The following is a 72,089-nucleotide window of genomic DNA, read 5'->3' as shown; positions in this document are numbered from 1 at the left end:
CCAGTAGAGGTACTTGTGCTTGCTGATTTAAATATACGGCTGAGAATAAAATTACATTTTAGCTCAGGTAAATACTTTTAACTTATTTTCCCTATACGGGTTTGGGATACGGTACTATAATAATACCTCTTGGTCGGGTATTGAATGTTTAATCGGATTATGATTAAATTATTGAGGTAACCCGTTTTAATCTGTCTTGTTTGAAATAAAGTCTTTGGGTGTTAATGACCATGTCCCGGATATCCTTGGCATCATTATTAAGAAAATGGCCACGTCTTAAGCACGGGGTGTAGGCATACACCTGACAGTTGCGTAAGAAAAACGGTATCTCACTCTCTTGTGGGCCTATACTTGTGGTGTGTCTATTAATCTTGACTCGGTTTCTACATCGGGCCCTGAATGTATAACAAACATATAAATCTGTATACAAGATTATTTTTATATAATTGTCCCAAGTTATAAAACGATATTTGTGCCTTGTGCATTCAAATCAATTTTCTTAAAACATTTTCAAAAGAGTCAGTTAATTGTATTTACCAGTGTAAACTGACGTATTTTCCAAAAAGATTAAGTGACATGTACTGTACGTAATTGGCTGGGAGCTCAGGGCGTTAATAGGGAATCTTGCAAGTTCTAAACGTCTAAAGTCTGTTGAACAGTGTTTATCTTTCTGTTTTAAGATCCGCCTGTGGATCTATCTTATAATCCGTTTGTAATATTGATGCTACTTTTGAATCGGTTTGTAATATATTTACTTTACTTCCGTTGTGCATTGAACTGTGATTATTTGACTATGATGATATCAACTACGTCACGATACTCCCCACCGGGCCCACCGGTAATATGTTGAAATATCGGGGTGTGACAGGTTGGTATCAGAGCCAACATTGAGTGAATTAAACACTAGCCTTTTGTGTTTAATCTCAATGACACAGTAGCACATTCCTTAACTTCCGAGTCTAGACATGAACTAGGAATGATCTCATCCCTGTTATATGTATACATTGTTTTCGATAGTTTGTACCTCAGGATCATGTCGCCGAGCAAAGCTGCCATTGGTGGAAGCACTCCAAATCCAAAGTTTAAGAATGTAAAGCTTTGTGCTACAGCTCGAATAAGAGTACGACCAGTATGGAGAAAGGACCTTTTGAACCCATTAACCATATTTTAATTTCTATACCCAAGACTTGAAACTTCAAATGAGAAGCCAACATCGGAGGAGTTCATACCAGTTGTCCCTTAAGCTCCCGCTCCAAAGATAATACTTATGAACCCTAAGGACTCATCTTTCTTACCTCCAAGTCTTGGAATCCCAAACTTGGATTACACCTGTCCTGAACTTATTCATGATTCGTATTATTCATTAACCATAAAATCCTTGGATTCCACGTTTGCAAAGATTCCTAAAATAGAAGATTTGGATTACCCACCAAAACCTTCGGTATTCATACCTCACACAGAGAACCAAGGAGAAAACTTTCAGAAATAGAATGAAGATGGATTTTTCTCGTTACGTTTCATCTCTATCGTAGTCCCTATAAGGACATATATATCTTTTAAGTCCCTGAATGGACAATGTTATTACTTTTAAGTCCCGTTTAGGGGCATCTATGTACTTCTTTCATTTAATGATTCAAATTCATTACCGATATATATAAATGAATATATTATATAAAATCATAATATCCTTCCTTTTATAATTGATCAGCCTATATATTGAAAGGTATTTTAAAGGTATAACCTAGCTGATATGTCGTTATAGACTTGGCCATAATGGTAAAACCTATTTAAAAGATTCAAATCCTTGCTAACATCTGAAAACATGTTAGCACTCCTGACAACATTGATACGATGAAATCACACATGTCATCTTTGCATTGGATTTCTTCCAAATCTTTAAATAGTCCAATGATCTAGAAATCATTGCTTACATCATCAATTAAGATGATCATTTTTACAAACATCCATCTGCGATGAAGTCCCTACGGGCCATATTCAATGTCTAACGAGACAAAAGACAATGGTAGTCTATGACCCCCTGTTAAGAAAAGGTAATGAACTATGTTCAAACCTTAATGCCTCGATTCTCTGAAATCGTGGCCTATAAATCTAAAACTGTCCTCGTGATTAGGCCTTTTGTGCCACTTTAATATCCTTAATGTTTTATAACTAGGATAAATTATAATGAAAATACAAATTAAATATAATTAACAAATTAACCAATATGGCTTAAATTTTACCATGGTTAATGGATTGCCATAAAAGACAATCCCATAATAGACTTCTGAATGAATCATTGTCATTATTTTTAGTAGCAATTAAGCTACATGGCAGAATCTGAAGAAGTCAACAGTCACCCTATAGAAAATCATGATACTACCAAAATCAACATAACTGGTGCGGAACTTCGAGCATTGATTGACAATGCTGTTTCTAAAGCCGTGGATAGGCAATTTAAAGAATCTAGTGATACACACTCTAAGACTCACTCTGTGGCTCACAGTAAGCCACCTTCTAAATCTCACGAGTCAAAGAAGGACGATGCCCAACACTCATCGAATCAACATAGTGTTCCGTCTAAGAAGATTGTATTCAATCAAGAGCCACGTGCAAAGACCTGTTCGTATAAGTATTTCGTCTCCTGCAAGCCCAGGGATTTCATTGGGGAAAAAGGAGCCATTGATTGCATGACGTGGCTAGATGAGATGGATACGGTAGTTGATATTAGCGGATGTGCATAGCAAGATATTGTGAAGTATGTATCACAATCGTTCAAGGGAGAAGCTCTAGCTTGGTGGAGGTCTTTAATCCAAGCTACTGGAAAAATTCCGTTATACAACTTGGCATGGGCTCAGTTTGTTGCATTAATCAAGGAGAATTATTGTCCTTAACATGAAGTTGAGAAAATTGAAACTGACTTCTTGACCTTGGTCATGAAGAATTTAGACTGTCAGGCATATCTCACCAGTTTCAATACCATGTCTAGATTGGTTCCTTACTTGGTTACACCGGAACCAAAACGGATAGCCCGTTTTATTGGGGGTCTAGCCCCAGAAATCAAGGAAAGTGTAAAAGCATCGAGACCTACTACATTCAGGTCAACGGCAGATTTGTCACTATCCCTCACACTGGATGTGGTCAGAAACAAGTGATGTGCACAAAATGCAACATATAAATTACATCAATTGTGGCTTAAAACTAACCCTTTTTTAGTACTAATGTTGGAAAAAGTGTGCTTTTGTCTTCCTTTTGTATTTTCAGGATTAAATGAGCTCAAAATAACAAAAGAAGCAAAAAGACAGCAAAATCTAATATAAATACAAGAAAGCGAACAAAAGTGATATGCCCGACCCCCCGACAGCATTTTCCCAAGCAAAACAAAGAAGACAGAAGACTGAACATGCCCCGTGCTCAGTGAGCACGGGGCCGTGCCCAAGTGCCAGCAGAAAAGACAAACTCATAGAAGCTTCTGTTGCCCACCACGGGGTCGTGCCTAGCGGACACGGGGCGTGGTCAACTTCCTGCAGGCGCATTTATTGTAATTGCGAATTACAATTAATGAAGAGAGAGAGTCAGATGGACACGGGGCCGTGCTCGAGCTTCTGTCCAGCCTATAAATAGGAGTGTTTGGAGCTCTTGCAACTCATCCTTTGGCACACCACCTCTCTCACACTTCACCCACCACCATCATAACACCATCATCCATTGTCCATCATAGAGTGTGTGAGTCGTCTCGGGATCCAAGATTGATCGTAAGAGTTCTTGACAATCAAAGGCCATGTTTGCCTAAGTCTCTTACATCACTTGGTGAAGACAAGTGTTTAGTGTAATACTTTTTATTTTTAATCTTTTGCACTTTTTAATTGGTTTTGTATTAATGACTTTAATTACTAGTTTCTTATGTTGAAGGTGATTCTTCCTTATCGTTTGTCCGTGGTGTCTTGGCATTATTTTACTGTCTATATAAAATAAAAGATTTTCACCATTCATATCTCCACGGTCTATATGGAGGTATGTTGGCTACCTGGTCGGGGGTTAAGGGAACAGTTTGGTAAGAATCTTGCCATTGTTCAGTGTATAGATCCTGCAAAGGACCTGGGTCAAATTTAGTAGGACCTCCTTCAATGCCCAAAAGGTATTGGATTGCGGGGGTCCAAACTATTTGATCCCCTCATAAGTTAAACTACTATTAAAACTTTAACCCAGCTACTTAGGACTGTATCCCTGCTGACTCAGACTACTTAGCTGAGGGTAACGTCACCTTCAAAAGAGGGGCCTACCACATTATGCATTAATAACTTAATTAATTATCTTCCAATAATCCAACCCTTAGGATTGTATCCTTGCTGACTCAAACTACTGGGTTGAGGGTAACGTCGCCTTTAAAAGAGGGGCCTACTACAATAACTAAGATAATCTCTTAAACAAGTGCAAAAGTGCGAAAATAATCAAAGGTTACACTACACACGAGTCGGATCCAAATGATTCAACTTGTCTATCTGTTTTTACTTTTATTTTATTTTTCAGCATTTTAGTTAGTTTTATTTTCTTAGTTTAAAACCTTTTTCTAACATTTTGATTTGATTAGACGTTGACGATAAACCGGTACTAAAAGCTCTTGTGTCCTTGGACGACCTCGGTATCTTACCAACACTATACTACGTCCACGATGGGTGCACTTGCCCATATGTGTGTTTAGTGTTAGTAAATATCATGTTTTATAAATTTAAAACTTGGCAAAAAAGGGCTTAAAATATATACCTAAAACATATACACACTAACACGCATCAACAAGACTACCAAAGCTTCTAAAGATGGAAAGCGTAAAAGGGAGGATGAGAATTCTCATTGCTCCGATAAGAAGAAAAGGGGGAACTCTGATCACAAGAAGAGTTCCGGGTTTAAAAAGGACCACCAGCAGTCGGGTGAAAAGACAAGGTGCAAAACCTGTAGGAAATACCACCTCGGGAAGTGCAGATTTGAATCTCAGCCTCTACCTTGTGGAATCTGCAAGTCTAAGGAACATAAAACCTTGGATTGCAAGAAGTTGAAAGATGCAACCTGTTATGGTTGCAACGAGAAGGGGCATATCAAGACTAACTGCCCTAGAGTCAGAAGAAGCCTGAAGAGGCCAAGAAAACAAACGCGTGAGTCTTCCAGATGAACACCCAGGAGGCAGTACAGAAAGATAACATCATAACAGGTACCTTTATTTATCAATGATGCTTATGCGAGAATTTGTTTGATTCTGGCACAGAAAAGTCTGTTGTGGACAATAAATGTTGTAAGCTGTTGTATCTGCCTATTAGGACTTTAGACATATAACGCGAGGTAGAATTGGCCGATGATACTTTAGAGAATGCTTCAACAACTTTAGATGGATGCTTTACATCCATTAGGAATCGCTCTTCTCCAATGACCTTATGACAAGCTTTCAAACTATCCAAAATCATCAATATGATCAAGACAGATGTGACATTTGATCCCCTGTCAAAAAGGTGATGGACTAGGTCCAAACCTTAATTGCCATTGATGGTCTTTTTATGGCCTAGGCTAAGTATAATTGATATATATTTAAATAACATTCATTAAGAATGTTCGTGCTATAATTAGCCTGAATGGTTTAATAATACCATGGTTAGTATATGTTAGGTCATCAGGATGATGAATAGCGGTTGTTGGATTGCAACTAAGTAGTTGTTTCATTTGGTGTTAGGAACCTAGTCTCGAGTATGACAAACTCGGATAAGACAACCGTCAATCGCACCATTGATGATGCGACACATGCTAAAGATGCTACAATTGTGAACCTCAGAATTGACAAAGATGTTCTCCAAGCTATGATAGACGCAGCTGTTGGAAAGGCTATGAGGAAGGCCGTGAAAAAGTTCAAGGAGCCCAATGCTACTTGTTCCAAATCTCATCTAAGACCACACTTCCTTACTCACGAGAAGGATCTTGTTCATACCTTAAATGCAAAGGATGAACTAAAAAGGAAAAGGGAGGAAGATAACTCCCAGAGTTCTAAGAAAAAGGGTAAGCAAGAGTCCAACAAGAAACCTGTATGCAAGACCTGCAAGAAGCGCCATCGAGGAAAGTGCAGGTTCGAACCAAAATCCCAATCACAGCCTAGGGCTCGTGGGATCTGCAAATCAAGAGAGCATAGGACGTTGGATTGCAAGGACATGAAGAATGCAGTCTGTTTCGGCTATGGTGAGACAGGCCACATCAAGACTACATGCCCTACATCTGTCAAGAGAAGTGCGGCTAAGGATGGAAAGCCTAAGAATGAAAGCACTTAAACTCACCTGAAGAGTGCCAGAGGTAGTTCATATCAATAATGACACCAGGTAATTCTTTAACATTTATTGGAATATAAATGCTAAGAGTTCTATTTTGATTCGGATACCAATAAATCCTTCATAAATTGCAAGTATAGCAAACTCTTAAAGTCTTCCATAAGAACCCCTAAGGATTAAGTGTAAGGTAAAACTTACAGTCGAAAATCATAGGAACCATTTCTTTTGTTCCTGTCAGAAGTCTTCAGTCATAAAATTCTAGAGCACCCTCCCTCCAGATGAAGTACGCCAGTATATGTTAGTTGATATCTCTTTGATTTCTGTCAATTGTAAATACCAGACTGTATGATGAAAGTGTCGTATGAGGATTGGTGTATCTTAATGTGTCCCATAGATTGCTTCCATGCCTGATCAGTATGGATGTTTAATGCATGGAACCACTGAGATATCCCAATGGTCATATTGTCCTAAAGTCAGCTAATGGTATTTAAAGAAGATATCCAGAAGGGAAATGTCCAAATAAGTGTCACTGAATAAGGTATCCTTGGATTTGTGAAGCAAATGTGTCACTTATCTGACACAGGCAATGATAAATGGACCAGAGCTAGAGATTTGGAAAATCTCTGTAATCTCCTTGTGTCTTGATTATCTTCTCTAAGGTCTACCCTGTTTACCTCCTGAGTCAAGTAGGGTTAAGATATACATCCCGCATAGGGCTGCATTATTGTGAAATCTCCATGACAATTAGTACCATCATTATTGGAAGAATCGAAACCCTAATTAAGTGAGTTTTAAGATAAAGGCTCATAAAGCCTAATTCAATATTCGGAGAATTCGGTATTATTAATTAAGAAAGACGGTTCATTTTGCTTATGCATTGATTACCGCAACCCTATTTAGGCAAACAATTAAGAATCGCCATCAGCTGCCCAGGATCGTCGATTTGTTCGACTAACTGTAAGGATTAGCTATTCCTTAAGATTGGTTTTAGGCAGTAGTTGGAATAACCATCTCACCTTAAATAAGCTATTTTATAACTAATAGCTAGTATGTAAGCATCAAGGCTGCTCCTTTGGAGACCTTGTATAGATGGAATGTTAAACATCTATTGTTGGACAGAAGTTTGGTAAGTCTGAATTAGTAGAACCTGAAAATTTCTTGGGAACAACGAATAAGATCATACGAATTCATAATCATCTGAAGGTTTCCAATAATCGACGGAGAATCAAGGATTGATAAAAGTCGCAACCCTTTTAAGTCCTTAATAAGGAATGAAGTTCAATTGAAGGTATCGCCATAAGAAGGGTGTGCTGAATTTTTAATATATAGGGCTAGTTAAGCTCTGATATATAGAATCATTCGAGGAAATCGAATATATCAAGGTTGGTAACCTATAAGCTAAAACTTACCTGAGGAACTTGATGGAAATCAATGTGTCCCACGCTAATGATTTAAGGATGTGTTTCGTCGATAAGTCGAGAGCATTGTTACATAAAGATACGCAGACTAATGAAAATTTATGGTTTGATGAGAAACCTGTATTGATTAAGGATCGTTAGGTTAAGAAGCTCCGAAAGAAAGTAAGTACCTATTGTATAGGTCAACTGACATGCCCTTAGAGGCCCAAATATGCTATGGAGGTTAAGTCCATGATACGTCAGAAAGCACTTCCATTACTTTCGCAAATCTCGAGGTCGATATTTCTTTTAAAGGGGTGAGGATGTAACACCTCGTAAAATCATGTCCAATGATGTATTGACACGTGTAATAAACCCTAATAAAGTCAAACGTTGAATTTAAGGGACTAATTTTGCGAAAAATCAAAAACTTTGATTATAGAAGGACTGGAAATGTTAACATGCTTATTATAAGCCTCTGAATAGCATTACATGGTAATCATATTCACAAATGGGCCACTTGTTGATCAAGAATAGCCGCTTGTATAATTAATTGAAAGTTTGCGCGTCGAAGGGTTAAAAGCGTCAACATGTTAATTCTTACCTCTGAGTGACCTTTTAACAAACCAAGAGCTTCATGATAATTGATTATACTCTCGGGAATGTCTAATGTTGGCCATTAAGGGCTTTTATGCCTATAAGTGAAGTTACGCGCAACTTTGCAAGTTAGAGGGACTAAAAGTGTCAATATGTTTAATTATACCTTTGAATGACCTTTTTACGAACCCGAAGAATTATGATGTTTTATAATACTCTCAAGAATGCCTAACATGGATTAGATAAGGCTTCGATATTATTAAGCGATGATATGTGCAAGTTTGCGCATTAAAGGGACTAATTACGTCAAACTGCAAAAGTCTATCGAATAGTATGGTATCGGACCTTCCGGAATATGATCATAAGTTAAACATGCCCTAAATATCCTTTATATAGCTTACAAATAGGCTTTGAGGTGTTTGGTACGCAAAAATAAACTTATTTGATCAACAGGGACTAAAAGCGTCAAAAAGTGCATAAGTTTGCATTTTCGCGCATATCTTATGTTCTGAAATTATTCGGACATCCAAAAATTTATGTAACCATTAAAATATTTTATTTTAGTGGTTGGCATGATAAAATTCCATTCGTCGCGTATTTGGGATCGTTTTTCGCGTCATTCGTTTTTCGTTGTAATTAGCCGAACAACGTGACCGTACGACCAAACGAACCGACATCCGACATATTTTTAAGCATATTTCATGTTCCCTATGCTTCAACTTCATTATGGAGCCTTGAAATGGGGTTAACGGGGCTTAAGCGTGTCAAAAACTAAGTTTATTGCATGCAGGGACCATTTCTGCAATTCTGCCATTTTGGTCTCTGGCGGGGGGCGAGAGGCCTCTCGCGGGGTGCCAGAGACTGATCTAGGCAGATTCTTGTTTTTCGCATTCTGGTCGAATTTCAGGGGTTTTTATGCAAAATTCTCAATACCATGAACTGGTTTTTGACACCCATTGTATTTAGAAACCATGGGCACACATGGAGGGCCAAGATTGAAGCTCGTTTATCGAGAAACGATCCTAACGGTTCTCAAAATCCTATATAAACCCACTTGTTTTGGCTTTCAACTCACAATTCATTGCATTCTGCTCTTGCTCTCTGATTTGAGAGGATCCTAACCAACTTGGGAACCTCCTTCGGTCCTAAGGACCACTCGTAAGTGTTCCTTTTGTGCTTAGTTTATTTGTTTAGCTCTTAAAGGCGAAAAGTCAAGCGTTCGCGATAAACGCTTTGACTTTTAAACGGTCAAGCCATTATTCACAACGAACATGGCTACGTGATCGTAATTAGGTAGGTATTAAACCCTCAAAAGGGCACCTCCTAATTACCACGTTTGCTTAGTTAATTGTCGGGTCAAAGTAATTAAATAAAAGTCAAACAAGTCGGTTTTTAAATAAAATTAATAACTAATGATGTAAAGGCAATAAAATCAGTTTTGTCACTTTAATAACTTGGTAAATATTAATTGAACATGTCTAGACATGTTCGACCCGACAATTCTGAGTTTAGGCTCGGTTCGAAACCGAAAGTCGTAAAAGTTGACTTTTGCCTTGACTTTCAGTTCTGACCCGATTTAGCTTAGTTTAGATATGCCTTAGGATTCCTTTAGGACCATGTTATAGGTTAGTATAACCCTCTGAGGTTATACAACTTGGTTCCATAGTAATCCTAGTTCATTGCATGTTTTTGTTATATGCATAAAGTTGACTATTATGCCCTTTTGATATTAAAATGAGATTTTTGAAAAAATGAGAGGACAAAAACCTTTGTTACTGATTTATAAACATGTCCTTAAAATTTCACATCAGTTCGTGGTCTAAAATGGGAGTTATGCTCATTATCGTAAATTAAAGACTTTTTATTAATTAAACGGCAATTTCGGCATAGAACCTATTTAAACTCAAATTTTGACACCAAACCTTTTACCCACTGATATAATATAATATTTTGGAATTTTTGAAGATTTTTAATTATTTTTAAACTGATCATAACATAGGGTTCCTGCATTGACTCAGTAATTGACGGTTATGCCCTTTTTGCTAATAAAATGAGTTTTGCACATCCTTTACATACCAAACCTTTTTCTACTGATTTTATATATTAAACAAATTATTTTAAACAGTAAAGGCTGTTCAAAATCTCAGATTTGCTTATTTAACCCGAATACCGTAAAATACAGACTTTTATGCGATTTAAGCGCATAGTATGGTTTAAAACCATATTTGGAACCTAAAGCTTGTTACCTACTGATGTTATGAATAAATTTTTGTACTTTAATAGTAAGTAAAAGTTTTTAAACTTAGATTTCCAAATTTAACCTTTAAAGCTTATGTGAAATGACCAAAATGCCCATATGGTGCATAGTTTGGCCATAAATGATAAATTTCACACATATATGATATTTTACTGATATAAACTACTAAAATAAATAATTTTACTGATCATTTTAGACCAAAACCTCAGGTTGACATTTAACCTCTTTTATAATCTTTAAAATGACCAAAATACCCCTACGGGGCTTAAATTGACTTTGAATTCGTTTTGGGCATAATGGAAGGTATCCTACTGATATCACAACATATTTAAAGCATATTAACTTGTGAAACATGTTCATGACTCTTTTGGTTACCCGTTATGCATTTTACGCGTTCGGTACGGTTTATGTAACTAGTTTACATGAATTAACCGAAACAGGTCTAACCTTATCATTTTCACTTCAAAATTCAGAATATGTTTAGTTTACCCGCATTATACAAGTCTCCATACTTGTCGGGTCTAAATCACATTCTAATCCAGTCTTCGCTTAATCTTGCATTTTGAACCGTAAACCTTTCCTTGAAACTAACCGGTCTAAGTTACAACTTAAATAAGACCCGTTAGGAATCTAATAGGTTAATAAAACCTTCGTTCCAGATTGAGAGCCCCAGTAGAGGTACTTGTGCTTGCTGATTTGAATATACGGCTGAGAATAAAATTACATTTTAGCTCAGGTAAACACTTTTAACTTATTTTCCGTATACGGGCTTGGGATACGGTATTATAATAATACCGCTTGGTCGGGTATTGAATGTTTAATCGGATTGTGATTAAATTATTGAGGTAACCCGTTTTAATTTGTCTTGTTTAAAATAAAGCCTTTGGGGGTTAATGCCCATGTCCCGGATATCCTTGGCATCATTATTAAGAAAATGGCCACGTCTTAAGCACGTGGTGTAGGCATACACCTGACAGTTGCGTAAGAAAAACGGTATCTCACTCTCTTGTGGGCCTATACTTATGGTGTGTCTGTTAATCTTGACTCGGTTTCTACATTGGGCCCTAAATGTATAACAAACATATAAATCTGTATACAAGATTATTTTTATATAATTGTCCCAAGTTATAAAAGGATATTTGTGCCTTGTGCATTCAAATCAATTTTCTTAAAACATTTTCAAAAGAGTCAGTTAATTGTATTTACCAGTGTAAACTGACGTATTTTCCAAAAAGATTAAGTGACAGGTACTGTACGTAATTGGCTGGGAGCTCAGGGCGTTAATAGGGAATCTTGCAAGTTCTAGACGTCTAAAGTCTGCTGAACAGTGTTTATCTTTCTATTTTAAGATCCGCCTGTGGTCCATCTTACAATCCGTTTATAATATTGCTGTTACTTTTGAATCAGTTTGTAATATATTTACTTTAGATTTCCGCTGTGCATTGAACTGTGATTATTTGACTATGATGAAATCAACTACGTCACGATACTCCCCACCTGGCCCACCGATAATATGTGGAAATATCGGGGTGTGACACCGCACCTATTGCAATGACCGTAAACCATATTTTGAGTGGACACCCAAGCAAATTAGCGAGAGCCTTGTGAACCACCACGGCCACGGCCCCCGCGAGAAAACGCATGGCCCTGACCATATCCACGGGTCGGTCTTGAAAAAGCAGACCGATTAGCATAGTTTTCTGAGGAGCCGATGGTGATGCCGACGGTTGAGTTGTGGAAGCAAGTTGGTTTGCCAAAAGTTGAAGGTTGGTAATCTGCCGCTGAATCGAAGCCAAATCAGGGGCCTGGGAAGTAGTTGTCGCGGCAGTGGTAACATTGAAGACTTGTGGAGAGGCCGATGATGAAGACATAGTGGACCGGGTGATATATTCATGATCACCAATCAGACCGTGAAGCTCGTTTTATTGAACCAGTTGGGATCGGGCAAGAAGGTTGCTTTTCAAACCATGGTATTCCTCACGTAAACCGGCTATAGTAAGCATGATGAGATCTTTGTCTTTGACGGGTTCACCAATATTTGCAAGAGCCGTTGCATATTCCTGAGCACGGCTGAGATAATCGATACCTTTTTCACCATCTTTCATTGAAATCTTTAAAAGCTGCGTTTTTAGTGTGAACTCATGAGATGAATTGGAAGGCGCATAAGCACGTGCTAGACTTAACCACACTTCCCGAGCCGTTTCTCCTTGGATGTGTTGAAACGAAAACTCGGAAACGATGGATATAATGATCATGTGGGCGTGTGCATCATTAGTAATCCAGTTTGTAAAATTAGGGTTTGTAGTAGTAGCATCACCAGTTGTAATTTTCTCTTCCGGGCAAGATAACGTGTTGTCAACATAACAATATAATCCATTGGCCTTTAAAAACGGTTCCATCATGGCTTTCCAGTAGCGATAATTGTTTGGTGTAAGATTGAATGCAAACTTATGGGAATTATGGGATGTACGTTCTTGAATGCTAAAAACAGTAATCGTTGTCATGATGAGTAAAAACAGTGTTTTTTTTATACTTGAGGTAGGCAAGTTGCAGGTTGAAGGTTCGTCAGATGATTGTTCGCCGGATGGTTCGTCAGATGATTGTTCGTTGACTGAGGGTTAGTGACTAAAGGTTCGTCACTGATGGTTCGGCAGTAGTAATTCAATGTTGACTGAAGGTTCAATGTTCGTTGTTTAGGGTCGATGGTTGGCTTGGTTGACTGAGGGAATGTAATAATTGCCAAATCCCTTTTGATGTTTATCGAAAATAATAGTGGGAATTACCCACTGATGATGTTTCGAATATAATATTAACAATTGCTATATGATTTCCGCCTATGCCCTCTGTCCAACTCTTGTGCTTTTCGAAAACAATTAATAATAAAAGCAAGCACCTAATTTTTCTTTGCTGCCTTTGTCGCCTGTTGCTTCTGTCTTGCTTTTTTGTCTTTTTCGAAATTAATCCTTAGAATGTTGATTGACGAAGGCAGCTTGATCGCCGGCTTGTTAACGACGGCGAGTGGGGGTTGTTTAGGGTTTACAAGTTGATAAACTCTGATACCATATCAACTCATAATTTCATTCATAATTCAATATTGATTACAAAGAGGTTTATATATATTCTACTAGTGACAATAATAACCCTCTAGCTTATGACAATTAAATATTTGGCTTAATGTGATGCTAACTACTAACCCGGTTAGCGAAATCCTAACCGTACGCCGTTAAAAAAGATGGTTTTAGTCATATTAATTTGTTTCAAGGTTTATAGAATTGATTTATGACTATAAATGGCGCAAGAAGCAGTTGACTGTTCGTTTCAACTAATTACAAACCCTTTATGTTAAAAAAAACTAATTATATAACCCCCAAAAAGGAATTTGGGGTACCTTAGGCTAACTCAATAGTTGTGTCTCTTCACATCACACTCTTAAATAATACCCTTGCCTTAAAAAAACTTTTTTTTGAAACAAAAAGGCGATTTTCATATAAAAGGACCCAAGCAAGGTGCTCAGGGAAGTAAAGTACATCAAAAGAAAAAGAAATCATACATAATGGAGCCAAAATACAAACTCACAATGAACTAAAATTTCCAGAAAATTATTACCAAGCCACCTTAAATTCGCACCAGGTTTTCCAATCGATCTTCAAGTTCTTTGACCTCGAGTTGATCCAAAGGAAAGACAAAGCCTTTATCTCCCCAATTATCTTCTGCATTTGTTTATATTTATTGTTGAAAATCAGATCGTTTCGTGTCCGCCATAATAGCCAGCATATAGTTGCAATGATAGTGTATACAACCTTCTTTTTATTATCCGCTAGCTGTTGTTGTTGTGCAAATTCAAGCAATTCTACCACACTCAAAAGGTACCTGGGTAGGGGTATTTTAAACCATAGCGAGATCGCCACCCATACTTGTTGTGCGTATTGACATGTCACTAGTAAATGGTCTGCATATTCTTCTACCATGTTGCAAAGAACACATGACTCAGATGTTAATGTGATGTTACGTCTAGCAAGCGCCTCCCTAGTTGGTATTCGATTTAGCACGACCCGCCACATAAAGCAATTGATTTTCTTTGGAAGCCAAGTTAACCATTTTAACACTTTTGTTTCTGGGATGACTAGCATTTTATCCAGCTCGTTCCTTAATTTGCCCATTTGAAACGGTTCTGCTGTATCTCCCGATAGCCACCACCATTCATCCGATTTTGACCCAATGTTTTGACTTTCAAGTAGCCGCAAACAATCCTCCCATTCCTCAATTACCCCTGATTCTGTTAAGACATTTATGCTACCCCAAAGCCATTCAGTTTTCTCGTTTGTGATTGTCTATCTTTGTTTTACGCTACAATGTTTATTTGACTCCATCGCGAAGAGGTTAGGATACCGGGCCCATAACGTGAAGTCTCCATTCCACTTATCCAGCCAGAAATAAACATTATCTCCACATCCTAGCTTGAGTTTTAGCCTGTTTTGAACGTCAATGTGGTGATTACTCGATTTCCTCCCCATGTTTACTATATTTTTCCATACTCCACCGATTGAAGTTTTGAGTAGTATTGAAGACACTCCCCTTATTCCTTCATGTATTTCCTTAATGACTCGTACCCAAAGCTGTGATGATTCATTTTTGAAACGTACACACCATTTTACCATAAGTGCCTTGTTTGTAGCCGCTAAACTACCGATTCCCAAGCCACCTTGTTCCACTGGAGCAATTACTTTGAACCACGGAACCCAACTTATTTTGTTGTTGTCAAGGCACCCACCCCATAGGAATTTTCTCCTTATTTTCTCCAATCTTTTCAACACCTCTACGGGAGCATTAAAAAGAGAGAAAAAATAGGTTGGTAGGTTGCCTGGCACCGCCTTTATTAAAGTCACTCTCCCGCCAAAAGAGAGTGTCCTTACTTTCCATATTGATAATTGATTTTCGAATCTTTCAACTATGGGCTGCCAATTTTTTACAAGCCCCATATTTGCCCCCACCGGTAGACCGAGATAAGTAAACGGGAACGAACCCATCTTACAATCAAGTACGGATGCCATACGTACTATATCAACATTATCCACACCCACTCCATATAGTTGACTCTTTGAAAAGTTTACCTTACCCGACGACAAGTGAAAACATCTCAGCATCCTCGCAAGGTTATGTAAGTTTTCTTCGGTCCATTCACCCACAAAGAGAACATCATCCGTATAAAGAAGATGAGAGATTGTCAGACCCATGTTAGCTACCTTCAAACCCTTGTAAATCCCTGATTCAATTGCACCACCCGTGGCCACATGAAGTGCTTCCAAGCTATGATGAAAAGTAATGGAGATAACGGATCACCTTGTCGCACCCCCCTTTGGATATCGAATTCCAAAGTAGGTGACCCATTGACTAATATGGATGTTCTCGCCGAGGATAAGATCCCATTTTCTCCATAAAGCCGGGAAGCCCATTTGGGAAAGCACTGACTCCAAAAACCCCCAATTTAAAGAATCAAAAGCCTTTTCAAAATCTACTTTAAATAGCATTGCCTGCCGTTTTGATCTTTTTGCGCACGAAACGATCTCATTCACAATCAATGGACCCTCCAAAATACTTCGCCATATGCGGTTTGAACATCACTAACCACCGACCGAATCACCCCTTTTAGTCGAGTGGCCAATATTTTTTAGACAACTTTTGAAATGCAACCGATTAGATTGATGGGGCGGAATTTGTTAATGAATCGGGGCTCGGATATTTTCGGTATGAGAGTGATGAAACTGGAGTTACAACCACGATTGATTTTACCGTGCACATAAAAATAGTCGAGTATAGCATAGAAGTCGGCTTCAAACATACGCCAAAAGTGTTTTATAAATTTGAAACTAAAGCCGTCAGGGCCCGATGCTTTTTCATTCCCACAATTCCAAACTGCCTCCTTTACTTCCTCCTTTGTGAATCTTTTAACAAGCGTGGCCGATTGTGAAGGGGAGATTACCTTGAATCCATTGTTGATGAAGGGCGGCTTATCGTGAGAATTTTCCAAGAATATTGACTGGAAATAATCTTTAATGTTCATTCTCAATTCATCAGGTTACGATATCCAAACATCATTGAAGATCAAACCATTTATACGATTGTTTTTTTGATGTCCCTTGATTACACCGTGAAAGAAGGAAGAGTTCTCGTCCCCGTCTACCACCCATTTTAGTTTTGTCCTTTGTTTGAGATCCTCCAACCTGCTTTCATCGATTTCATTAATGGTTTTCAGCAAAACATCTCGCTCTTTAACCTCTACATCTGTTAGTGCCATTGTTTCCGCCTTTAAATCAGCTCTTCCACTTTCTTCATTAATTCTTTTAACAAGCCGTTATTTTTCTTAGAAACCTCCGCACACCATGGTTTGATAGCCATCTTAATTGCTTTAAACCTAGCTGCTAACAGTTTATCCCGTGGATAAAAAGGAGGTACACTTACGTAAGCTGAGTGAACAACTTTCTCTAGACCATCCTCCTTTAACCACGAATTAAAGAATCTAAAAGGTGGTTTGCCAAAAGACACATCTGAGCAGATAAGCATCAACGGTCTGTGATCCGATCGCTATCTGGGCAAACCAATAAGTTTAGCAGCAGGCCATCCGGAAAGGAACGAGTGACAAACAAGAACCTTGTCTATTTTGCTGAATTTCTTCCCATCATCCTTCATATAGGTGAAATGACAACCTATCATAGCATATTTTGATAAGGTAACACTGTTAATAAAAGAATTAAAATCATTGGCAGATTCAGCACAGAATTTGGAGTTCCGTCTTTCACATGCTTCACGAACACAGAGCTCATTCCCCACCATGTTTTAATTCCCCAAAAGTTGCAAGGAAGAATCTGTTTGAAATTGAGTGCTTCTTTACAAATAAACTCGGATCCCATATATTCAACATTCCACCCGATCTACCACTAGCATCAACCATGTCAAAATCAAATGAAGTATTGTCCCAAACAACACTGACCTGAATGTTTGAGGAATTTGCCATCTGAGTTTCTTGAATACAGATGAATCCTAACCCGTTCTTTCTTTTCAGCTCCCTAATGTGCTCCGCTTTTTTGGAGTCACCCGCCCCCCTGATGTTGACTGACATGTAATTCATTGATTACCATTTGACACCCTTGTCTCTTCAATATGACTTCTCAGGTCCTTTTCATCACCCGTAACCATGAAACCCAGTTCTTTTCCCACAGCAGCTGTTAGCGCCACTTCCTTATCAATTTCGACTGTATTCGTTTCTTTGTACATCCCCGTTGAATCTATTGTTTTTTCGGCCCCATCCTAGTTGCAGCAGCTACTATGTTTGTTTCTTTTTTAGGAACCCATAATGAGTCTTTCATCTTAATAGATGGAAATTTCCCTTTGAACTTCTGAGTCTTCATTCTGACAGAGATGGTTGGAGAGGCAGGTCTGGAGTAGTTCATCGTAGGAGAGGGAGGAAGATTTAGATTTAGGTCAGTTGGTTTTTTTTAGTTTGCCACCTGTTCAATTAGGTGTCGTAAATTGAAGGGGTCTGGGGAGATGTTTGCTGCCTCATTTTCCATCGGATAAGGCTTAGGTGACATAGCGGGCTCAAGCCCTGTAGATTCACAAACCACTTCATCCTCATTAAACAGTCCATGCAGGCCCATATTCGACAAAAGGCCCAAATCATTGTTGGGCTTATGTTTGGGAGGTGGAGGTGGGGTCGCATAAGGATCCTGATCCTCTCTATCCACATGCACATGATTTATTGTTGGCCCCTCATTCTCTGTCCCATAATGTGTAAAATCCCTAGGAGAAACATCATCATTGCCGCCTCCACATTTACTTAACTCAAGGTTTTCATTTTCAAAAACAGAAGGCACCTTTCCAACTTCTGTACTCCCATTTGTTGTCGAAACCTCTACATGAACCACTTTTTATTTAGGTGTAGTAAATTCGTCTCCCAACCCTTGGTTACTACCACTTTTTTCAAGGTTCCCACTCTTCGAGGTAGACCCTCCAGCTTCCCGGGAACTGTTAGCCGAATCTGACTGAACAAATTCCACCGTATTTCCTAAATCTTTTCGATCACCGGACATAATCGGGGAGAAAGGGAAACCTGCACTAATGTCTTCCGTAATCAGAATTTCATGAGGTTGCCCATGCCATGCGATCGTTAGCTTGCTATTGACATGAGCAACATTGTTCGTAATGATCCCAACTGTACTCACCGATAGGTCACTGTCATCATCGTTAGCCGTGGAAGGCAATACCACCGTACCTATCAGCCCGCCTATCTGATAAAAAATTATAGGGCCCTAGAATTGCAATGGAACTCCCCTAATGGATAATTTTGTCAAATGTTGAAACGGTAGGTGCCGTCCATCCCAGACATGAAGGACTTTGAACCATTTTTCCCAATTTTCCTTTTTGTGTTCCAGGAAATCCAGTGCCTCATTTTGGTTTCCAAATGTCAATAGTAGCCTTAACCCACCCATATACCGTATTGTGAAACCTCTCAAGCCATCTTCTTCAAGTACCTACTGAATCCGTTTGAGATCGTAGGGGTTCTTCACTTCCGCTACCAGTGAATTGCTTCTCCATCTTTTTGACGATTCACTTTCTACCACTGCTATGTTTACTGTTTTCTCTGGCACTATAGCGTGTTCGATACCAGTAATTACCTCTGCATAAGTCCTACCGTCATTTGCATGGGTCGGTCGCGAGTTAAGGTTGCCTATTTTTTTCCTACAACTCCCTGTCTAAGCCTGTTCGCCTGCACCGGATTAGCCGGATTATATTTGTACTTTTGTTTATCTACTTCCTTAGCAAACTTAGCCGACCTTACAAAAATTTTCTTGTGACTAATTCTTACCATACAGAGATTAGCAGCCATATGTAGGTCATCTCTTACATCTTCAAATCTTATGAATCCAAACGTGTTACCTTTCTTGTCTCTTTTCCTTGGAACATAGGCGTCCGTCATCGACCCAAAGCCACTGAAAATTTTCCACAGTAAGTAACTAGAAACAATCGTCCGGTAGATTGACCCAAAGCCACTGAAAATTTTCCACAGTAAGTAACTAGAACAATCGTCCGGTAGATTACCGATGAAAAACGCCGTTTCCTTCACCATTGTTCTACTGTGGTACTTATGTTCATCAATAAGCCGTTTTCCTTTATATTTCGCCACCCGCCAACGTTCCTCTTGCCTGTCTTCAAATCTCGGGGCATTCATGTTTCGCCTCCCTATCTCCATACTATATCTTCAAGCAATGGCACCTCCACAAGTACAGCTTTTAAACTGTCTGCTGGAATCGCGGCGCTTTAAGAGGTTAATAGGATTCGTAACGATCTAACTAAACTATCAAGATAGTTGTGACCGATAACAGACCTACTAAGCAATCAAGGACCGGATCAGGCGAGACAGTTGTCGGAGAAGTAGTATGAAATCAGAAATCAGGGAAAGAAAAAGCAAACCCCAGAAGGCGAATGGAGTTGGGTCAGAACTGAATAGGGAGATAGGTAATCTTCAAGGCAAATACCCGAGAAAACCCAGCCCACTATTCCGGTATGATCCTCCTCGTCGAGCTCTTCCGGCGGTTATGTGTCTTAGATAAATATAAATTGGTTGTAGATTTTAAACACATGTTATGCCAAGTAATACATTTGGTTATGAAAAAGAAACCACAGGGACTGAAATCACAATTTTTAAACTAATGAACCGAAATAGTGATTTTTGACAAACAACAGGGACGAAAACAGTAATTAACTCTATTTTAATTATGCAGTTAATTCATAAGAGTCTTGTAGTGGCAGAAATGGGCTCCTAATTTAGCTCAAATAGTTATTTCCTTTCTCTGTTTGTATGCCTATAAATGGCTTTGCGAGTTTAGAGTTTAAGCATGAATGAAAAATAATCAATTGTTGAATCTATCTCTAAATCTTTAATTTCTTTGTGGTTTCTTGCTATTTTTTTTGGACCAAATTGTTTATAAAACGTTGTAAATGTCAAAGACAAATCCGAACATAAATAAAACTAAGAAAGTGTTAAACCCTATGAACCGTATGCCTAAAGTCACTGAGAGACTAGCCGCTCATGCTTGTTGTGCGCCTTGAACCGTGTAGGACAGCCAAAGGGCTAACCCAGTATCGTGCGTCCCAAGTTGCCCCAAAGTTGCGTTCCCTTTTTAGTATTTCGATCCACACCAAAGCTGTCGTCCACCCTTTTTTTTGAACGACCACTGAATTCTCTAAATGGGCTATTGGCGAAATTCACCACATCGGTATACACTGTACACCCTTTTAACATCAATTCCCGACCTTAAAAATAATTGTCCTTCAAATCCCCTGGCTTTGTGTGACCTCCTGCCCTTCTTTAATAACCCTCCATAATTCCACCACCCTTGTGGCCTTGTGTTTCTCGTAGGATTGTGATGTTGGCCCAATTAATATAATTCATCTAATTAGCTTCAGCCCAATTAAATAACTCACTTGAATAATGTATTTCAACTTTGTTTAACTACATTAATGGCCCAACTTGAATGCAACACAAATATAACCGATCTTCATTCTTTCTATCATGTCAGCGTGCACAAATCTTGAAAACTAATTAGGCTATAGGGTGTGGTCATGACCCATATGACCACCATGACCCTCCATATCATCACCATGTCACCCACCTCTAATTCATCATCTAAAACCACTATCCTAAGGGTGTGGTCACGACCCAAACATTATCCCCTTATTTATTTTATAATTAATTTTTGCCTAAAGAAAAAGGAAAGTAAATCATGAAAAATGAAAACTAGGACCATGGTTGCCATGGTTTAATCTATGGAAACCATGGTGGATCAAGCAAGGGGGTGGTGTATTCTTCTATTCATGTTCCTACATAGCAAATTATCTTCCAACCATGACCCCCACACCCTTTAGCCTTAGTAATTGAATTAGTTATCTATCACATTAATTTACAATAATAAATCAAACGAGACTTAATTTTCCTAGTACATTTTCTTGAAACACATTAATTACGAGAGTTAATTTTCTTAGTTGTGACATTAATCATATTTGCCTTTTTTTAACTGCTTATATATATTAAAAGTTAAAACCAAAAGCACAGGGCATCTAGTAAGCTCATTTACTTGTTTTGTTTCATTTTCTTTTCATTTAATCTTTAAGTTCATTTAATTTATAACAAAAAAAATATACAAAACTGAATCAATATGTCGTCTTTATATTAAAATCAATGCATTTTTATCATAACTAACATTCACTAACTTGTTCCTAAAATACACCGATCAGGAATTCAAATAACGCTTTTTGAAGTATCCTTGTCCACAGTCGGCTATAGATTGAATTCAAGAAGACGTCAACCGTCTTAGTCAAAAAGGAGAGACTATTTATGAAATTACGAGCATCTTCCTTGATAGGATGAAATTTTGTCAAGAATTGGCTAGAAGAGAAAGAATGAATATCAATAAGTACCATGACATGCTAAGGGTCATGTTTACGGAATTCATCACTTCCTCAAAGTGTAAGACTCTGAATGAACTGATCAATTGGGAAAATGATATAGAGATTGAGCTAAAATGACAAGAGGAACGTGGGTAGAAAAGGCCCGCGGAAAGAAGTGCAAATTCGAGCTCGTTCAAAAAGTCAAGGTCGGATGATCATGGCAAGAAAGAAGGTTCCAAGGGTGGGGGTCCCCATTGCGAAACTTGTGGGAAGCCTGTCACGGCCCTAGCCCTGGGTTGACCCGGTAAAGAGCCGCAGACCAGGAACCCCGTGGTATTTAATTTAGGCGACAGCGGAAGTCTTTAATACAGGATCTTTTAATAAAAATTGCCCGTTTACTTTATTACATAATTTAGGGATAAAACCCTGTAATTTACAATAAAGTGATTTCACTGGGAAATCTTTATTTTACAAAACATGTTTCTTTATTTATTTATTTTGAGCCACTTTCTTAAGCTTGTAGTGCTTCACGGCACTTTTCCTGGATCACAACAGATCACCTGAAACATGTTTGAAAAAGGTTTTGTCAGCGGGGAAATACTGAGTGAATCATTCTTTTTATCTAAAACGATACTTTTTGTTATAATTTACAGTATTAAGAGCGATTACAATGTTTCTACATGTCAACCATATACCCACGGTATTTGTCACTCGACCACCCATTGGCTATCTCGTTGTCCAATGGTGTCTGTGACTATGGTCATATCACCTCTTGGCTATCTCGTTGTCCAATGGTGATGGATTAACAAGTAATGTATACAAAACCCCACATACCGGCTGTAATGAAGACTACAAAGACTTAATCCCTGTAATTATAACTTTGAAAACAAACATGATTTTGAAAGCAAGTTTGGTAAAAAGAGACTGACTCACATTGCAGATTTATGCGGGCGGAGTTTAGTCTACTGATTAGCCTGTTTAACCTAATTTAAATAACAATGCACACGAACTGGGTTAGTAACTAATACAGCATTTACGACAATTCACGAGATTAAACCCTCACAACAAATGACAAAGTGCGATACTTAAACATCCATCGAATTAACGACGAATGACAAAGTATAAACCCAATTTGAGCAGCACTTAAAATTCGTTGGATAGTTTCAATCGATCGGACTTTGAATCGTAATAGCGATCGAGTTATTACCCTGTGTATCGCGGCAGCGTTTAGTGATTCGTGTGTGTTTGTAGTAATTAAACGATATCTCAGCGTATAATTGGAATTTGAACGTCGAATGAACATCAGTATTCAAGTGCCAACCCCCTATATTTATATCTGGAAAATGGTTTCCCCCGCGTGTCGCGACAGGGACCACTGGTCCTGTCGCGTGTCGCGACGGGTTCACTTCTAGCATATGGTTGCTTCGTGTGTTTGTAGCCTGGGTGAGTCAGCGAATCAACGAAATTCTCATTCTACAACGAATTGTGAAGATAATCGTCAATTAGGGTTTACCCCCCTTGAGTTTTAGGGGCCCTGATCCTGATTCTGATTGTTCTGAAAATTTTAGGGTTTTGCAGAATTACTTGGGTTTCTCAATTAGGGTTTCCTTATTGGACAATTAACATAATAAGTAATAATTTTAGTGAGAGTTGTTACAAAGCCCCACTCAGGGGAGTGCCTAATGGGGCAAAAGGTGAGTTATAACTGTTAGGTAGAGCATCTGTTTTTCAAATGCCTTAATCCCTCAAGGCTATGTTACAATTGTTATGAGTGGGGTCATGTCAAGGCGGAATGTCCGAAATTGAAACAAGGAGCAGAAAAGGATGGGTGGAAAATGGACCCCCCTAAGGCTCGGGGAAGGACGTTCCAGATCACTTCTGAGAGAGCCCAAACCCTCCCGAACGCGGTGTCAGGTATATTTTTTATCAATTTCTATGCTTACCTATGTGTTGTTTGATACCAGACTAGTAGGTCGTTTGTTTTAACCAAAATAATACATCACCCTCCCCTTTTTAGTTGTAAAGATGCCGGTACCGCTGGAAGTAGAAATAACCGATAGTAAGAGTTATTTGTTATATGATGTTTGTAGAAATTGTAAAATTGTAAAATTACCATAAAGGATGAAGATTACGAGATTGACCTCATTCCCATGGCCTTGGGAGAGTTCAAGGTAGTGGTGGGCATGGATTGATTAACCCGATACTATGTAGAAATCCAGTGTGAAAGTAAGGTTATTCATGTACTAGCATGAAGTCTTTAGGCTCACAATTAGATATGAGCATTGCATACCATCCCCAAACTGATGGTCAGAGTGAGTGTACTATACAGACTCTTGAAGACATACTGCGAGCATGTGTTATCGACTTCGTTAACAGTTGGGAGATACACCTACCCCCAGGGGAATTCTCATACAATAATAGTTACCCCTTTAGTATTCAGGCAGTACCATTCGAAGCATTGTACGGACGGAAATGTCGATCCTCTCTCTGTTGGTCTGAAATCGGAGACAACCATTTCACCGGTCGTCCTAAACTCGTACTTGAAACCTCCGAGAAAATCGTTCAGATCAAGAATTATATTGCGGCAGCGCGTGATCGTCAAAAAAGTTATGCTAATAAACGTAGAAAACCGTTGGAATTCGAAGTGGTGACAGGGTTTTGTTGAAAGTCTCACCTTGGAAAGGTGTGGTCCGTTTTGGGAAACAAGGAATTTAAATCCGCGTAACGTTGGACCGCTTAAAATTGTAGAAAGAATCAGCATAGTGGCCTATAGACCGAATCTACCCGAAGAATTCAGTGGGGTGCACAATGTCTTTCATGTCTCGAATCTAAAGAAGTGCCTATTTGATGAGACACTTGTGGTTCCCTTCAAAGAGCTGAAAATAGATGACAAACTGTATTTTATCAGTGTTAGAAATTTAGACTCAAATAGTTAAGAAAAGTGGCTATAGGGACTCAGGGCGTTAAACATTTTAATTTTAGACTCAAATGGTTAAAACCCCTAAAACACAGAGGCTCAAAAAGTAATTTACCCTTTATTTTTTAGTTGTGTATTAACTATTTTTATTTAATTGATAATTGTTAATTTAGCTCAAGTGTACTTGCTCCCTAGAATATCATTTTAACAAAGTTTAGTTAAATTAAATCATAAACATAAATTAAAAAAAAATAATATTAAACATTATAAAGAAGCAACATCTTTATGTATATATGAGTTGTAACTTTGGCTTAGGGTGTTTTTAAAAAAAAATGGAAATTTTCCTTTTTAACCCTAAAGTCTTATTCTTTGACAATTTAAGTTTAAAGTTTTAATCTTTGTTTCCTTTTTAACCCTAAAGTTTTAATCTTTGACAATTTACGTTTAAAGTTTTAATCTTTGGTAATTTAACCCCTTTGATTAATTTGATTTTTCACTTCTAATTCAAAAATTTTCACCTTATACAATTTAACCCCTTTGATTAATTTGATTTTTCACTTCTAATTCAAAAGTTTCCATCTTTTGCGATTTAACCACTTTGATTTTTTTACTTATGTGTTGTAATCTTGGCTTTGGATGTTTTTCAAAGAAAAAACGGTTATGCATACGGTTGTTGTAACCGTGGCTTTAGGGGTTTTTCAAAAAAATTTGATTTTTCCACTTTTCACCCAAAAGTATTTCATAAATTACTTTTAACTCAAAACTTTTTTTTTTACTTTAAACACAAAACTTTTTAATCAGTCCTAACAACTTTTTTTACTTTTAATTTTGGTCCTTAATTTTTCATTTTCCGCAAATTTTTCGCTTTATGCTTCGATCTAAATTTTGTGACTTAACACATCGCAACATGCGTCTTTGGTTTAACGTTTTTATGTTTCGTTCTAAATTTTGCGAGTTAATATGACGCAACATGCGTGTGTGGGTGAACGTTTTTACATCGTCTGTTTTTTTCCTGTTTGACAGGTTCAACATAACGTGCACATTCTAAATCGACTTAGTTATAAGTAAAAAATACCCGCCGCAATACGACGGGTCGTAATTCTAGTTAATACGATAAAGTAAGGACTGAAATTTGGATTCTTTTATGATCACCTTTTTTTTTTAATTTGATATTACTTTATAATTCAAACCATTAACTACATTAAATATTTCAAGATCACTTTTTAAAAACAACTAGGTATTTAACAATCGCCGTGTTGCGGCGAACTTCTTTTGTTATTTAGTTTGTGTTTACATGTGTTTTAAAATTACTATGAGTGCGTTGCGCACAGAGCCGCTGACAAGAATAAAAAGAAAATATAGAAAAAAAACACTAAAAGATAACCGAAAGAAAATCAACCAAAAAAAGTTATATGTTAATGATGTTGTTCATATGAAACCCTTGGTTAGAGATGAGCAAATGGTATTGGGTACCGGTACCCAAATTCTCGAACCGAAAGATCTTAAGTACCAATTCAATACCGACTTTTGGCGTTTCTGGTACCGGTTCTACCGGTTTTCACCTTCATATATCGGTATTGTAACCGGTATTTTAGGTACCAGTACTAATTCGGTATCGGTTGACACCAAGCTCATCCCTACCCCTGAAACTAAAAAAAAGAAATCATTAAAAGTTGAAGAAAATCAACAAAAAAAAAGTTGCACAATACTGTTGTTGTTCGTATGGTACCCATGATCAGGGGTAAGCAAACGGTATCGGGTAGCAGTACACGATGAAACAGTAACTAACTAATCAAAACACAGACTTCATCCAAAAGTATACTCCACTTTTTACTTGACTTACAGAAAAATCAAGAGATATGGACATTCACTTGTACATGGTGCATTGTATCTCTTACAATATGCTTTATGATGGTGTTCTTAATACTTTGCTTGGAGTTTAGTATCTCCAGCATATTGTAAAAATCTAGTGCCTATTTGATCACCAAAGTTGTGCCGATCAGTTATACTTCTAAATCACAAATCCAAATGTAACAAAACATTGAGATTGTGATACATACCAGGTCTAGAGCACAGACAACCCCAGTACCCCACCCTGGATTAGAACAAACTTATGCTGACCACGTGGAGGATCACCATGAAAAGCCATAACATTATGAATATCGTCTAGCCTGATCTATCTGAATTCCGACCAACGTATATTCAAGAATCTTTTCAGTTACCCTCATTTTTTGCTTGAGTTACAGAAAAATTAAGAGAAAATCAAGAGATCCGGGGATTCAGGCATACAACAATGAGTTATCTCAATCAGAAAGTCTACACCAAAGGATGGCACACCAAAGTTGGTATATTCCTAGTAGTTGCAAATGGAAAGTGTGAGGTAATTAAGCTAGCATTTCGGTGTTAAATTCAAATGTCTTTGATCTTCAACACTAAGCCATCGAATCACATTATCTGGCAATCATTCCTGTTTGTAACCATGAGAAGCCGTTAACTATAAACTAATAGGATCCCAACAATAGCATATTGGCAAAGAGGATAAGATAAATTGCAGGTAAACTTTAAGAATCTTGAATCATTTAGTGATGCTGGTCAAAGGCTATTTGATATCTGATAGCTTAATTAACTGTGCTCAAACTTCAAATTACAGTACAAATGTCAAGGATTAATTACTTATTAATAATCTAAGACCCCTCAAAGAACGACACTAAAAAAATGTATCCAATTAAAACCTGATTTCAAGTACAATCAACCCACCATCTACTACCATTCTTAAGGGTATCAAAAGTTCAATAATGTAACTAATCATAAATATTAACACAAATTTCAGCTAGAAAGTACTAGATAAATCATTTACCAAATCTCCTACAAGTACAAGTCGTGGTTGGCTCTATTTCTATGTTGCTCTCCATCGTTATGTTTTTTTTTTCACTGAAAGTAAGCAAGCTTTTATATAAGTAACAACTTTTTCAAAATTTTACCAACATGCCTGTGGATGGGTATCTAAGTGGTGAGAAAACCAAGAGGTTTTGGGTTCAAGTCTCTTCTAGGACATGGGGGTATTAAAAGGTGTGTGTAACTATGTATTTGTTGTTAAAAATCAGTTTATCAATTTGTTGGTTCTGCAAGACCTAACACAATAATCAATGGTAAGCTGCAAGGAACAAAGTGAAGATAATAGATAACAAATACTGAAACAGATGTTTTACCCCAAAAGATAAATGTATTTCGCGTTTATTGGTTCGATTTTTAAGTTACTTTGAAGATATGGAACAACTCTGATCATGCTTAAATCAAAGGAAAAAACAGAAATGTATGGTTCCGACGGTGTGGTCGCGCCTTGGATTCGAATCGAGACAGCATGGCTCTGGCGCCAACAATCGCCGCCTCTTGCGAAATCACCAAGGGTGAGCAGAGCTACGGTTCAACCCCCAAATTGGTTATTGAAACCACTAATGCAGATTATAAAACAGCATACTTGTATCATCCACATTAATTTAATGATAGTTCATCAAATTTTGGCCCATTAGCATGTGAATTTTCATTTCCAAACAATAGGTATCTATTTTATTTTCTAAGGTTTATATGTTTACAAATAACCATTTTTGCATTCTAATTATCTTACATGGTTTTTTTTGGCAAATTTAACAATGTTCCAAGCAAACCCTTTTTTTAAACCGGGTTAGCAAGAAATTTGGGGTGAATCAAAACCCCAATTTAATCAAGAACACCAAAAGTTCAAGATTTCTTTTAAATCAAACAAAATTCAATAATTATTATTAAGTACCTATATTCTAAGCTAAATATCACCATAAAAAACCACATAAATGCTTCAGATAACAACAGTGGATTTTAAGAAATAGAGGAATCTTACGAATCTTGAACACTCCCATCGCCGCTGCCGGAACCCGGCTTCCCTTCACGGTGTTGGTTGTTGGTCTGCTACTCAAAAACTGAAAAAACCTCTCGTCGCCGTCATGAGGTGACCGGAGGGTCAGCTAACGCGTTGAGAGCAGGGAGAGCCACCACGCAAGTGTGAAGACCTCTGCCACCAGGGGCGGCGACCTAAAAAAAAGGGAAAGGGAAGTGAAATAGAGCCAGTAGGGTTCGAACTGACGCCTTTTGTATTGAAATAGGGTAGAGTAACCACTTTACCAAATGCCAAAATGTATCAAATTATGAAAAAAACATGTATATATATAATAAAAATACCGAGTAGTTACGATTCACAAGCTTCCTTTATTAGTATATAGGGTAATTATTATCATTAATCTTCCCTTTTTAATAATATTTTAACAATCATAATTTTTAATATAAGCTTTCAAGTAAAAAAAAAACAAGTTTATTTACAAATTTTATAGTGAATTTCAAATCCAATTCACTTTTTAATAAATATATCAAGTATCAACATCAATAATTAAATAACAATTATGCATACATAATACATAAGTAGAAGAGAGACGAGAAAACGAGAAAACTAAATAGAAGATGACCTAGAGTAGTAGTAAGTGTCCTCCAATATTTTTTTTATCATATAGTATAAATAGATATAAATATTGTCATCAATATACTTTTAACCAATTTAATTAGAACTAGATCTAATAAATTGCTTTCATTAACTTTTAAAAGAAAAAATCTAATACATAACCGTGTTTAATTTTTTTCAACATTCCAATATAATTTTGTTGACCTCGGAGTTGTATCCAAAATACCATGTTTTTTTCTTTTTTTTTTTTTTTTTTGCATTATAAACTATAGTGAGTGCTATTACCGAATATGTATTATTGTAACCAGTACCGGTATTTATTTTATAGTTTTTAATTGATATAAAACACATATTGATAAAACAAATATAGATATCCTTTTAAACATTTCATGACTTTTTATGTATTATCTTTCAATTACTATACCGAATGCTAATAGCGTACCAATATCATAACAAATTGAACCGACACCGATCGAATTTCTTCCTTCCAATTTCAATTTCCACTCATAATCTTTGAACCAAAACATGCCCTATTGAAGTGGCGGCACAATCGAAGTCTTCCATACCCAACTCCTCAATCAAATCGACCCAACCGAACACCCCTGTTTCTTCCTCAACTTCTCCGCCCCATTCCCCTCTTACAAATCGCTCTCAACACCCTATATATACATTCCCATTTCCTTACCCATCTTTCACAACATTTCAAGAAAATGGCTTCGATTTTCCAACGAATCGGAGCTCTTTCTTCGTCCACAACGCTTGACACCAAGAAATTCCACCTTTCTTCTCGCCGATCTCTTCTGGGTATCTACATTTACTTCGATTTTAGCAATTCTTTATTGTTTGTTTGATTTGGGTTAATTGCATTGTGATTTGTAAAGTTTGTTGATTTGAATTTCAGAGAGGAAAGTGAGTTTTCTTGTGGTTAGATCTGATGCTGCTAAGATCAACTCTGGGGTGAATAGAATTGGGGGTAGAGCTCATCATTTGGTTGCAAATGCTGTTGCAGTAAGTCATCTCTCTCTGTATATATACACACATATATATGTGTGTGTGTTGTGTTGTGTAATGAACTTTTGAATTGGTTATATGTTGCAGACAAAGGCTGATACTTCAGCAGCATCTACTGCATCCAAATCCGGGTATGCATATTACTTTACTTCTCCTATATGTATCTGTATACGTTTATGTTTCACATATTCGTGTGTGTTCTTTAGAGTCTTTTGAGTTTGGTGATTATATTGATCCCTTGAAAGGAAGCCTAATTTGGAAGTTATATCTGTTATGCATTTGAGTTATATACCCATTTCTATTGCAATGACAGAATTAGGAGAGGTGAGAACTGCTGTGATTTAGTGTCTTTTTTGTTGACTGTGAGAACGTGTTACTGGAAAACTAATGGGACCCGTCAATATCCTGCTAACCAATATCGGCTAAAATAATGTTGCTTTGTGTATAAGTTTTATTGAGAATCTTGAATTTTAGAGGATTTATAAGTTTCTTTTTCTGGTGGGCATGATATGAGATGATGGAAAATTACTGATTATACGCGTTCTTGGGGAGTGTTTGGTTTGGATGTGCACTTTTAAAGTGATTATTACAATTTACGACTAGTATAAGTTATAATGAGGGATCGTTAGATAATTTATACGTTGTATTATAGCAAATTCATAGCTGCTTCTCCAATTTGATTTATTTTGATCTGAAATAATAAAAAGTTATGACATATAGTCAGTTTGTGCTTAATGTTCAAAACTCAGTATTGCACCTTCACTTTAAACATAGATCTAAACACTCCCTTGGTCACTATTAAAACAAGTTCAATATAAATTGATCATTGAAGATTATTACCATTTACCCCACACGATAAAGTGGTCAAGTGATATATGTTGTGTGTTTAACCCATAGTTATCAAAGGCGCTAGGCGCATAGGCTTCGCCTGGGCCTAGTTAGGGCTGTAAACGAACCAAACGAACATGAACAAGGCTTTGTTTGTGTTCGTTCGTTAAGGATATAATGTGTTCACGAACATGAACATTTACCGAACGAGATTTTTTGTTCGTGTTCGTTTATTAAGGAATGAAACGTGTTCATGAACGGTTCACGAACACATATAAAATCGACGAAGTTTAATAGTATTTTTTGATGTGAATAATGAGAAGGAAAGGGGAACGGTGCATAAACAAGGTAGAGGTAGGATTTCCTATTTTATTAGTTTGGGTAATGAGATAAATAAGAATTATGAATATAAAAACTTTAGATATAATAAATAAATGCTAAAAAAATATTTAATGAACAACATAAACAAACGTCCATGAACGAATGTTCGCCAACACAATTGAACGAATGAGACATATGTTCGTGTTTGTTCATTTAACTAATCGAACGGAATTTCTTGTTCATGTTCGTTCATTAACTAAACGAACTTCCCGCCGAATGGTTCACGAACCGTTCGCTGAACGTTCGGTTCGTTTACAGCCCCAGGCCTAGGTCTAAGGCACAAAAAAACGAGGGTCTGAGAAAAAAAAGCGCACAATGAAAAAAAATTAAAATATTAGAAAATAATACTGTTCTTTAAATAAAATAAACAAAAGCTATCATATAACATTTAATTACATCAAATTAGTACCAAAAGTTCTAAAATTTTAGTGTATTAGTGTAGAAAAAAGTAGAAAGATGGCTGGAATCTTGCCGCAATTTAGAAAATTTGGCCAGAAATTCTCTGGAATTTGGGAATCTCGCCGTTATCTGCACCTGAACCATTACACGTAGAACTAAAACGCAATAGCCTCGCCTTGCCTGGAAATTGGGCCTCGGCGCAAGAGGCGATGGCTTTTAACAACTATGGTTTAGCCTTCATTATCTCATTTCGTTGTCTAAATTAATTATCACATTCAAATATTCATTCTGCAGGCACGAGATATTACTCTATGAAGCCTTGAAAGAAGGACTCGAAGAAGAAATGGAAAGAGATGCTCGTGTATGCGTCATGGGTGAAGATGTAGGTCACTATGGTGGGTCCTACAAGGTAACCAAAGGTCTCGCCCCAAAATTCGGTGATCTAAGGGTTCTGGATACCCCGATTGCTGAAAACGCATTCACCGGGATGGGAATCGGGGCCGCCATGATGGGTTTGAGGCCGATTATCGAAGGAATGAACATGGGTTTTCTCCTCCTCGCTTTCAACCAAATATCCAACAACTGCGGTATGCTCCACTACACATCTGGCGGTCAGTTCAAAATCCCGGTTGTTATCCGGGGACCTGGCGGTGTCGGGCGGCAGCTCGGTGCCGAACATTCTCAACGATTGGAGTCGTATTTCCAGTCCATTCCTGGAATCCAAATGGTAGCATGCTCCACCCCTTATAACGCAAAGGGGTTAATGAAAGCTGCTATTCGTAGTGATAACCCCGTGATTCTTTTCGAGCATGTTTTACTCTATAACCTCAAAGAAACGATTCCCGATGAAGAGTATGTATTAAACCTCGAAGAAGCTGAAATGGTCAGACCGGGTCAACACGTGACCATTTTAACATATTCCAGAATGAGGTATCATGTAATGCAGGCTGCGAAGACTTTAGTCAACAAGGGTTATGACCCTGAAGTTATTGACATTCGGTCTTTGAAACCGTTTGACTTGCATACAATTGGGAACTCGATCAAAAAGACACATCGTGTGCTTATCGTTGAGGAATGTATGCGTACGGGTGGAATTGGTGCTAGTTTGACCGCGGCAATTAATGAAAACTTTCAAGACTATTTGGATGCACCAATTGTGTGTTTATCTTCGCAAGATGTGCCTACACCGTATGCAGGGACACTCGAAGAATGGACCGTGGTTCAGCCGCCTCAGATTGTGGCTGCAGTCGAGCAGCTCTGTCAGTAAGACTATTAGTCTTGAAACTAATGTCATTGTTTTCATCTTCTTTTGTTGGAGTAAAACTTTGTTATGGACTTAAGTTGGTTTTGGTTTTAAAAGAATGCGGGTTTCTTGATTTGCTTCGATATAGATGCCGGTCTTGCATGCGGGATTGTTTTGTTGCTATCGGCTTGAATAAATATTAATTCTGGAGAATGGTAATGAACACCAAAAGTTTCAAGTAGGGGGTTCACGGTTCGGTTTAAAGTTATGGGCCAAACTGCTAATTATGGTTTTGGGGAACGACAAAACCAAAGTTGCCAGATTTAAGTTGGTTTGGTGGGATGGTTTGGCGGCTGAATGGTTAGGTTTCGGCCTTTCGGGTGTTTGGACTGATTAAAAAAAAAAAAAAAAAAAAAAAAAAAAAAAAATCTTCTCTCAAAACATTAGTTTATGTAAAAATTTTTAAAACAATAAGAGAAAAATGCCTGAATAATCTTTGTGTTTTGGTGAAATTTCACATATATTCCCAAACTTTATAAAATTACAGCTAAAGTCCAAAACTTTTGCATACTCGTTTCTCAGGGACTATCCGAGAAACGAGTGTGCAAAAGTTGGGGACTATAGCTGTAATTTAAAAAAAAAGTGGAGACTATAGCCTATAGGTGATATTTCACCAAAACACAGGGATTTTCCAGGCATTTTTCTCAAAAGAGTAAACTGCCATTTTGGTCCCTGTGGTTTGGGCACTTTTGCCATTTTAGTCCAAATTTCAAACTTTTTAAATCTGGGTCCCTGTGGTTTCACTTTTATTGTCATTTTAGTCCAAAATTCAAAAACCCCCTTTTTTTTACTGTTGCAACCTGCCTATTTTGTCTTTTTGTTCAGGGGCGTTTTTGTCCAACTGATTTTCGTTTAACATATTAATAATTAATAAACTAAATTAAATATATATAATTGTTTTATACCCTTATGAATATACATTTCCCCCTTTTACAGATCATCTTCTCCCCCCCCCCCAAAAAAAAAAAAAAAAAAAAAAAACCCTAACCCATAAAAAATCGAAGCACAGGGACCCAGATTTAAAATTTTCAGCAACTCGAGTTTTGATGTACTAGCTGTGGCTGCAACCTTTGAAGCACCAAACACTTGCTTTGCAAGCTGCATCAAGTAAACTTACCAATAAACAAACATAGATAATTCATATCATGTGTGATTTGAGCATTTAACATCTTGGTTTTATTATACCTAAATCGTGATTCTCAATCAAGATTCAAGAGTGGCAAAGTGTCATTCACCCAAAGCTTCTTCCTTTTGGTCTCTCTTCTTCATCATACCTACAATCACAACCCTCTGCTTCACTAAATCCTAAACTTTCTTGATCAACAATCACCTAATTCAACCATGACGGAATTTTTGGATTTGGAAACCCAAGACGCCGTCCGGATGCCATGGAACGTCATCCCGGGAACCAAACAAGAAGCCGCCCAATGCATCATCCCCATCTCCGCCATCTACACTCCGATTAAACCCTTGTCAGAATCCACCCCTCTCCTCCCATACTCCCCCTTACGCTGCCGCAATTGTTGATCGGTCCTCAACCCTTTCTCCATCAAAATCTGGATCTGTTCCTTCTGCCTCCACTGCAACCACTTCCCCCAACACTACCACTCCATCTCCGACGACAATCTCCCCGTAGAACTCTTCCCACACTATACAACCATCGAGTATGAGCCAAGAAACGAAATACCCACTTTCCAAATTACCCCCCGCGTGCTTTTCTTTGTGGTGTATACTTGTATGATTGAGGAGGAAATTGGGTTTTTGAGATCTGGGTTTTTGGATACTGCGTGTTTTTCTTTGAAATTATGAAATATTTAGTGACATTAGTATGAAATATTAATATGTTAAATTAAAAACAGTTGGACAAAAATGCCCCTGAACAAAAAGACAAAATAGGCAGGTTGTAACAGTCAAAAAATGAGGTTTTTGAATTTTGGACTAAAATGGCAATAAAAGTGAAACCACAGGGACCCAGATTTAAAAAGTTTGAGATTTGGACTAAAATGACAAAAGTGCCCAAACCACAGGGACCAAAATGACAGTTTACTCTTCTCAAAATGATAAAGATGTTCACGATTCTAATACATGTATATAACTACATATTCCAATATAAGAAAAACATAAAGAATAAAAGTTTAAACGGCTGGTTTCAAGTTTTAAAATGGATTGAACTGTTAAATCGACAAACTGTCAAAACCGAACCGTGAACCAGAACGTTTGGATCTCAAATTGTTGGCCAAAGCATCTGACTTGCTTCGCCGTGGACAATTTATAATTTTTTTTTGTTTTTTATTTAAAGATAAAAAAGAAAATTAAAAAAAATAAAAGAATAAACAGGTAAATTGTCAATGTCGTTCATGCGGGTTTGGAAATTGCAAAAATCGTCCATGAGTTAACAATACATTTTAACTGAGTTATTTGGATGGAAATGACAACAAAAATAAAATCTTAGAAAACCAGATACAAAAAGTTTCATTTTTGAACTGAAGTGACAAAAATGAACTAAACTCGGGGACCATTTTGGTATTTTACTCGTATATAATTATTAAAAGAAAAGATAACTGGGCTGGAACCAAGGCCTTGGTCCTAGTTGAGCGCGGTGTTAACTCTTAATTGTACTTTAATTTAATTTAGTTAAGGTGACAATAGTCCAATACCATGTGGCATGAAATATGGCTGCATGGGCCAAGCCTAAAACTCTAAAAGGTCTTGGACCTTGAAGGCCCATTTCAAGCTTAGGGTCCAGTTGTGCATCGCTAATTTCCTATTGCAGACTCATATCAAGTTTAGGGCCCATCTGCTCATCTCTAATTCTCTTGTCATTAAGAGACTGACTACCATCGTATTGAAATATATGTCAAGAGTTGTCCACCCACCATGCATTAGAAAGTTCATGTTTTGATGTAAATTTAGATGTTGATGTAAACGTAGATATTAACAGAGGCCTAAAGTAAACCCTAGAAACCGAATAAACACGAGTGAGACTTCTTACAAGTTATTTTATTGTTTGTTTATTTAAATTTAACCGAATAAAAGCATATGCACAAATGCTAAAAAAAGTAGTTTTCTTTCATCTTCAGTAGTTAAAAAAATAAAATTATTTTTATAGTTTTATGTTCATTTATATAAGGCAGTAAATGAAAATAAACACGTGTTCAAATAGACATTAGGATATAAATATACATGGTATGGGTAGAATTTTGATACAAAGGAGCTAGCATATATAAGCGGTTGTAAATGACCCTTAATGAATAGATTAGCGGATAAGGTCTTACTGGAAGCATCTTCTCTATTTCTTCGGAGCAGAGATAAGACTGTATACATTTTACCCTTCTCAGATTATACCTTAGCTTTTGCTATTGGTGAGATTATTTACGGACATAAATGGAAGCACATGATTTGTTTTTGTTTCTTTTTAATAAGTAAACGAACTTATTGCCTAATAGTTTGTTAAAAATTGAACTACTTATAAGGTATAGTATTAAAAAAATGCTTAACACTAATAGTATTAACAAATCATGTGCTTCCATAACAACGAACTTATTGCCTAATAGTTTTTTAATCAAATGTTTACTTATTAAAAAAAAAGTTTCTTTTGATGTAACTTGTAAAGTTTGATGCATACAATAAAGATACATAAATAAATGTAATTATCAACTTTGTAAATAGTGATTTAATTTTTTTTATTTTTATATTATATATATATATTTTTTGTTTTTTTTGTATTTTTGTCTTTTGTATACTTTTACAGTTTTACCCCTAAAATTTCGGTATTGACACTTACAACCCCTTATCTTTCTAAAGACTTTGTAACCGAGTTTTACATGTTTATTTTTATGTACATGTGAGTATAAATTCAATTTGATTCACGTTTCGACGTAATTTTTTCCGTAAATGAGTCGGGTCAAATGTAATATGTTTTCGTGCTTACTTTTATGTACGTTTTCAGTTAATCTAGGATTTAACGTAAAATTTTTGCAGAACGCCACGACAACGTGCGGGGCAAGTTAGTTGTTATGTCACAATGTTCAGTTTTGACAATGACTCTATCAAAATATGTTGACAAATAGAAGGATTGATGTTTGTGTGTCCCCTTGTCCAAGTCCTTTGTATTATCACACTAGTTATTTATTAATCTGCAATACTTACTTTTAGTTTTTAATATGTATGCATCCCCCATGTGATTGGTTATTTGTTAAAGTGCCTTCCATGTGCTTAATGTTGAGGTTCAATCTCGTAGAATCTCTGTTATGCTTTTGTTTAAGGTTTTATAAAAATGATTAGAAGATTCTTTTTCTAAGTTCTAATCGAGCACGAATCTTTCATCCAACATGTATAAAATTGTTCACTAATATGATTTACATTGTGCCAATAAGATATAGCTCAATTGGCGTGAATATTTGAGTTTGAGGTCATAGGTCTTAAGTTCGAATCCGATATTAACCGGTTTTACCGCACTGAGCCATTGGGCGTCGAGTTTTCCCCAGAACTAGAGCTAGTGAGCTTGGGTTACCATCGCTCTGACTGCGGTCGCGGGTGTATGAATTCGCCTTTACCTAGGCTTTTATTGGTTAGTAGTTCAAAAATACATGCTAATGTAGAATAAAATAGAATCTAAGTCAATTATTAGTTAGGTGTCACTTTATATTCCTAGTAAATGCTGTTTAAAAAAAAAGGAGTCCATCAATATTATGTTTAATTGGGAAAAAAAACCCCTCATATTTATCCATATGTATAAGAAAATCACATTAGTATTGGTTCCTAAATAATTTAGAGCATGGCATTTTCTTATTTTGTAACGGATTAGAAAACGAAAGCTCACTTATCATACGACAACTTTTCAAGCACTAACAATAAATAAAAATAGAAAACTCAAATCTGGCCTCAGTTCATAAACATTTTACATTTTGGTGTTCACCTTGATTCATTTTACATTTTGGTGTTCACCTTGATTCGTTATATTAATCGCTATATATGGTAAACATAAGTAATAAACACATATAATATCGATATAAACTGTAAACATAAATAATAAACACATATAATATCACTCGTTTAGCATAACTCAACACAAATACTATATGTATGTTAATGAGCTATTCATTTCTTTTGTTAGCAACTCAATAATGTGTTTAAATTTACCGTTTAAAAAAAACCTCAATAATGTCTTTTTGACTTGACTATCGACTGATTTTGACTCCCAGTCATATATAACTAACTTATAATAAAAGATTTCAATTAATGTCATATGACTTTGTTTTTTTCAAACTCATTTTTTTTATATTTTATTTTAATTTTTTAATCATTAATCAATGGATATTTCTTATCCTTATCTCTTCTTCCAAATTTAACATTTAACTAGAATTACGATCCACCGCAATGTGACGGGGGTTCTTTAGTTGTAACTAATTCGATTTAGAACCTGCACGTTATGTTAAACCTGTTAAACGGGAAAAAAATAGACGATGTAAAAACGTTCACCCACACATACACATTGCGTCGTGTTAACTCGCAAAATTTAGAATGAAACGTAAAAAAGTTAAACCAAAGACGCACGTTGCGATGTGTTAAGTCAGAAAAATTTAGAACCAAACATAAAGCGAAAAATTTGCGGAAAATGAAAACTATAAAGGAACAAAGTTGAAAATAAAAAAAAGTTGTGAGAATAGATTGCAAAAAAACAAAAAGTTTTGGGTTAAGAGTAAAAAAAACAAATAGTTTTGGGCATGGCCGGCCCTGGGGGTGGGCAGGGAGGACCACCGGCCAAGGCCTAATATTTCGAGGGGCACGTTTTTTTATGAAAAAAACCCGATATATATATGTAAAATATTTTTTTAATCGGGTACATCTATACAAACACCAACATAGGCCCCCTTACAAAACTATTCTTATCGTTTAGATTAGTTATTAACCTCTTTGGCATTAGGTTTAGACCTTTAGTGAGCCAAATACCCAATTTCGTTAAGGCCTAAGGGCACATTTTTTCGAGTTCGAACAGGGTACACGAATTCTCAGAGCCGGCCCTGGTTTTGGGTTAAAAGTAATTTATGAAATACTTTGGGTTAAAAGTAAAAAAATCAATTTTTTTAAACCCCCCAAAGCCAAGGTTACAACAACCATACGCATAACCATTTTTTCTTTGAAAAAACCCCCAGGGGCGTAAAACTGTGCTAAATAGCATCAATGCCACATTACCGCAACAATCACCAACACTGAAGTTGCGGCGTGTTTATGTGAAGAAATTAGACCAAAACGCTAAAGATGGAAATTAATAACTAAGCCGATCTAGGACCCGCACGTTAAGTCGAACTTGTCAAACGGGGAAATAATAGACGATGTAAAAATGTTTAACCAAACACGCACGTTGCGTCGTGTTAACTCGCAAAGTTTAGAATGAAACGTAAAAACGTTACACCATGCACGCACGTTGCGATGTGATAACCCACAAAATTTAGAACGAAGCATAAAGCGAAAAATGAAAACTATAAAGGACTAAAGTTTGAAAGTAAAAAAAATTGTGAGGATAGATAATAAAAGATAAAAAGTTTTGGGTTAAAAGTAAAAAAAGTTGTGAGTATAGATAGTAAAAAATAAAAAGTTTTGGGTTAAAAGTAAAAAAAAAAAACAATTAGTTTTGAGTTAAAAGTAATTTAGTAAATACTTTTAGGTGAAAAGTAAAAAAATCAACTATTTTTTGAAAATCTCTTAAAACATTGAGTACAAGACATATATGCATAAAAAGATTGCTTATTTATAGTGTTTTAATTTAATATTATATATAAATCTCTTCTCCTATTTTTAATATATATATATATATAGGACAAAGATATGTTAGGAACCACCCTTTATCGCGAGAACCAATGTGAACACAATCAAAAATACCTAAAAATAGCTAAAAAACACACAATTTTTTTTAATATTTTTTATAAAAAAATCGCTACTTTTAGTAGCCAAAAAATCTAAAAGTAGCGATTTTAACTTAAAAATATAAAAAAAAAATTTGTGTGTTTTTTTTATTTTTTTAGGTTTTTTGAGGGTTTAGTTTTTAGCATCTTAGCTTGGTTGGGGGGGGGTTAGGTTTTTTTAGCTATTTTAGGTTGTGTTCACATTGGTTCTTGCGGTTCTCGCAATAAAGGTGGTTCTCGCATGAACCTTACCCTATATATATATATATATATATATATATATATATATATATATATATATATATATATATATATATATATATATATATATATATATATATATATATATATATATAGGGTTAGGATCATGAGTGAACAACATCCTTGTTTGTGAACAGAGTGAACTAATCTCAGCCATCCATTTGTTTTTTAATTAAATGGATAGGATTGTAAATTTACCTTTACTTTTCATAAATTAGATTTAAATCATTTTGTTTTAATTCTTGATTTCAGTTACACGTTTCCTATTTAAATCATTTTGTTTGAATTCTTGATTTCAGTTACATGTTTCATATTTTGTAGAGATTATACCTTTTCTCATGACATATTTACATATATGTACTTTTTAATTTACATGTGTATGTATGTGTATAAAAAAGATATACATATGTGTATAAAACAGTTTGGTTGAATAGAAACTGTGTATAAAATATACATAAACAGAACTAATAAATGGTTTATACACATATGTAATTGTATTGGATACTCAAAGTACACATATGTATTATTCAAATTACATATGTATGCATGTGTATAAAATGGATATACATATGTGTATAAAATAGGTTGGCTGAATAGTAATTGTGTTTATTTTTAAATTAATAAATTAGTTAATTGGTGAGAGAAATGAAGAGAGAGAATATAATTAAATATTTAATTGGAAAGAGAACTAGTTAATATTTTACACTTATACCCTTTTCATTTATTTTCTACAAATAAATAATTAGGAAATTGTCATTATTATAAATCTCAAGATCTCCTAAATCAATGGACAAGATTTGTTCATTTTGTTCACAAAAACAATATGGTTCCCTCTTGAACCCTACCCTATATATATATATATATATATATATATAGGATAGGGATCCTAAGAGAAGTCCACCCTATTTGAGAAACTTGAGAAGCATTCTGAACCACACATTTTTCTAAGCTTTTCGTAATATACACATATGTATACTTTAAAATTGAGTATATACATATATGTATATTGAATTATACACTATATAGTCAATTTTAAACTATACATATGTGTATATTATGAAAAACTTAGAGAAAATGTGTGGTCCAGAATGCTTCTCAAGTTTCTCAATTAGCCTACTACTTCTCACATGATCCTTATCCTATATATATATATATATATATATATATATATATATATAAAATATTTTTTATAATTCTATATTTAAGAATTAACATCTTATTTACTTTGTATCTGTAATAATTAAGAAAGGACCTCTAAAAGTTGTATTATTATTGGTATAAGCTTTCCAAGGAATATATATATAATAATTATTGTTAAGTAAAAGTGTATGTTTGTGATATTTAACTTCTTCATCCGGCTAAAGCTTTATCTTGTCGCTCGGTAATTAAAATAAAAGACTTAAATTACATTGTAATAACTTTATTAAAAATGGACACCGTGTCGCTGTTGTAAATCGAACCGAATAACATTCGTATCAGCATCGATATTTATTTTTTTTGTTTTTGTTTTCATTTTCGGTAAACTGACGCTGTATCACTACCGTACCATACCGAACAATATGCATGGGTACCGATACCTATATTAATTTTTATGGTTTTGATTTCGTTTCATTTATACAAGTTGTCCGCGACGATAAATGGATATCAGTACAGTACCGTGACAATATGAACAAATCGATACCGTTCGAACAACATCGGTGCAGGTATCAGTGTTCGTTTTTGTCGTTTTCAATCAATGTAGAACACGTTTTTATTTCTATAAGGAGTGTAGGTGTCATACCGATTCTGTAATGAACCGAACTGATACCGATCGAATGCCCACAATAAAATACCGCCGCAACCACAACGCACGGGAAACTACCCTACTTTGAATCATTCATCACTTGTTACAGAAGAATTGACATGTATAAAATAAGATTCAAAATCTCAACTTGTATCAATTGCACCATGTTCGTTACATACTTTTGTTCCATCAATTGGCCTTGAAACCAATTAATGTGAAAGTTGTGCTCAGATATGCCCCCACACCTACTAACAATTGTACAGCTTAGTGTCTACTTGATTTTTCACTATCTTAATCATGTTATGTATAACATGTATGTGTTATTATGTTTGGATGTGTGTTTCTTTGTTCATGTCTGATTGATGTAAAAGTGGGGTTTGTTTATATTTATAGTGTTTTCCAATTGATTGAATGGGGACAAAAGTGCAAACTTGAAAATGGTAACAATACTGTTAACGTTTTTTTCAATATATAATTTGATATTTTATATTGACTATGTCAAACACCTTCCAAATTAATTTCTAAATCTACATCTTTTGTCTACCATAAGATTTAAACCCTTGCCAATTGAGGTGGAGCACGATTTTCCACCACCTTTGTACCACGAAGGCCCTTTGGTTAACGAGTAACAGTTATTATCCGTAATTTAGACATAGCACACGAATTATTTATGTAATTTACTCTAGAATATAAATGTTAATTCAAACAAAATCATCGACATTTGCTTGTTTTTTTTCATGTAGTGCTTTAATACAAAACTAGCTCTAAATAAAGAATTACAAGAACTACAAAATGCATTTGTATGTTGTGCTGTTCAGATATAAAGTAGATAAAAATAAACGGTTATGAGGTATGTATCACATTTAGACCAATACATAAACGTGTTTATGCGACAATTATCTACTTAATATTAGTCATCATGTATAGAAAAACTATTTTCCTTTTCATTTACTATACTTTGTGCAAAGTATAACAATAATAATGTATGTAAGTTTGAGGTCCAAATGGAATATGTTGTCGTTAAGATATTATGTACAGATTCTTGGGGATACACTTATGAGTCAGACAGCACTAAAAACGTAATAATATATGTTGTTGTTAAGATATTATGTACAGATTCTTGGGGATACAATTTTGAGCCAGACAATACAGAAAACTTATTTGGTGTTCAAGTTGAAGGATATTGTTTATAAACAATGATTTCTGAGTGATTGTTTATGTAGGTAGCTTTCTAAAGAACATGGAGATGCCAAGGCTTTACCAAACACTATTATTAATGATGGATTCTCTCGTAGTTAATGCCTCTATACATGACAAGAATATTGAGCCATGTTATAATGTTATGTCCCCTTGTAAAGTGTTTCACATTCCTCCCAACACACCACATCCTCCCTCTCTCTCCCTCTCCCTCTCTCTCCATCCCTACCTCTCCTCTCTTTCCTTTTGTTTTGTTAAAGAAGATATTTCATTAAAACGAACCGGTAAAGATCCATGTTATATTACGTTTGAAGGAGGATGAGGCGTCGAGTGTACAAAGCCCGAGCTTCAAATGAACATTTTTTTTTTTCATTAACTCTTCAAATGAAAATTATATCAAAATAGAAAGTAAACGGACAACAAGTTTAACTTGGACCCAAGTTTCAAGCCCAAGTTGGACCAGGTTAAAGAATTTGATCCTAAATGGTCTAGAAAAGACTTGAAAAAAACCCTGAAGTTTAACCTCTAACCAAAATATATAACAGAGTTTTTTAGGCTTGAACATTCCGCACGAGTTCATTTTTTTGAATTCTAATGATTATTATTAAGCGACATATGCCAATAGCAATAGTCAAGGATAGATTGTGTAACTATAGAATTGTATATAAGACCATGCGCTATGGTTTTATTTTGTAAATAAGATCATGTGTCATAAAGTAACTATTATTTACCATAACACTTTCACTCACTTTATTTCACTACCTCTTGTTATGGTCTCATCAGATTTCACCTCATGCATTTTTTTTCTGACTATTACCTATTTATTTAAATCTTATTTTTATATAATACACTTTAGATAAATAAATAAATAAAATTACAATAAAATTAAAATAAAATTAAAATAACTGAAATAAAAATCGATTCCTTTTTAATGATCTGCTATGAAATATTTACATAAGATACATAATATATTAAAACAATAATAATATAAAAAATATTAATTAAATATACTACAAAAGGTAATATATAGAAAATTAATATATAAAAATGTAATATATTAAAAAAGTCATATAAGTATGAAATAACAAACAATACCGGTAGCCGGGTCCTCTGAGATGTCCACCCAAGCACGAGCCAAACCCATCTCCTCTGTAGCCGTTCACCGCTCAAATGTTTTTTCAATGGGTTCGGCGCCGTCTGCCTTTTTTATGTTTTGTTTTTAATTGTTGTCGAGAGGGTGCCGTTTGTGCTGGTTTACAAAGTCAGATTGAGTTTTGGGTATGGTGGATTATGAATTTTGCGTGTGTAGCGTGTATTGATAATAAAAATTCGCCGCTTGTGCTTGTTGTGAGTCGAATAGTCCATAACCCGGCGGCCCCGACTGATAAAAGTCGGTGAAAACGTTTTATGGGACGACACAAGTGTTGGGTTGATAGTTTGGTGTGTTCGGGGTATTCAGTGTGGGGCGTATTCGGTGAGCTTTGGTTTTGGTTATACGGGTTGTTTAGGTCGATGTTGGCTCACGAAAACATTTCACATTTTCTAGAGATTTTATAAAGAATTGAAAGAGATGACGAGTTTTGAAGGTTGATAGTGAGGTTGCGTTTTAGAAAAATGGCAAAGTGTGTTTATATATCTTTATTGTTTTTTTTTTTCATTTTATGTTGAACAGTCTTATGACCATTGAGTGTGTAACACCCCAAAATCTTTATATATGTATATATGTTAAGATAAGAATATATGTAAACATAATTGTTGTTAGAATGGTAACTAAGATTATGAACCTAGTTAGGGTGTAAGTAAGATTTTAACTTAAAATAATGGGTTTTAGCCATAAAAATATACACACCCAAACTTGAGGGGCCAAATTGGGATAAGTGAAAATATGAATTAATATAAACAAAATTAAAACACAAACACACAGACACACATTAGTGTGTGCGTGTCGACTGGAACTAGAGAAAGAAGGGGGAAAACCCCTTTCCAACACAAAATCAGAAAATTGAAGGAGAATCAAGGCTTGATTGTATGCATGAACACAAATTCTCCATCATCAAAGAGTTCTTAACATAAGGTAAGTTGAATTTCATGATTTGGTTATTTTGTAGAAAGTGGGTTGCAACCAATCCATGAGTTCATGTGAAATTAGTATGGTTATGAGTTAGAATCACCTTATAGAACAAGAATTATGCATGAATTTGGTTATCTTGATGATTAAAAGTGAAAACCCATTTGTAGTAGTAGTAGTATGATGAAGTATGATGATCATGTAGGTACAAAATTGGTGTAATGTTGATGTGTGAACTTGTATGTAATGGAGTATTGTTAGATAATTTGATGTGGGATGAAGATATGTGAAATTGATTGATTATAGTAATCCATGTTATGAAATAGGAAGAATATGTATAGACTACTTGTACATTATTCGTTGATTTAGATATGTACACCAAGTGTTTGATGAAATGCTTAGAATAGAGATTCTTATGGGATTTCAATGATCTTATGTGATTGTGATGTTAAACGGAAAATGTCGAGAATATGAGAAATTATTAATGTGTTATGTTAAGAAATGAATGAAATGAAAAACATGAGATTAAAGCATGTTAATTGTGAAAATTTAGGTGTGAAAGGAGAAGGCTTGGGTAACAAAAATGCACAAGACGTTCAAGATCGAGGTACACATACTTGTACGATTAAAGCTATTTGTAGTATTGCTTAATGTTATATATTGTAGTAGTCGTAGTCCGCTAGAGAATGATTATGAAAAAGACCCACTATGAACGGGTCGAACGAACTAGAATGTTACGTTAGTGAATGATTATGAAGTAGACCTATTGCGAATGGGTCGAACGAACTAGAATGTTATGTTAAAGAATGATCATGAATAGACCCATTATGGGCGAACAAACTATAATGACACGTACATAAAGAATGATTATGTATTAGACCCACTACGAATGGGTCGAACGAACTAGTATGAATATGTAAAAGAATGGTCATATGTTGACCTGTTATGAACGGGTCAAATGAACTAGAATAAGGATGTAAAAAGGATGGCCGTATGATGTTATACCATGAACGGATCAAACGAAAGACTGTTAGTATTAGTCTAAAAAGAGAGCAAGAATGAAAACGATAAATAGTATGATTATCATGTTTGTTGTAAGTTAGAATTCTATGTTAGTATGATGTATTCATATATAGATGATAATAATTCTTGTTGTTGTGTTATAGGTAAAACCCCAATTTAAATGGCCATGCTACACTCGGAACTAACACACTCCATATCGCCCTCAATGCACTTCCGAACTTAACTTGTGTAAATGGGTTAAAATGTTTTGGATATTATGTAGTTAATGTTTAGTTGTCAAAAATTATCTTAAAACTTGTGTTTCATAGTTTTGTAAAGTAATGGAAGGTTTCCAACTAGAATTTAAATAGATGTTTGTAACTTTGGTTCCATTTTTCAAGTAAAGTGCAAAAGTTTAAATTGGTCGTAAATTTTATTGATTAAGTCTTGGTATTTGTCCGAATGAGTTATGGGTGCTTCAGAGTGGACCCCACCGCTTTCCCCTTCATGCCTTGGAGAGCTGTAACAACCCGAATAATATTATCAAATCCTAGTGCAACACGTGTCCGGAAACTCTCCATATAATCCAAATATGTTGGAGGACAGGGATAAATATATTAAAAGAATATTAGTTATGAGTTGAGAGGCTTAATACGAAAAGGCAAAATTTATGCCTTTTGAGGGTCCCTTACGGACCGCAAGGGACAACCCCTTACGGTCCGCAAGGGGTTTGAAAACCAGGCGCGACAGAGGTCCTTACGGACCACAAGGAGGTCGCTGACAGCAAGAAGCTAGCTGTCAGCTGCAGCTTGCCTTTGCGCCACCTATCTCGCAATTTTTGCCACATCTCCTTTCTTTGAACACCTGGGATACCACTAATCCTTCTCCTATCACTCCTGTGACGCCTACTTTTTCACATTCAAAAATACAAATAATGACATACTATTCTTAACAAAAATTGGGCATGACCCGTTCGTACTATAAGCAATTCCCCGTTTTTAACAATCATCATTCAATACTAATTCTACGACATGTTTCAAAGACATAAAAGTTGTAACCATACAAGATTCCATCACAAGTGTTTTGACCCTATCTACCAAAAGTCAACCTTAACCAGAAGCGCATAAAGGGCGATGTAGTGTGTTCGGTCCGAGCTCGCATCATCAAGAGTGGGATTTACCTATCATACATAACGCAAACATTCATTAGCAAAAATTCTCAAAACAAATTTCAAGTCTTCCATATACTTATTCTTATTCGACCCATTAGTGAAATTTAACATTCATTTCTCTTTTAACCAACATTCTTATTATAATCATTCTTCCCATTATAGCATAAATTCCTTTATGCTCTTTCACCCTTACCCTTCGAAACATTCAACATGTAAGCTTTTCGACTCATCCGTGCATGATCAATACATACCATACACTTTCTACACATTTTTGCCATTTTGACCCGTTTTCTACTAGTTCTTACCTAAACATTTCAGCATCATACTTTCCAACATTTCGACCCACTTGAAGCGGGTTAAAACACATCCATTATCTTCGCATTTCTTATCCATTTCCAATTCTCAACTTAACACAATTTTACCATGAACAATAATAATAATTCTATACTAGGACTCAAATATCAAGATTTACATTCATAAATCTACATATAGAGAGAATGAAGTTCATATGAACTTACCGTGGTCTTGCGTTGCTTGTGACTTCAAATGACTCGTGCCTTCTTCTTTCTTCGTGCCTATATGTCATAACTTTACACTTTTAGCTTTCGTATGCTTTGCATCACATATGCATTTTACTTATTCTTCATGGCGTTAAACGACTAAGCATACATTCATTTTCATTTCATAACATCATTTTATCAAGAATTCATGTCAAAACACAACTAAATCATTCTAAGGCATTTCATTGAACACATGGCGTGCATAGTAACTACAAAGCATAAAGTACAAGTACTTAAAGCATATTTTTCCATAATTCATCCATTGATTAACATAAGCATTCCCAACTTCACAATTTGCCACCCTAAGCATATACATATTGTTCTAAATCATCTATTCATCAAAATGTCATCAACATTAGACTAATTAGCATGTAGAGCTTCACAATTTCTAATTATTCATTGGCATATAAGTGGGTTTTACCCCAATTTATCATCATATTCAAAATTAAGCATTTCTTAACATCTACACATTTATAGCAACCAACATTCATGCTAAATTTTACATTACATTCACGAATTCCACAAACCCACTAAATCAAACATCACTAAATCGCAAATTTCGACTTACTTGATGTTGGAGATACTTAGGTGATCAACATTCCTAGTTCATGCATTCGATTAACCTTCAATTCCCCTCTTAATTTGATGGATTTTATGATGTAAGGGTTTTGAGGGGAAAGTTTCCCCTGGTCTCTCTTCCCGATCGCACACCCCACTTTCCAAACACTAAACATTTATTTGTTAAATGTTTTATTTACACATTTATCACTTTCATCCCCTCATTCTTTTATAACATGCCATTTTCCCCATTTCTACATACTAACCTAGTTAACCTTCTTGCATACATAAGATTTTATATTTACTAAAATTTATAAAACTTTAATAATGGTAAAGATCTATATTTACCATTTCTTTTCGTCAAAATATTGCGATTATAACATTATAATATGACATACGAAATTTGGGGTGTTACAACTCCTGATCACACTTGTCATGATTTGGGAGCTCCAAGCTTAGTATAAATAAGTGATCTTCATGAACTTTTCATCACACCTTCACGTCTTCACTTCAAATCTGCTTTGGAGCTACTTCTAATCTATAGAAGCCTCCTCTTCCAAGTCCTAAGTACCTCTTCCATTTCTAGTAAGTATTCTTTTGAGTCAATTTCAGTTTATTAGTTAGATATTAACCAAAAATCAAGCAGTTTGACTTTTATTTTGACTTTCGGAGTTGACCTTTTCGGTCAAGTCAAAGTTCAAATTAAATCTTCCTACGTGATCGTTATAATGAAGGTATTAAGCCTCTGCGATTATACCCTTTGACCATCACGTTAATGAGGTGAAATGACGAGTCAAACATGTATTAAATAAAAGTCAAAAACACAATTTATGCATTTTACGACAATTGGACTTTTAGGTATTATAAACACAAGTCTTGACATCATAACAGTTCATATAACATTATAAGACTTATTTTAACATGTCAAACTCGTCATAATCATGCCTATGATTAATAAACTTTGAATACAACTTCACTACAATACTCTGTTTTAGACAGCTAGCAAAGGTAAACACTTTTAGCCTATTTTGCTTTAAAAACTTAGCCACTTGGAATGGGTAATATATAAATGAGCAAATGCTTTCATAAATATAAGAATCCGGTTTAATCCGAACTGCTTGATTAACATTAAATACTTAAGGGTTAATGGTACTGTGTCCGGGCGTCTTGACTCATTAAATTATAATGGACATATAAAATATGCGCAGGGTGTAGACATACACCTAACAGACGCAAATATTAAAGATGGTGTGTACATTTACCAAGTACCGACATATGATTTCTAGTCCCCGGCTGTATTGAGAAGCATGTAAATCCGGTGACAAGAAACCTATCCTAAGAAATACTAAATGATTACCTACTGGTTTTCATAATACATATCAAATGAAATTTAGGAAAGATTTTCAAAAAGAGTCAGTTAATAGAATTTACTAGTAAAAATTGACGTATTTTCAAAAGATTGACCATAGGTAACAAACCTTGATAGTAGGCTGGATACGGTTTGACCAGAAAGCTTTGGAATTTGCGACTCCACGGCTAAAGACCTATGACGTCCAAAGTCTATTTTATTTCAATCCTACCTTGTCGGATATTTTGTACCAAACAAGTTGCTATAAAATTTATTTAATATATTCAATCTTTTATATTTAATATTTTATCACTCTATCTTCCACTGCCAATTGTGAAACTGTAATCAATCGTTACACATAAACTCACCGTCCGGGCCCACCAAAAACCGAGGTGTGATAGGTTGGTATCAGAGCTACAATTTGAGTGAATTAAACACTAGCCTTTTGTGTTTAAACTCAAATATCACATTCAAAGTTTCCTTAGGAAAACTCCGAGTCTAGGTCTTCAAAGACTAGGCTAGTACTCCTATATATAGTTATTGATTTCATATTTGACAGGAAAGATGTTGCCAAGACAAAGAGGACAAGGAAAGGGAACTATGCGAGGACGAGGACCTATACGCCCACAACAGTCACACTCACAAGATTCACATTCTTAACATTCCCACTCCCAACATTCACACTCACAACACTCGCACTCACACCCACAATCGAACGGATCTTTCCATGCTTCTAATTACCTAAACTCCCCACATCCTAGTCAATATCAACAAGATTATGACTCCGACCCAGAGATGCCACCCTCGGGAACCAATCAACACCCGATCGAGTTATCTAGCGATACCGCTTCTTATTCTAGTTCCCCATATCAAGGTCTAGATGATTGGAACCAATACTTTGGACAGGTCAACTTCTACAACACCCCAGAACACCAATCACCTACTTACGTGCAACCCGAAGTTTCCCTTCACAAGACGATGCTCAGGTGCTACCTCATCAACTAGTGGAGCAACAACAACGAAGAAAATCCCACACCGGCTCAAGAATGTCGGTATACATTGGAGAAAGATTTGGCTCTCTCCCACCCCTTCCTCCATCCACAAGTAGCTATGCACCAATACCGGAGGACCCACAAATGGGTGGACCCTCCCACCCGGCTCCTGACACAGACATTACACCTATGGGTTATGATAATCCAATCCCCGCATATCCAATTCCATCTGGATATGACAACCCTTATACCTCAGCCGCGATGGACTATGCCCACTCGGAACCCCCTTATGACCCCTACATGTAGGCGGTCATTCAGAACACTTTATATCCACCTCATTTTCCTCCCACCTATCCAAACCCTAGGTATCCAAATCCTGGATATCAGTACCCAGTTGTTCCGTCACCACAACCTCCTCAACCACCAACCACACTAGAAGCAATTAACCAGGCATTGGAAAGAACCGAACAGATTCAATGCCAAGTGCAACGGAGTGAAAGAAGAACCAACAAAATGTTCCAAAAGTTAATAAAGCTGGTGAAGGGCAAAAAGGACGAATGAAGACTTTTGTTTAAAATTTTGTATTTGTATTTTAATTTCCAAAAGTCCAATTCTGGACATCATATTGTACTCTTTTTTGGTTTAATGAAAATTATGATTTTTGAATCAATAGAAAAAGTGTGGAGTTGTTATCATTCATTAGAATAAGATCACAATTTAAATTGATCCACCTTTAAATCTATAAATCTTCTTGATAGCCTGTAGCTCAAACAATCATGACAAGCTAAATACTGGCAAAAACGGTGATGGTGGTGGTATTTCACCCAACTATAAAGGTGGAGGAGATAATCTCGAAACCTTGATTGTTGTTGAAGTCAGCAAGGCTATGGCTGAATTTATGGCCAATTACAAAGGGCCCGAGCCATCGAGACAAATTTCTATCTCTACCCCTCGCTCAACACCCCACAAAACCCATAGTTCTAAGTACTCCTCCACTAGGAGTAAGACTAGTGGGGCAAAACATATCGCTAGGAAAGAGCTTCGAAATTCTAAAGAAGGGTGTTCCTATAAGTACTCTGTCTTATGTAAAACTCATGATTTCATGGGGGAGAGAGACGCGATCAATGCATTGAAGTGGCTCGACAAAATGGAGACAATCATTGGCATCAGCGGCTACCCAATCTTTTAAGGAAGATGCCCTGACTTGGTGGAAAGCATTGGTTCAATCCATGGGAAAGGTCGCCTTGTATAATATGGGTTGGCCAAAATTTGCAGAGCTGATCAGAGAAACCTACTGCCTACCTCATGAGGTGGAAAATGTTGAGTCAAAATTTTTAAAGCTGATAATGAAGGACCTAGACTGTAGAAAATATACGCCAAATTATAATTCTCTATCTAGGTTAGTACCCTATTTGATAACCCAGAATCTAAGCGTATCGCAAGATACATAGGAGGGTTAGCTCCTGAAATCAAAGGGATGGTAAAATCTTCAAAACCCACAACCGTTAGGTCTGTTGTGGATCTGGGCCAATCCCTAACCGAAGAAGATATTCGAATAAGAGCGGCCAAGGCTGAGGTTGATAATAAGAGAAAGTGGTATGATTCCCACTTTTGATATTCCAAAAAGAATAAGACTGATTCAAGAAAGAATCAGCCAAGGCTGAATCGCGATAAACCCAAATGCAAGACATACGGGAAAAGACATTTCGGAAAATGCCGCTTTGAGCCACAAAAGAGTTGTGGCATGTGTAAGAGACCCGACCATAAGACTCACGAGTTCAAGGATATAAAGAATGCCTTATGTTATGAATGTGGTGAGAATGACCACATTAGAATCGGTTGCCCGAAGAATACAACTGACGGAAAAGCTAAGGCTGGCGATGTTAGAAAGCTAATGTTAGAGCCTTCCAACTAACCGCAAAGAAGGCGGTCAACGATGCAAACATCATTACGGGTACATTTCTCGTTAATGATCTTTTTGCTAGAGTTTCATTTGATTCCGGAGCTGATAGAAGTTTCGTAGATCATAAGTTTTGTAAATTACTAAACCTGCCCTTAAGAAGCCTAGGACTAACATATGAGGTAGAAATGGCTGATGTAAACATATAAATAGCCTTTAAAATCTTAGAGGGATGCGTTATATCCATTAAGAAACAATCCATCTCTATTAGTCTCTTACCCAAGACTCTTGCAGAATTCGATATAATTCTAGGTATGGACTGGTTATCCTGTAACTAGGTCTGTATTGCCTGCGATAAGAAACTACTGAAAATCAAATCCCCATCTGGTGAAATATTCACCATCGGTGGAGATCGCCACTATGGATTGCCTGAAAAAGCTTCCATGCTTGAGACATTCATGTACTTGCATAGATGATGTGTCATTTACATGGCACAAGTAACCATAGACGCTCCAAAGCCAAAAGTAGAAGATATACCAAGACCTCATACCTTTTTGATGTTCGATATGCTAATTCTTTCATATAATATATGTTATTTCTATTAAAAACTAAGACTAGGTACTTGTTTACGTAAAGAAAAACCAAGGAACAAAAAATAGAAACATGTTCTAACATACCCAAGAATATTATATAGAAATGGGGATGGATGTACTATGAAAATACTCTTTAAGTATGTAAGTATACATAAGTATTTTACTTTTAAAAAAGTGAGTATTACTAACAGTTTGACACAAATTATCACTAATAGTTATTATCCGTTAGTAGTTTCGAATGGCTCCAATAAAAAAACCAATACAAATTTACTAAGTAGAGCAGATAATCATACGTGTAATCACTCAGTGATTACCGATGAATAGCCTTAACAAATAAGAGGCTTTCACAGATCAAAGTGCTCGAGGCTAGGAGAAAAGCCGCATGTTCATCTTTGGGACTGGTCACAATCCCTACTATGCCGTTACAGGTGATGTTGGTAGTTCCTACCTGTGAGATCTCCTGTTTTCGTCCTTCTCCAGAGGTATGCAATTATTTTTATATAATGTAATGGGGAAATTACATATATCCCCCTATAAACTTAATAAATTACATATTTACCCATCCTAAAAGTCAGAAATATCAAATATACCCATTTCATTAAAAATAGATTATAAAATAACTATTTTACCCCTTTTTACTAAACCACAAAAATTACATATTTATTTGTTTCATTAACAAACTACTAATAACTTCTCTAATGCTTACGAAATGCTGTCATGTAAGAAGAACCATAGACGATGAAGAGTGATCTAGTGACTTTTGGGATACAACGAACCAAGCCCAACACGACGTTCCGAAAAATGAGGTTGTGGTTAGGTTGTGGTTAGCTTGTGGTTTGTGTCTCATCCAAATGAGGTTAATATTCTTCTGAACTCGATGAATAGCTACGTCGATCCTTTAAAACAATCAACACACCGTGAAGCTCGTTACAAGGAGGAGAATAGGGGGTTCTCCTTGTAACCACCCTCCGGCGTGGGAATAAGAACTTGCTTTGAGGATAAAAGTGCGTGTATTTAAGTGAGAGGAAGAGAGCGATTATTAAATCTGGAGGTGAAGTTCTCTATTTATAGCCGAGGTGATTTGTGAAGGATATGAGCCGATGGGCCTTGGGCCTAAGGTCGACAACAAGGAATATTCATTCGGCCTCTTCTGTCACGACCGTTAGTGATTCCAGGCGAGAGGGTGGTTGCGCATGTTGAATGGATCCACGTGTCCTGACTATTGTCCTTGTTGCCTGGTCTGCATCAGCAGTTAAGCAGAGATCATGGAGAAGTGGTCGGCGCAAGTTGATTGGTGCCACGTATGTGTCCTTGTGTACTTCTTATCCCCTACACGATTGTTCATCGTGCAACATGATCCGATATAGTCTGTTGAGCACCTATTGGCCCACTGCTCTGCCACTCGTACCTTCTGTACTTGTCCGATGTTACCCTGTGCTTCTTGCCCCCGCGCGACTTTGTTACATCCAGTGCAGTCGGCGCAAGATCATGGAAGTCAGGTCTTTTGTCAAAGGAACTAAGTGTCAGAATTGATTTTATCTTGGTCCTGACCTCGCGCGCGACTTCGAACACACCCTTGTAGTCGGCGCAAGGTCGGGAAAGTCATCATTTTCGCTTACTTTGGGTATGGTCCCGTGCGCGACCTAAGGCTAACTTATGTGGCCGACGCAGGATTTGGGACATACCCCTTCAAGGCTTGTATTTTTTGGGCCCATTTTTTATTTTTATTTTGTTTACTTGTTTATTTATATTAGAGTAAATTTCACTTTTTGTCCTTTATGTATTATCTGAATTTTGAAACGTGCCATTTAAAAGTTTTAATTTCATTTTATGTCCAAAAAACACATGTTTTATATCACTTTAAGTCCTTTACACCAAATTGAGTTAAATTACTCAGTTAGGTTTATTTAAGGCAATGGTATTATTGGTATTTCACATTTTTACTCTCCCCTTTATATCCCCTCTTTATAAGATCTGCATCTTCTTCCTCAAGAAAAATTAGGGTTCAAGTTCTGCATTTCTTCCTTATACTTTAACTTGGTCATAACATCCGTCCACTGGCTCATCATCTTTTAAAGCATCACAAAATAGAATATACAGAATCATAAACCTACCAAAAAAAGCTGACAATGATTTAAAGGTTTCCCCTTTCATATGATAATAGAAAATGCATAAAAAAGAAACCTCATACCAAAATTAGGGCAAAATCACGCATTCAAAATTGCAATTCTACATAACAAATCAAATTACCATCACTATCTTCTTCTTCTGATAACGGAAAATCCAGCCACGTTTCCATATGATGCGCTACATTCGTCGCAAACACCAACACTTCATCCGTCACACCAACACATTCCAAATACTTCACATCTTGATCTCCATCTCCATCCCCAAATCTCAACAAATATGAACCGTCAATTGGAGATATCGGATCCGATACATCATCATCAGCATCTCCGATGCCGGAATTTCCGTGATTCCGATCCGATTCAGTGGCTATGGTGGGAGTACGGTGGCGTAGTGGTGGCGGAGGCAGTGGTGGTGGAGGGGCGAGGAAGGAGGCGACGCCCCAGATTTGGCGGGAGAGGGATTCGGTAAACTCAGAAAAGTCTTCTTGAACTCCTGATGTTAGGGTTTGAGAGTTTGATTGTTGATTGTTTTGGTTGAATTGAAAATGTCTTCTTGAAGTCAGAAAGGTCTTCTGAACTCCTGATTGTTTTAGACAAAAAAAAAATAGGTTTCAAGTTCTGCATTTCTTCCTCTTATAGAAATACCAATAATATCCCTGCCTTAAATAAACCTAACTGAGTAATTTAATTAATTTTGGTGTAAAGGACTTAAAGTGATATAAAACATGTGTTTTTTGGACATAAAATGAAATTAAAACTCTTTTTTTTTGAACGGCCGACAAAAATATATTATTCATTGTAGCAAGATGCTACCACCAAATGTACATACACGTTACATCACCAAAACTATAACAATTACATTAAGGATCTAGGCACCAAACCGAAACCTACTCCAATCTTCCCATGTTAACGACAGTTCTTTCGAGCGATTCTTGACCCAAAGGTACGCCATAGATTTAATCTCGTCTAACATCTTCATAGCATTCGGAACACTCTGTCTAAAAACGACATCGTTTCTCATTTTCCATATACTCCATATTGTGACCAAAACAATCGCGTGTATTGCTTTCTTTTTCTTCCATGAACCCGAGCTAACTTCATGAAGTGTCAACAGGTCAGTTATTCCAAAAGCAATAATGGGCGGTAAGTTACACCAAGTTGCAATATTCAGCCAAGCCGTTTGTGCATGATGACAAGACACGAAAATGTGATCACACGTCTCTACATACTCGCTACACAAAACACATAATTGATCCAGAACCGGTATATTCCTTAATGCCAACGCGTTTTTTGTCGGCATCCTTAATGCCAACTCGAAATTAAAACTCTTAAAAGAGCACTTTCAAAATTAAGATAATACTGTGAAATTTACTCTTTATATTATTAGCTTTATATTTTTACTAAAACACACTCACATAAATTTGAAATACTTTTCTAGCTAACTTCGTAAACTAATAAAATTTTAGTTTATCGTTGCCGTTTTCAATTATAGAGATTAATGAGAACGATTCTTAGTGTTTGTAACTTTTTTATAATAAAAAAAATCTTTGTTTGAATATCATGTTGGGTTCAAAAAAATACCTACCCTTTCACTCACCAACTCTACCGGTCAAATCTTTTAGCAGTTGCATTATATGATCATCAAATTCTATTGCAGAATCTTCACCATGTGATTCGTATGTGTTCCTAACTTCTAACTACCATATCATATCTTAAAGCATTTTTGGTTTTTCTATTTCGGCCCCAACTCGCAACCAATAATCTTGTTCCATGATTGATTCGAATTATTACATGGATAAGCACCTCTTCGCTTAAAGGTTCGAATCTGGTGATAGTTTATATTTTTTTTTGAAACACTAAACCGTCAACATTTGGTTGATTGGACCATTAAAAGTAGGGATGGCAATGGGTCGGGTTTGGGTAATCCCAAACCCAAACCGGATTAGATATGCTTGTCCCAAACCAGTCCTATAACCCGTCGGGTTTCTAGCGGGTAAATACCCATCGGATATCGGGTATACCCGCGGATTTCGGGTAACCCATTAATTTTAAAAAGTTTACCCGTTAGGTATACCCGACCCAAAACCAATCGGGTAACTACTAATTAGTTACATTTAGTATTATCACTAAAGAAATATATCAAATAACTATAATGTATACAGGATAAAATACCTATGTGTATAGAAAAAAGGATGTATTATATATTTACATATTTAAAAATATAAAAGAAATTATATCGGGTATACAATCGGGTAAAAAGGTTTACTTTATCGATTAATTGGGTCGGGTAAACGGATATATCACCAAATCCCAAACCCAAACCCGCGAAAAAAATAAAAACTAGTCCCAAACCCGTCCCAAACCCGATTAACTGACCCCAAACCCGTCCCAAATGTGTCTGGTTTCGGGTTTACCCATCGGGTTCGATTGCCATCCCTAATTAAAAGTGTTACAAGCTACAATCCGTATTCAGATAATTTTCAAAACATGAAAATAACAACCCCTAGCTATGCTAATAATAACTATATTAGACACAATTTAAAAAGAGAACTTTCTTTTATACTGTTAATATATTAATGAAATATTAATCATTAGGGAACAAAAGCTAAGATTATTCATAATTGCTAGGGCTGAAATCGAATCGAACGTTTAGTGAACAGTTCATAAACCGTTTGGCGGAAAGTTCGTTTATGTTCATTCGTTTAATAAATGAACAAACACGAGCATAAAATTTTGTTCGATAAGTTAAACAAACGAACACGAACAGAGGCTGTGTTCGTTCGTTTATGTTCCTGAACGTTCGGTAAGGTGTTGTTAATATTTATGTTAATCGCACTACATGTAAATATTTGTGTCAAAAGTTTACTAAAAACACATTTTCACTTGGTAAAAAACTCAAATTTCACTTATTTTCAACAGTAAAGTCTGATGGTACATCTAAACTAATTTTATTAGGTCATTTATTAACTCAATTTTCACTTTTTTCAACATTAAGTTTGATGGTACATCTAAACTAATTTAATTAGGTCATATACTAACTAAGTTTTTAATTTCTAGTTTTAAGTTTGTTATTTATAATAGATGGCCGGATTGAGAAGTATGACTGGAGAATCATTAGCTATATGTATGTGATAGTCAAAGGTTTAAGGGTGACGTTGATCTCACTTTCACAATAACTGATCATCGATGTAGTTTGAGTACCAACGCAAAGATGATGTTTTTGAAAAGGACATTTACATAAACTTTTATTATAGGAATTCCTTGTTCTTTAAAAGAATAGTTGGAAAAACTTATATCTTGACCTAATTCATAGGTTTAGATCAAATACAAACTCTCCTAAAAATAAAAAGTCATATAAAGGGTATCAAACGGACTCCAATTTACCTAATTCAAGCGGCATTGGAACCGTCTTATCAAACCTTATGATATGAGATTTTAGGTTTTCACTTTTAGATTTATAGGTTGTAGATTTTAGAATTTTTGTTTATTATCATTGTGTTTTTTATATATTTGCGTCATTGTGCCTTTTGCGACCCATTGTGTCTTATTTCCTCGAAATTGCGTTATATTTTTTTGGCATTGTGTTATATTTTGCTCGACATTGTGTCAACTTGTGCGATCCATATTGTTTCTTTGTACACTTCTTATTTTTAGGAGTTTTTGTTAACCAAAGGATGGCAATTGATCTCCATCTGTTATAGAAAAATCTCCTATCCGTGCATGATTGTGGAAGTTACGGCAACAAAATTTTGTACTCCCGTAAATTTAACCATACCGCGATTTGTATTAGTGGTGTATTTTCTATATCGAAAAGAGTGAGCTTTAGAAAAGATGATAACTAAGAAACAAGATGACGAGATTATGGGATATGCTAAAAAATGGAGAAAGTGGGGAATGAGGTTTATATTGGTGAAATTGGGTAAGAGTTTATTAGTATTTGATCTTCAAAAGGTTATGCACAAACTGATCATGTTATGGTGGCCGGGTTTTGGATAGCTTAGTGTTAGTTTTTATGATTTTTATAATTTGCCTCGTTGCAAAGGAGGGGAAGTCTTCACGAAACCTATTTTTTGTTTACTGATGACCATCACTTTAGTGATATACTAAATTTTAACCAAAAATTATCCTTCATAAAGTTCCTAAAAGTGGAGAAACTGAGTGTATCCACCCTTGTGTTTCTGTCTCACATATATGTGATGAGAAGCAAATAAACAATAATCTTTAATCAAAATTTTTGAAAAAAAAAACTGACATATAAACTAGAATTAAAGAGTATAGTAAATCACTAAACTAGAAAAGTGTAATTTGTGTCCCTGTAATTTGATTGGAGGATCATTGTTCACTCATCAAACTTAATTTTTGTTGTCTGAGTCCTTGTGGTTTATAAACTTGTTTCTTTGCATCACTCTCATCATCTCCCTGTTAACTTACAATTACAAATGAGACGAAATTACATTTTTACCCACAGGGACGCAAATTGCAATTTACTTAACATATCCATCCCACCCACCATCACCATCGTCATAACCTGCCACCAGCCCCACAACCAGCTCCTGTTATCACCACCCCCGTCGACCCTACATATCTAAAGCTATCAGCCGGCAGAACGTCCATTTCTCCTACTCGAAATGGGCTGATGGAAAACCTCAAAAACCTGGTAATTTCCTCTTTTTTCTAGATCTTGGATTTACTTCTGAGGTGGTTATGCGTAGGTTAGGATTTCGATTGGTAGCAACAAGTGGTGGATTAGGTGATGTAGTGGAGCGGTGGCGGATCCAGGATTTTTTCCAAGTGAATCACTTTTTTAAATGTTCCAATTCCATATGTCCGATCATAGAAAAAATCGGGTCAGTTCGACTGTTCGGGTCAGGTAAGGTTCATCACATAATAAAAATCTGATTTACTAGATTATCTTGAATTGAGGCAGAGTTAGTTGCACAAAGAAAAACCATACTTTATGCGATTTTCGAAAACTATTTATTTATCAATTTTCATCGTTACAAAGTATCTAAAATATTGATCTAGATTCAGTAATTTGTTATCATACAGATATAATATTTATCTATATAATATAACAAATGAGATGCATTTGAGACACGTGGCGTGTTATGGTGGAGCCTCAAGCTTATTTTGGGATGGAATGAATTTGAGGCCATATGGAGGAGGGATCCGAATTGTATTCGGGTTGGATTTATTATTTGGTTCACCCGAATTCACTTAGGGGCTGTTTGTTTACCTCTTAATGAAGCTCTTAATGGTTCAGACCTTTTACTGGTTAGCACTTAATGGTTCAGACTGTTTGTTTCAAGAGCAGATGTCTGAATGGTTCAGACATTTGCCTCTGAATGGTTAAGACCTCTAATCTGAATTGGTCAGACATTTGCCTCTGAACGGTTAGGCATTATACATGCTCTTAATGGTTCAGACCTCTTACTGGTTCAACACTTAATGGTTCAGACCTCTTACTGGTTCAGCACTTAACCATTCAGATGTTGCCAAACAGCCTCTTAATCGGATATACTATAAATTAAAACACATCAATTATTGATATCATAATCTCATTCCATATCATATCTACACAACATCTCTTCTCTCTCTCTCTCACCCAACTTCTTCTTCTACTTCTTGACACTTCAATTAGAGATTCTCAGGTAAATGCAATATATTGACACTTCAATTACATTTTTTGATGATTTGTGTAACACCCCGAAATTACAAATTCTTATATTTAAAAATTTAATGTTGGTAATAAACAAAATAAACTAACTAGGAATAAATAACCTAGTTAGTTACAAGTTTTGTAGAAATAAAGAACATGGTTAGGACAACCTTTAAATAACTTGGGTAAAGTTGAGGGACTAAACATGGGCAAATGGAATGAAGTTTCAATTAAATAAAATTAAATAAACAAAAACACACACATACGTGTGTGTGTTCCTGCGATTTCAACCAGAGCCAAAAAGGGCTCTCAAGCTCAAGCCCTAATCTTGCTAAATTGATCAAATTGAGAGACCAAAACGAATCAAAATTGATACCCGAGCATAAATTAGTGATCATCTCAGTAAAGTGACCATAAGGTATGTCAAAATTTACAATTTGGTTTCCTCTCATATTCTTGGTGAATTGTGAAATTTAAATTTGAACTTAATTAGTTGATGTTTGGATAAAATTAGGGATGAAAACATGTCTAGGAGTAAACCCTAGACAATAACTTGCTGAATTGATGCTCAAAATTTATGAAATTCATGGTCACCCATCTAAGTATTAAGTGGGTTTTTGTTAAGTGATAAAGAACACTAGAAATGTGATCATAAAATTGGTGTAAATGGTTTACATGAAGTAAATCTATTATTATTATTATGCATGTTAGAAATAATGAACTTGCAAAGATTGTTTGATTTTGGCTAAATAGTTAAGTCATGAACTTGAAAATAGATTTTGTAAAACGATGCCCTTTAGGTGTTTGTTGAAACGCCTAAGAGAAGGCTAAAATGTTATAATTCGAATAAAAAATGCATATTTGATTGATACGGCAAAATTATGCATTATGCGTTATGAATAGAGTTCTAAACGATAGTTGGTTGAACTCTATAGGTAAAGGGATCGAATCCTCAAGCAGACAAGCCGGAACGGATACGCGCTTGAAAGGAACGCTCTAAAGGTACGTAACTATTAGTTTCGTCGCATTACACAAAAACGTTTAGTCATAGCTTGTTAATATTATCGTAGTGTGATAAGAGCGTTTGATGTGTCGTTGAAGTGACGAAGTTCGCTCGATAGATCAAACGGGTCAAATTGAAGGACTAGGGTATGTATGGTAAGCCATAGAAGTGACGAAGTTCACTTGGCAAACAAAACTGATTAAAACAATTGGTTAAAGCATGATTGAAATAAGCAATACGGGTTTAAAAGAACGGTTAGAACCGTTCGGTATATCATAGTAAATGGGTCAAAATAATGGCTGTAATAAGCTTGGTTTGTCTAAGAAGTGAAGGTCCTCACTCGACAACCAAACGGGTCAAAACTGTGTTTTAAAACGATGATGTATGTGGTGACTCGAAGGTCACATAATGTGTTAGCAAAAGACTACGTAAGCCATGTAAATGGATGCGCTAAGCTTGATTTAAGAAATCCTTGAAGTTGGGACAAAAGTAAAAAAATTGACTAGTAGAATTTATGTAAAGCAGCATGCTTGAAACATTGAAAACAAGCATTATTCGATTGCGTATGTAAAACCATGGAATGGAAGTGATACGCCAAAGTTGACAAACCCGGGGAATTGGGTAATTAAGTTTGGAAACCAATAAGAAAGAATGATGTAAAATATGACATGTAACAAAATGGGTCAAATAAATAAAAGAGGATTTATAGGCTAACAGCTTATAGTCCGAATTTTGATGCAAATAAATATGATAAATGGATGCGTATTTTTATTACAAACACGTAGGAAAAAGAATCACCTAAAACGGACTTATAGATAAAAAGTTATGACCATTTGAAGTTGGTATTCAAAAAAAATTGGAGCTGGGCGGATATGCAGGTCCAGAAAGTGAACCTGCTGGAAAAGTGTCTCCCCTGCGGCACGCGACGGGGGAACATCAATCTGGCGCGACACGCGGGGCCGCTCGCGGCATGCGAAAGACTTAAGGGAATCTCTCGCGTGGTGCGAGAGATCAAAGTTATAAATTTTTGTTTTGTTTTCGTTTGTTCGATATTGGAACTTGATTATATTCATTTATATGTTGTCAAAACTAATTTCTAAGTTGGTTTTGATGTTAGGTGAAGTAGGTGATATTCCGGATGGCGATCAAGCAAATAACAAGAACCGAACACATTACTTTTGAAGCTTCCGCAAGAATATATTTTGTTTTAGATGAAAATGGAACATGTAACTCTTGATGCCACATTATGTATGTTTTAAACTAGTAAGGATGTAAATCCTAGGTACTTTAATCATGTAGGAACTTTAAACTTAGCGGAAATTTTTTGTTAATCCGTATTTTTCTTAAATTAAAGGTTATTTAGTAGTAAATTCATGATAAATTGAGACGGGTCTTACAATTTGTGTTTAGTATTATTAATAACTTATTATTATTATTATTATTATTATTATATAATGCATTTTTTTTAATTGTATTAACAGATTTTCTGCAATATGAATAAAAAGAAGATGAATCCCAGTTTTTTTTTTTTAAATTTATCGATGATCAAAATTGTTCTACTTGGTATGTTACATTACTCTTTTTTATATTAAATTTTATTAAGCTTGCTTATCTATAATATATTAAAAAGGAGAAGTGATGTACAAGATGGTAATTTTGCCACACGTATCAATTTTAAAGCAATATGTACAAGGTGCCTAAAGCCATTTAAGTTGCAAGTTCTCCAAAATTTTAAGACACCTTAGGGGTAAATTAGGGTTTTCACCCATTGAATTGAATGGGATTCGATGCTGACCTGCAAATGAAGCGTCTCTTTGGGGGATTTCAGTATATAGATGATTGAATGAATGTTTCAGTTTTAGATCGGTTGAATTCCTTCAATCCTACTTTAATTCATCTTCTGGTTCCTCTTACCGAATGAATCTACCGGTGATGGTGGCGAAGGGTTTTTTTAAACCCCTAATCGACTTCCAAAATTGTGAGTAATCAAGGAATACCTTCAGAGATATCGAATGGATTTGTAACTGATGGAGAGAAATTGATAGAGAAAGGGACTGAAATTAGGGAACTGCCGACGGTAGCGATCAGAATTCACGAATCAATCAATCTTCTTCAACACTCCTATTTCGACATTAGAACATCCAAAACTTAATCGTGCTCCTTCTACAACATTCATCGACTCTCACTCAGGATTTGAAGGTCAGGTTAATTTGCTGAATTAATTAGTTTCTTAGTCAAACTCATATGTCTTCTTTGCTAAATTTGTGATTAATCCGCAAACCCTAGGTTAACGGTCACCATGAATTCGTCTGGATTTTCTAATCAAATCGTGATTAATTCACAAACCCTAGGTTATCTGTTGATTTATCTGAATGAATGTTAATTAATTCGCGAGCTACGACTCTCACTGTAAGTATTTTGATCAATTGAATTGGTTTTGAGATTCAAATTTAAGTGTAGTTTATGCAGAGTTTTGTTAACAGGTTGTTGTGACATGTAAGGTGACTCTTCTCTGAGAAATTTACAAGTTTTTCTGATGGATTTATTATGTATGAAAGAGTAAATGTGTGTGTATTCATAGGAACATGGCAATCTGAGTCTTTTTCTTTGTCTAATAACTTCGCAGGAAACAAGAAGAGCAAGGAAGATGACAAGCCCATATCTGATATGTTTGTTTACTGATTGTGAGTTTTTGTTACTTTATTTGGATTGACATTTAATGTATTTACCATGTGAGTCAATATCCGATGTTTACTGATTGTGAGTTTCTGATACTTTATATGCATTGAGCGACTTGTTTAAATGCTTTTTTTATTCGCTTTTTTACAAAGGAAATCGGTTTGTTTGGTTTTATACAGTTCATATAAGCTAATGTTTTTTGGGTATACATCTGGTTGTAACCCTATGCATTGAAGCCGACTCCAACCTGAAACTGGTTTTAACAAAATTACCCGAAATGTGCACCTCTACCCTCACCCATTAATGTCACCAGTCCTTCAGCAAAAAGGTTGCTAAAGATTCAAAAAGAAAATGTTTTTAATGTAGCAGAACCGGTCGGGTCGATAATGATTGTTTATCGGTCAGTTTTAGTGTTAAAAAGTGTCAACACGCCAAACGGGTCAGCGAGTTTGTGACTTCAGCTATATTGATCTTGTGTTTTGAGTTTTGAAATCTATTAGGTTTAGTTTCCTTGATTGTATTTTGTTTGTTTGTTTTAATGTCAGAGCGAAAAATCAGTTACAAGGTTTTGAATGATAGAGAAAGCGTGAAAGATCTAAAGCATGAAGTGGATAGTTTTTGCTCAGTTACTGTCATGATGATTTAGGTTATCCTGTCTTTATTAACAGGCTGTGTCAGGAAAAGCGTTGCAGGACTCTAATATTCGCGAGATGGTATCTGGTGCACGCTCGTTTGCAACCAAACACTCCTTTTCTACTAATAAAGGTATGAGTCAGGCTACTAAGTTTCTTTTTTATCTTATGGGAAACGTTGCATAAATACTTATGAGAAGCTTCGAGAACAGGAAAAAAAACAAAAAGAAGTTTAAAGACACGGCTGAAGAAGAAGGTTGAAGAGTCTCCGCCTTGGGTTCAGATTTCACTCACTTTTGTAGAGCTTCCTGAAAAGATTATCATTCTCAGGAGATTGTTTCTGTTTACGTTTATGGCGTTTTGGAGTGTGATGAACTCTGCCAAGGGTGGTCTCGCATTCCAGGTTTGATGTTTTTTTTTCTTGTACTTTTTGAAGCATTTGTGGGCTGTTTGGATATTCACTTTGGTGTAGTGATTATGTGATATTAGACAATTAGATGCATAATTAATTAATAAACATAGTGTAGAAGATAGCGTTTGGAGCTGCAGATAGCCAGATGCAATATAAACAATTTTTCTTTAAGTTAGGTGTAAAATATAAATCAACTTATAATGTAATACCAATTTTAGCAACCAACCTCTATAAATGTAAATGGCTGATGTGACTTGTTCACACCATACCAGCCACCATATATACAAAAAATGCTTCTATGAAAAGAACAGTATTATTTTTTTGGGTAAAGAAGAACAGTATTAATTTTTAATTACAAGGGATCAGCTCATCTATATTAAACGGGTTAAAACTGAAATCTTTTTTATTTGACCCGTTTGAGATAAAACAATTTCCTTTTTTAAACCCGTTTGAGATAAAATACTAACCGGATCATACTAAAAGCTTAAAACTGCAGTTTCTTTTTATTTGACCCGTTTGAGATAAAACAATTTCCTTTTTTAAACCCGTTTGAGATAAAACACTAACCGGATCAACTCATTCATACTAAACGGGTTAAAACAGCAATTTCTTTTTATATGACCCGTTTGAGATAAAATAATTTCCTTTATTGTGCTTGGTAGTGTAACAACCTATGAAAACAAAACATGATGCTCAGAGACTGATGAACTTGATTATGCTAATGAAGGTAACTATATACTACTTAACTAATTATGCTTGTTTTTTTATTTATTTTCCACTTAACCCTCAGCTGCACTTGTGCGAAAATTTTCTTGAATTGCTTCATGTGACAGGAAGATTGGTATCTTTTAGTTACACAAAATATAAAGTAAACCGGATGATGGAGGCTAAAGACGTACAGGACTAACGTAATATGGTCTTCCCAATGTTTTTTATGTTTAAAGCTCGCGAAATCTTTTTTTTTTATAGTTGCAAGAATTTTGTTGAAGTTATGTAACTTAGCTATATAATCAAATATAATCAAAGTATATTTACCGGTATATGTTTTTCTTCTAAATACTTGCACATAGTTAAGTGGTTAACATCCTTTAGCATGAAATCCTTTAAGTGATGGTATATATTGTTTTAAGAGATTTCTATCCATAAGCATCATATTTGATTAAAGATGCATATTTCCCGAAAAGGAAACCCACTTTTAACCACTCACTTGAAACCTCAGGTTTATAGATCCATATCGTGGGTAAAATACGTAAAACCCGTCGCGTAATGTGCGGCCAACAAACATAAATACCCGCGGCAACGCACGGGCATTCCCACTAGTTCTTATAATATGTATAATCTGATTATTTAGTATGTTCTTTCACAGACAACAACAAGTGATTTTGCGGCCGACCTGTGAGGAGATAATGTGTCTTACGGTGAGTTAATCCGAATTCCTTAAATAATTGTTAACTATATGTAAATAAATAGATTTTCTAACAAATGAGATGTTTTAGGTTTTAGATTTTCAATTAATTTTTGTTTTCAATGTTCTTATGTTATGTTTAGATAAATTCAAAAAAAATTGAAATTTTATAAAATGGAATTTCTTATTTTTACATGTTTAATGATTTGTACTAAGTAGATGTTAATAATTTTTTTTTGTCTTTTTTTGCTATATTTATTGCATTGTCAAAATAATTACCATATTGAGTTATTTATATTTTTGAAATTTGAAATATGTTTATTTATGGCCGATTTCTAAATCAATTTCCATCATTTTTAATGTGTAATCATCATTTATTAACTTCCTAATTTAAAAACCTTATAACTTAAACTTATTTTATTTATTTATTGTCAAACTAGGCTATCACCCGGGAACATCCCAGGTTAGGAGAATTTAGTTTTCGATAATAAAAGGTACACAAACAACATATTGAAAGCAGTTAGTATCTTTTTTCCCTTCTGACAATAATTTATTTGTTTCGTTTCATCAGTATCCTAAGTTTGTTTACCTGTGTATTCATAGTTTTCGTGTAAAGCTATTACCTTTTAATTATTATTGAGATCTGAGTTAAAAGTTGTTACGTAACCCATAGAAAATGTTATATTGTTTGTTTTTTTTTAATTATGTTATATTATTTTTTTAGTTGAATTTTTATGATGTTCAACATCGCAAAAGGCGATCGTGTGTGGTTGATGATGGAAGTACTTAATATTTTAATAAATATGTTATATCTCTACTTGAGCTAAGACTCATCAAATTATTGACAAGAGGTAAAGAACAAATTATTAGGAATAGAGAATAAACGTAACCCCATAGATCTTTCTAACTGATTCAAGAAACATGACAGGGCGTACTTTGAACAAATCAATGAACAAAAACATTAGGATTCCTTCTCAATCAAGAAAAAAATGCACAATTTATTCTTATTAAAGTAAAACAGCTTATATTCATCAATCAAACTCTATGCACATGCACCCACAAGTTTGCTCAAAAATCAATCCAATCCAAACCTCAAAATTTCAATTTTCAATTTGATTTGTACATCACCAGAATTGATATTTGCACCAAAAGTTACAATTCATTAAACACCCCATACGACATCTCTAAGCATCTTTATTGGTATATGAATCAATCTTAGTGTTAGATGATATAAAACATCAAACAATTTCAAACTCAACCCGGAAACTTGGAAAAATAAGCCTTCTGAGCTGGATTGCTGATCCCACACTTCAAATCCACACTATCAGTAATCTATCGCGTCACTTTATTACGTTGTTCACCTCCAACAGGTGTTTTATCAAAATTCACAATGACGTTCTTATTGGTGAAGAAACCAATAATGTGGACGGAAATGTTGAACTTTCTACTTCTCATTTGAAAGGTACCTTTGGAGAGTCGTTCGTCAATTGATCATCTTGTATCGTTTTCAGCCTTGCTTTTTTTTTTCTAAACTGAGACAACTAAAGTATATATATCACAATTAAAACAAATGAAAAGATATTTGTTAGTACCAAAGATTAAAAAAAATTAAATAAAATAAATTGGCAGAATCGTGCAAATCGGAGAACAATGTTTACCTGGAATCTAAAAAGTTGTACCATAACATATCTTGGATAACCGAGAAAACCTATCTTTAATACATATTTTTAAATATAATATTAAAAAGTAAGAATATTGAATAAAGGCGTAGAACGATGTTTCAATTAAAGTTAACAAATTAAGGTTTAATCATCGAAAGATTGTTAAATACCTATGTGTGTAAAATAAATATAACAAATTAAGGTTTAATCATCGAAAGATTGCTAAATACGTGAAGCAGGAAGCTAGATTAACATATTAATCACCTGTAAGATCCTCCATATTTGACGGCTTCATGTCGACGATATTAAAACATTGGTCACTAACCTCAAGATTCCATAAGTTTATCCTAAGGTCATCCGCAGAAATAAACGTTTCCCCGTCACTATAAAAAGTTCACCTAAGTCATATCAGTAATTAAGTGGCACAAAATGAAGTGATATAAACAAAGGTTCCAAGTGAATTGTTTTACCTATTTATAGAAATACAGTTGATATTATAATCATGAGCGTGTGCATACATCTTCCAGCATCTTGCAATATTGTGAAGCAGGAAGACGTACGTATAACCTAAAGTTGCTCTACTAATGAGCCCAAGGAGTAGAGACCCTGAAAAAGCATGCTAGGAACCTGTGTCACACCCTCAAAATACCACTTAGGGAGTGTCCCTGGTAGGCTTGTGACGTACCAATAACGAGCCACCAATTACATTGAACCCATACAAGTTATAAATAAAATCCCCATTATTAATAAAAATATACTCAACAAGTTAAAATGAAAATCAATAAGTTAAGCGGAAGCAAATAGTAAACCAAGTTAAATTGTTTCATAACCAAAGTATGGTCTCATGAAATCAATCACATAATCCTTCCAGTCGACCCATGACCACTCCAGCTACTCCAGATAGCAAATTCCCCAAATCCAAGATACCTAACGACCTGCGAGCATGTAACAAGTGTATCAGACAAAGCTGGCGAGTTCACAGTTTTAGAAAACGTTTGTTACCGGTTGTATGTAAAACAGTTCACTGACAATGCAAGTAATATTGTTAATATCACATTTCCGAACAAGACGGCTCCTGAAATACATGACTGCCCTTCCCACGTACTCCTATCTAGTACTGGGCCCCGACTGGGTCATTAGTTCACATCCGTCCTATCTAGGAGCGGTGTGAGGGTGCCAAACCTAAGTAGCGCTACCAACTAATACCCGTTACCCTCCAGGTAACATAATAAGGGACTTACAAGAATGATAGGTGAGAATATTAACCAATATACCCGTTTTTACCCAAAAGACTTATCCCTCCACGGGATACCCACTGACTGTCCCCAACCACTGGGACGCATGCTCGAATGTAGTGAACTCACCTTCGATTGCTTGGTAAGATTAGCTACGTGTTCAGGTGATTCAACCAAGTCCTGATACGGTACATTTGTAATTAGTTCACAAGCACTTACATTTCATGATTACATAACTAACATCTTGCACATCATGCATAATATCTCATGTCACACCTTAAATACTTAGTACACATACTGATTCCACTATGGCATGTCACAATTTTCACAAAGATTCTCACTTAACTATTAGATTATGTAAATCACATACACACATGCCATGCCTAATATTTAACAACCCGTGTACAGCCCAGTTGGGTAAAAGCCCAAATGAAATCAAGTCTAGTCCAATGTGTTGGATATGTGCATCTTACAACTGAGTGTGGCCCAATGTTATCCTCGGCCCAATACGCAATAACAACCCATATACTACCAAAGCCCAAGAAAACGGGTACTTTAGTGTTGTGCGTTAATCAATGAGTGCAGCCCAAACTAGTAGGCCGGTAACATTATGCGATCCATTAATCCGAGGCCCAACTGGCGCTGCATCAAACTGTGTGGCCCAACACAAGTTTAAATGTGTGCGGCCCAGCACAGATGGCCCGTGGATCAGGCCGTAAAACCCACTCGGTTTAGTGTGTGGTTCTTAAAACTAATTGGCCCAATACTTTGAATAATTCCATCGAATATTATGGCAAAAGTTTAAAATTCCTAATCCACAATTTAAAGCAACTTCCAAGATTTCTCATGACTTATAACATGATTGTAGCACATAATCAAATCGTCACATAACTCATTCAGATATGTTACTCATCTTGGTTTACCAGTTCATTGTTTCATCAATTTTCATCACGATTTATCCTGCACCCTAGTCATTCGTTATTACTTTCATCATTAGTTAACACCAAAACCAACATATATCGCATACCATTTATTTTAAGGACATAACAAACGCAGCCCTAACACTAATATTCATCATAATATCATCATTCTCATCGCGGTTTTTATGTATTAATCACTAATCATGCATAATCATTAGTCATAACCACCTGCAACAATTTCAGCACACATCACAAGCACATCCTGAACATAATAGAAACTTTACCATCGAGACTCACATAACATAAATTATCATGTGATTGTTACTCTCGGTTGACATGATATTCAAGCACCCAACTAGAGGACTTCCACCCACTTAACCCTAGTGGACATAGACCCTAAAGGATACTGTTCCATCCATGTGCATTTGTGACATGCTAATACTTGAATGGACCCCCAAGTCTTTCTATATCAGATCCACAATTAATCATCATGATATTCCACATGTGTTTGTACTTATCCTATCTAGTTCATGCATCCAATCATGCTTTATGGCACATACATGTATACTCTTTGTTAATCGAATCACACATACACAAAGTCAACAATTAAAAACTAACATAAACATAATCAAGCAAATCAGAACTTCTACAAACATCATACGTACCAAACTACTAACATACAAGTCATCGAACCCT

General features: G+C 35.7%; 1 protein-coding gene and 4 long non-coding RNA genes across 6 annotated transcripts; 3 read left to right on the top strand and 2 right to left on the bottom strand.

Annotated features, from left to right (window-relative positions):
• Positions 1-26,685: 26,685 nt before the first annotated feature.
• On the bottom strand, positions 26,686-29,036 carry LOC110937036. Its single transcript, XR_002590503.2, has 2 exons — positions 28,787-29,036; positions 26,686-27,379 (listed from the first exon to the last, which is right to left on the bottom strand). It is a non-coding gene; the product is annotated as an uncharacterized LOC110937036 (long non-coding RNA).
• Positions 29,037-29,939: 903 nt separating this feature from the next.
• Positions 29,940-33,441, top strand: LOC110937035 (pyruvate dehydrogenase E1 component subunit beta-3, chloroplastic). Its single transcript, XM_022179447.2, has 4 exons — positions 29,940-30,202; positions 30,300-30,406; positions 30,497-30,540; positions 32,312-33,441. Exons 1-4 carry the CDS (start codon positions 30,109-30,111, stop codon positions 33,282-33,284), a joined length of 1,218 nt encoding a protein of 405 aa, XP_022035139.1. The 5' UTR covers positions 29,940-30,108; the 3' UTR covers positions 33,285-33,441.
• An 11,948-nt stretch (positions 33,442-45,389) lies between these two features.
• Positions 45,390-46,967, top strand: LOC110934960. The gene is made up of 3 exons (XR_002588752.2): positions 45,390-45,540; positions 46,088-46,141; positions 46,701-46,967. It is a non-coding gene; the product is annotated as an uncharacterized LOC110934960 (long non-coding RNA).
• Positions 46,968-47,644: 677 nt separating this feature from the next.
• On the bottom strand, positions 47,645-48,970 carry LOC118491104. Its single transcript, XR_004890375.1, has 3 exons — positions 48,836-48,970; positions 48,226-48,282; positions 47,645-47,716 (listed from the first exon to the last, which is right to left on the bottom strand). It is a non-coding gene; the product is annotated as an uncharacterized LOC118491104 (long non-coding RNA).
• A 12,519-nt stretch (positions 48,971-61,489) lies between these two features.
• LOC110934959 lies at positions 61,490-65,872 on the top strand. 2 transcript variants are annotated; one of them, XR_002588751.2, is made up of 5 exons: positions 61,490-61,864; positions 62,382-62,448; positions 63,567-64,648; positions 65,076-65,133; positions 65,797-65,872. It is a non-coding gene; the product is annotated as an uncharacterized LOC110934959 (long non-coding RNA). The 2 variants fall into 2 exon arrangements; XR_004890374.1 differs by lacking the exons at positions 65,076-65,133; positions 65,797-65,872 and adding an exon at positions 64,736-64,830.
• The last annotated feature ends 6,217 nt before the right edge of the window (positions 65,873-72,089 follow it).

The sequence above is a fragment of the Helianthus annuus genome, chromosome 4 (genome assembly GCF_002127325.2).
Source record: "Helianthus annuus cultivar XRQ/B chromosome 4, HanXRQr2.0-SUNRISE, whole genome shotgun sequence".
NCBI classification, from domain to species: Eukaryota; Viridiplantae; Streptophyta; class Magnoliopsida; order Asterales; family Asteraceae; genus Helianthus; species Helianthus annuus.
This window is presented reverse-complemented; position numbering and strand designations above follow the sequence as displayed.

What these genes read in the sequence shown, in the direction of transcription:
- LOC110937035 (XM_022179447.2), top strand. Translation starts at nt 30,109, where the DNA reads ATGGCTTCGATTTTCCAACGAATCGGAGCTCTTTCTTCGTCCACAACG. An exon ending in TTCTCGCCGATCTCTTCTGG is followed by an intron (nt 30,203 to 30,299) that starts GTATCTACATTT and finishes TTTGAATTTCAG; the next exon opens with AGAGGAAAGTGAGTTTTCTT. An exon ending in TGGTTGCAAATGCTGTTGCA is followed by an intron (nt 30,407 to 30,496) that starts GTAAGTCATCTC and finishes TATATGTTGCAG; the next exon opens with ACAAAGGCTGATACTTCAGC.